Below are 72,089 nucleotides of genomic sequence, written 5' to 3'. Positions count from 1 at the left end.
TGTCTTTTGGAGTCTTGAACTTTTCAATTTTGTGCACGCGGGAATTATTTGCAGTGATCATTTCGAGTGCATGTGTATCGTCATCTGATTCATCGTCGGTATGTATCTCTACTTTATGTACAAATTTTCTTGATTTGCACATTTTTGCATAGTGTCCTTGTTTCTTGCATTTTTCACATGTCTTGTGAAATGCTGGGCATTTATTTCTTTTGTGATTATAACCACAATAGTGACAGTTAGTGACGTAGTGTTGACTTGGCGCTTGAAACTTCGCGGGCTTTCTGTCACTTCCGCCTTGTTCGTTTTGATGTCTGGATTGCATATGGCGGGTTATTTGAGTTTTGGCGCCTTTTCTGTCGTGTTGACTATATACCCTCGAGATTTCGTTATCTCTTGTTTCGGATGTGGCATTTAGCATCCTTGATTGGAGTCGTGTTTGCTCTGCACTCTGACCTGCTTGAATTGTTTTTTGTAGGTCTAAATTTGGTTCTCTCAATAATCTTTCTCTTAATCTCATGTCTCTGATTCCACATATCAGAATATCTTTGGTGAGACTGTCTGTGAGGTTGCCGAATTCGCACTGTTGTGCCTTTTGGCGCAACTCTACTACGTACTCATCGAATTTTTGATGTTCCGCTTGTCCACATGTGAAGAATTTGTGTCTTAGGAAAGTTATGTTTTTCCTGGGTTCACAATATGCATCGAATTTTTCGATTACTGTCTGAAGGTTCATTTCTTCGTCGGGTGAATCGAAATCCAGTGTGGAATGGATATCTCGGCCTTTAGAACCGATGCAAGTTAAAAACATTGAAGTTTTTACTTTGTCTGGCTTCATGTCACTTTCTGTTGCTATCAAAAAGAGATTGAATTCTTTTTTCCACTTTTTCCATGCTGCGGCTAGATTTTCCTGATTAAAGTCTAGGTCTTTTGGATGCGGTAAATTTTCCATTTCGTCTTTGAAGTATGATTTCAACTTCTTTTTTCCTTTGGTTTCTGTATTTTGGGTTCTTTTAGTATTCTGACACCATGTTGTTGTTATATATATATAATGTATTGAGTATTAAAGGAAGTAGTGAGTACTTAGTATGAAAGATTAAGAAAATGAGAGAGACTGAAACAACGTGTTAACGATACAAGATACTTTATTCGACTGCCGTTGTTGTACAAGTTAATTGTTTTGGCGGGAAACAAAGTGAAAGTCCTTTTATCAAGGGAGACAATGGGCGACGTTGATTGTTCATGTTTGTTGTGATGATTATATAACAAACTGTAAAGAGTCTAAGCCTTGCTCGTTTACAAGACGAAGTGCTCGGTTCATCACACTCTCGTTTCATCGCGAAATCAATTTCATTTATTTTTTCGATTAAAATCAAAAGTTAATGATGATAATGAAATTATTGTATTGATGTCATCAATACAATTGACAACAAAGCTACTACATGAACAATAATCTAAATTTAGTATTTCCTTTTCCTTTTCTATGTGTGGTTTTCATTACCGCTTTAGCGTTAATCCAACAGATATGACACTAAAGTTATTCCCTATATTGTGGCAACACGGATTGACAGGGTTAACGTGGTCGAATAATATTCACTTGATATACAGCTAGATCACACACAGAACTAAATGGTTTTTTTTTTTTTTACTGTCTGCAGATGAATAAACGCAATGATATTTTATGTTTTGCACATTCTCTATTTCACATGGTTTGCTGACTTGTTCAACGAAATCTTTTCATATATAACATATCTATCTATCATCTATTGTATTTTGTCAATGTTCTCATTGAATTCCGCCCCAAAATATTCAGTGAGTTACATCGAAAATAACATTCATTCTCCGAATTAACAACAACAAAACCGAACTGTCAGACACATTTTGTCAAGCACCAGAAATAGCCACTGGAATTTTAACGCTTCATTGTTTAATTAGCATTGGATGTTATCTGGCATGTCTTTGAGTCTCCTAGTTACTATTTTTGCAGAAAAATTTAATATTCTTGAATAAATATTGTATTAAAAAGTATTATATTTCTTTATCTAGACAGATTTCTTCAGCTGTTGTTAAAATACAAGATTTGGATCTTTTCGATTTGGCTGCCAACATTTCAAAAATTCAAGTTTACCGAAAATTTTAAAATTTAACACAATAATACACTTGCCCAAACTGAATTGTTGGAGTTATTTCATTTTTTTTCCAGAAAAATGGTTTTAAAAAGTTATAGAGGTTTAAAGTTTGATCATTTTCACTCAATCAGGAAACAGGATTTCGAAGATGTCATTTTGTGCGTGACTGCACATTTTGTCATCAATATCCTGAAAATAGCACGTGTTGTCAATATTTGTAAACAACAAGTGTGATGTCTCTGGTAATTTTCTTTCATGTAAATAAATCTTATTTAGCTGCTAATTTTAGCACACTTCACAACCACCTCAATACTCAATGACAAAAAAAAACAAAAAACATTTAAGCATTCAATATAACTTTAATGCAAATGTGATAAACAACACGTTACATGCGATAAACACATTACAATTGTTAACAGAAAGATTTGGAAGAATTAGATGAAAGTTCTCTGGTAATTTTCTTCCATGTAAATAAATTTTTATGTTAATTTAAAAATTTGCCAGCAAAATCTTATAAAATGACAATGTTCCAAAAGATGTATACGTTTATATGTTATATATGAAATTAAGAGTGAACAAAATATGCTTAAAAAACAAGCATTTAAGCATGCAATAAGCAACGCATTACAAAATACCTTTAAAATTGAAAACGAAAGTTACAAATGCATTCAATTAATTTTTCAAACAAATCACAATTTTCACACCTCCTGTGCCACATAATTTCATAACGATATGAATCTATCATAGAACGGTGAGTGCCACAGCATCGTTTATTACCTTGCTTCACAGAGGCCCACATACCCTCCACCTGTTGAGTGTGAGTACCATCTTTCAGCTTAACAAACCCAACGCTGTGGTTCACCGTTCTATGCTCAAAATTGTAGCCATCAATTTCAGGAATGTGACAGTATGCCCGCCACAAATCGCTGAAAATCGTGCTGCCTGGAAGAATAGAGTAACATATGCATTCTTTCAGTGTGTCGCGATTCCGATATGGCACTGCATACAGAAAAACCTGTCTGGTCTTGCAACACACTCCACTGAAAACCTACTGCTCTGGTAGGACCCTTCCTCGGTTGTATTTAAATCTTGAGAAGACTGTTTTGTCAGTCTCAACAATTTTCCCAGGACCACCAACTTGAATTGAATGACGGAGCAAGTCCTTTGCAGATATTTCTCTAACATAGTTGTTGTAATCAACAACGGTGAAATTGTTCATCCCTACTTCTTCAACACAAAACCAGGCTGAAGTCAATTCCCTTAACCCATGAGCAAAAGAAGAGCACTGCAGTCCTAAGAGGAAGGGTCTCACCTTCAAGCCATGTGTCTTTCCTCCCAACACAGAGTCTATACATTCTTGGCGCGAGCATCACAAGTAAATGTTCCCAACATGTCTTTTCGTATACATAACATGTCTTTTTTTACATAATTTTCTTTTGGGTATAACACCCTTTTCTTGAAGGTACGACACAGTATCTTTCTGTGTTTTCAATCTTTCTATCAAAGAAGCGAAATTACTGGAGCTTGCTGCCAAAATCACACAAATAATCAACACGTGCTTCCTCGCAGATAAAAGACTTTCCAAAGACTGCTGTCAGCACATGCAAAAGAGTTCTCAATATCCGCTTGTTACTATCGAAACAGACATGAATGTGTCTGTGACCAATGATTAGCTAGAATTACCAAAATTTTCAAATTTTATTTACTAATAACTCTTTATTTATTGTGTTGTGTCTGGGGAGAGTCATTTTCTTTTTGTGCCTTATAATGTAACACACTCACTGGTAAAATTTCCACTTATTTCTTATTTATATTTTCCTAAAATTTTCGTTGCGTCTTGCAACCTTTTCAATAGTCTTGACTCTCTTTATTTATTGATTTATAGTGAAATTATTTTCACATCATTAATTAGCTCATAAAAGCGTATCATTATCCTGAATATGAAATCAATTTGAACAGAATTGATGCTGGCAGCCCAACAGAAGATCGTAAGATTTAATTAATTGGCCATTAGTAAATGGTTTTCATCTTCCGTTTACAAATAAGCTACTCTTATACCAGCTTCAGTTACAGTTTCATTATTAGCATTGGTCCTAGTTTAAAACTAGGGCTGTGACAAGATACTGTTTCACGTCTTCACATTCGTTGTGGTGAATAATTCCTGTCAGATGAGTGAGGGGAATGTTTCATTTCGTTAAACCAGTTCTCAACCATTTTTTACCGATGGACCCCATTGATTCCTATTTTACTTGGATGGATCCTTGCAGCCATTCGATGTTTTAAAAAGAAATATTCTATTATTATCTTGATAATTAAATATTAGGAATTGTACAAAAATGATTATTAAAATATTTTGTGTATTGTAGAAGTACAAGCAATTTATTGCAGGTAAATTTTAACGGCAAAATATTTTATGGACCATGGTTGAGAACAACAGGGCTAGACTAACTTATATTCCTTTAGTACTTACAAAGTGGCAACTTGACAGAGTGGTTACAGCGATGGACAGAATGATAGGCAGTTTTTGTTTGGAGGCTTTGCATTCTGAGTTCAAAGACTTAGTCCATCACCCGGTTTAACAATACCACCTTATTCTTTCAGTGTTTTTTTTCTTTTTTGTACTTGCAGCAAGCAAGTTGCAAGTATTCAAGCTGGGTTTCCAGTTTATGGATACCTCCTTCCTGCCAGTTTCTCAGGCCCTGCCAGGATGAGAAATTCTTTTTCCCACGAATATTCTGAACCCATGCTATGAACTCACTTTTAATACAGCCAATCAGAGCTCAACTATCAAACTAATTTAAGAGCGCATAACAAGTGATGGGCAACAAGATAAGGTCACTTGATTAAGGAATGACCATGATTCTTTTCTCTTAATAATGCTTGTTATTCTTGTTCTTGTTTCAACCATGGCTGCCTCTGCGTAGTTATTTGTGTTGTTGTTTACTTTATAAAGCAGTAAGGGGAGAGGGTTGCTTGCACATTACCCTCTACCCACGCTTTTTCCATCCACATCTTTACCATATGGGGCCCTAACAAAATCCCATAATAGGTATAGATGCAAATCTATCTAATTACTTTTCTCCTTTTAAAATCAGGCATAACTGTGCGATCAGTCGACTTACAACACTGTTCTTCATCTTGAGTTTACTTGGTAGAGTGTGTTTGTTAACTTGCCAACAAGGTCAAGGTGAGCTCTGATTGGTTGTATGCAAATGAGTTCATTACTGGGGTCCGGATCTGTCATGGGGAAAAATTTTTGAGGGCCGTCTCATTACATATCATACATGATATTGTGTTTGTGGCTTTCTCTCAAAGAATATTCAATCTTTCTTCAATGTTCTTAGAAGACGTGGCATTCAGAGTCAATTTCTTACTTTTTCCTGTGCAACTACCCTCCGCTCTCTCTCTCTCACTCACACACACACACACATGCAAGACTGTTAGGATTTATAAATGAGAGGAAAAGCATTCAGTTGAAAAGTGTTGAGTTAAGACGGCGAGATGGCAGAAACGTTAGCACGCCGGGTGAAATGCCTAGCGGTACTTCGTCTACCGTTACGTTCTGAGTTCAAATTCCGCCGAGGTTGACTTTGCCTTTCATCCTTTCGGGGTTGATAAATTAATTACCGGTTATGCACTGGGGTCGATGTAATCGACTTAATCCCTTTGTCTGTCCTTGTTTGTCCCCTCTATGTTTAGCCCCTTGTGGGCAATAAAGAAATAAGAAAAGTGTTGAGTTTACTCCCTGTTGTTACTTGGAGTTTGGAAATGTACATTCAGCCATAGGAAATTTACAGTATTCGGCTGATTAATTTTCTATCATCATTTTCTATATCAGTGGCAACGGATTTTGTTTTAGCATGAGGTTGCCAATGAGTACATGCTACCGACACACTCCAGCAAGGGAGAAATGTACATATAGTATTTTCATGGCTGCTATTGGACGATTTACTCTTGCTGCTGATATATTTGTGTCATTAAACACTGTGCGTCCATAACAGATATTTCCGGATGAAATTTTTCATTTTACGTCCAAAAGAAATATTTCCGGATAATTCTGAATGTAAATAAGAGATATTTCCGGATGCAGTTAATTTGCTTTTTCGCGACGTACCGACATGAAGTATGATACACACATGGTCATACATACATACTTACATACATTATTATTATTATGACTGCCCCCTCGTTATCGAGTATAGCCATTGCACGAAGCTTAACTGTTACTGGTGCTGTGATGATCGAATGTGGCTTTTTAACCCAGCTAAAGATCTACAATGCCTTGTACAAAATTGGCAACTAAAACATTTACTGGTAATAGCCGGCTGTAGTTGTAACTGGGCTTCATGTACCTTTGCATGCCGTTTAAGTACATGCATACATACATACATACATACATACATACATACATACATACATACATACATACATACATACACACATACATACATACATACACGCATACATACATACATACATACATACATACATACATACATACATACATACATACACACACACACATACATACATACATACACGCATACATACATACATGCACACATACATACATACACACATACATACGTACACACATACATACATATATGCCTGCATGTATGTTTTTGTAGGTCTTTTATCTTTACCTTTTATGTGTTTCATTCAGTAGACTGTAGCCACACTGGACACTACTTACTGTATTGGTATTTGGCTGAACTGCTAGGTTACAGGGATGTAAACACACCAGCACCGCCTGTCAAGCGGCAGTGAGACAAACACAAGCACAAAGACACACACACGTGTGTTTGTGTGTGTGTGTGTGTGTGTCTGAGAGAGAGAGAGAGAGAGAGAGAGAGAGAGAGAGAGAGAGAGCATATGTGTGTGTGCTTGTAAGTTGTTTTTTTGCGTATGCGTGTATGTTTGTATGCTTCATTGTTCATTGTTGTCTATTAACATTTGATTTGTCATAGTAACATGGCTTAGACAGAAGTAAATTTGAGACAGGTATTTTTTGGGGCAGACAAATGTAATTCCAGTGGCCAACACTTGTCTGTTTTTCAAGTGAGAGACTTTTTTCCAGAGGACTCAAAGTGCGCAGAGCTAGCAAACGAGTTATCGAGAGATGTCAACAAACTTTAAAAGTAGCAGTCCGACCCCAGACGATGATGTTTATAGCTGAGTCACTATACACAACATCTAACCAAATACCTTTGTTAGAATAATAGCCTCACTTCTTCTCTTATACAAAAGCAACGAGTATTGATTATGGTTTATTAGCAGTAGTATAGTTTCTAACTGTATTTGGAAAATGAAAAGTTCCAGATTTTCGCCAATATGAAATTATAATTCAAGGAAAATTCCCAAGGAAACTATGGACAAAGATAAGACAATACAATTTTTGAAGCCATTTGATTGTTCTGTAACTATCCAATATGTGATATATGTTATGAATCAAAGCAAAATCCAGACGATGGTAGACACTTGTGCTGCTATTGAAAATACTGTTGCGAGGAATTATCAATCGGAAAAGACGTTTGAAAAATGTTAAGTGAGATTAGAAGAAAGAATGGAGACGTAACTGTGTGCATAAAAATTTGAATAATCTAAAAACATGAAACGGTAATGTGAATTAAGATGTGAAGCTATAGTTAATTGGCTTTGGTTAATATATGTGGTATTGAATGGGTAGCTGCTTACATGTCCACAAGAACCGGTTGGTTCGTTTATGGTTCTTAACATGGTGTCAGCTGTTATGTTGTTTTCGCCTTGTACACGAGTCAAGAACATATCCAGAGAGATTATCGTGTGTGTATTTGTGTGAGTATACACATACATACATACATACATTCACACACACACACACACACACACACACAACACACACACACACATATATATATAAACATACAAGCATTCGAGCGTGGTCGATGCCAGTGTCAGCTGTCTGGCTCCCATACTGGTGGCATGTAAAAATCACCCACTACACACTCAGAGTAGTTGGCATTAGGAAGGGCATCCAGTTGTATAAACCTTACCAGATCAGATTGCAGCCTGGTGCAGCCTCCTGGCTTGCCAGTTCTCAGTCAAACTGTTCAACCCATGCCAGCATGGAGAGCAGATGTTAAAGAATGATGATGATGCATGCACAAATACATATAGTCTAAAACAGAGACAGTTGAAAGAGCAACAAACTAGGTGCATAAGTTTGACGCTCAGGGAAAATGGAAAAAATCTTTGATGTTTCAAACTTATGCTCTTCTAGGGAAAAAAACAGATGGCGAGAGAGAAAAAAAACATTGAGAAAAAGAAGCATGTTACATGTTGGATTGTGACCGCGTGTGAATTGTTGGCGATTTTCTTTCTCCGTCTTCCCTCCTTTGGACATTTTCTATATTTCTGATGAAGAGCTCCGCTCGAAACGTGAAATCTTTTTTCTTTTCTTTCCTTTCCTGAGCATTCAATAACACTGTACTTATTCCACATCCTTGTGTTGTTGATTTTTCTTGCTTGTTCATGTTTGGATTGAGTATATATATATATATATATATATATATATATATATATATATATATACACATACACACACACACATATAGCAATATAATAATATGAATATACACTTATGTGTACATGTACATTAATAAGTCACTGCCCTTCTGTATATACACACATATATATATATATATATACATACATATATATATATATATATATATATATATATATATATATATATAATATATATATATATATATACATATATCATGCAGACATTCATGAGCAGATATTCAAACTAAATAACTGAATATCAATCTTAGCATTCTTTGGTGGGGCAGAAGGGAATCTACAAAATTCATGAGCACCGTAAGCCACTCTATATTGGCTTATTAAAAACATAAAAACATACAAAAAGATGGATAGAAAAAAGAAATTGAAACAAGAATTCTTTCTCACATAGTAAATTGATTTCAGAATTTAACTTGGAGTTTGTAATTATAAATTAAATGACAGGTTATTTTATGTATGAGAAAGACTTCAGAAAAGACTGACTGCTACAACTTTACTGCTCATCTTTTATTTATCAGACTATGTAAATCAGTGCTTGCCAATCTATTATGGAAGTGGCAATTTCAGTGAATTTATTGATATTATTTACGATTTGAAATAAACATTTACAAATTTATAGTTTTTGCATATAAGATATAAAATATATAATTTGTTATGCTTTGCTTAATTCTTAGGTATCTTTATTTCAACATCCATCGTAATAAACATAAAAGAAGGTCGTAAATACTGTATTTATTTTACTGAAGCAGGATTTTTTTTTTTTTTTTGTACCAGAATGGCATAATTTCTATATCCGTGTTCTAGTGTATAAATTAAATATGTCATAAATTTATTTCCACCAGGCCAAATTGTCCTCTTTATGGAGCAGGAACAAAATGATTCAATTTCATGTTACCATAACATATTTTTCCTGCTATTACAAACATTTATAACTACTAATAATTTAGAAACTACTTCAGTTAAACTTCGTTAGAGTTTGAAACTTATTTTAAAACTTCTATAATAATATTGGGTGAACTAAACATTTATAGCAATAATAAATCTTTAAACGAGGTATAAACAGTAACTATACGACAATGTGAGGCATACTTGCCATCTCAATATAGCTAACCACTAAGGGTGGGTGTTACTGTAGCTTGTACGAGCTTGTACAAGCTACAGTAACACTCACCCTTAAACATTTATAATAATGGTTTAAGTGACTTATTTGGTGTTATATATTAACTATGAATCCTTGTAGAAAACATTTAATTCCTTTTCTTTTTACCAACTTATGAGAGAAGGAGAACATCTGAAGAAATTCCTCGCTAGGAATATTGTATTTATTTCACTGAAGTAGGATTTTTTTGGGTACCAGCTCAGCTAATCATTTATAATAATTAACTTATTTTATACAGAGCTCAGGTGAACTAAAACTCATCAGAAAACTCATAATGTACTGCATGAACAGCACATAGAATATGCACAGGAAGTGAACAGTGACTAAGTCTTAAAAAAAAAAAAGAAAGAAAAGAAGAAGGAACAGGGGTTTGTAGGGCATCAAATGTACTGTTGGCAAATTTCAGGAAGAATGGAAGTTTTGAAATAGTGTCATTTAATGAAGATCTTGATATCACAAAGTTGAATGACTACACAAAAGTCAACATTCGATGTTTAACACATGACACCTAAATAATATATTTGTTCTTCATGAGTATTTAGATAAAATACAACATTTTTCCTGCCTGATAGACTTTGCTTTTTGTAAGGATTTGACAATAATTGTAAGGTGAACATTCATTCCTATAGATTTCTACAAAAGACTTTTTCATATATAGGCGCAGGAGTGGCTGTGTGGTAGGTAGCTTGCTTACCAACCACATGGTTCTGGGTTCAGTCCCACTGCGTGGCACATTGGGCAAGTGTCTTCTACTATAGCCTCAGCTGACCAAAGCCTTGTGAGTGGAGTTGGTAGATGGAAACTGAAAGAAGCCCGTGTGTGTGTTTGTCCCCCCAATATCTCTTGACAACCAATGCTGGTGTATTTATGTCCCCGTATCTTAGTGGTTCAGCAAAAGAGACTGATAGAATAAGTACTAGGCTTACAAAGAATAAGTCCTGGGGTCGATTTGCTCAATTAAAGGCAGTGCTCCAGCATGACCACAGTCAAATGACTGAAACAAGTAAAAGAGTATACTATTAGATGAACATCTTCCCTGTGAGCCTTAATTGTCTCTCCTATATATAAAACATATATGGATGGTAATTTATAAGTTATTCATTAAGCATTATAACTTATTGCATAACAAGACAAATAAGACAGACTCTATGTAGTAGTAATATCTTCTAAAGTTCATAACCAAATCACTTATATTTATTTTTACTGACTTCTATTTTGATATCATCATCCTCATCATCGTTTAACGTTTGCTTTCCATGCTAGCATGGGTTGAACGATTTGACTGAGATCTGGCGAACCAGATGGCTGCACCAGACTCCAATCTGATCTGGCAGAGTTTCTACAGCTGGATGCCCTTCCTAACGCCAACCACTCCGAGAGTGTAGTGGGTGCCTTTATGTGCCACCGGCACGAGGGCCAGTCAGACAGTACTGGCAGTGGCCATGCTCAAATGGTGCTGTCATGAATAATGTTTAAACATAACAGATTAAAACTATAAATATTACATATTTAGTATGTAAACCAGTATTAGCATAGCTAGAAGGGGCAGAGGGGGCAGTACCTCTTTTAGGGCTGCTGTAGGCAATATGTACTTTGGTGGGGGGATGCAAGCCGAAGGACCGCCGTGGGCAGCACATACTCTAACTATGCTGATGAAAACCGGCTATATCCAGTCAAAATATTCTGCAAGTTTAATGTTCAAAGCAGTCAGATCCAGCTTCTCTCACCTACCTTACAATATAATTCTAAAAATAAGCAATCACATTATCAAAATCTTGAAGCTACAAGATAATGCACAATTGATTCAAAACAATGTGAATAAACGTATATGAATTTGTTTTGCAAGATTCCTGATGTGAAATCATGTGTTGAAACAAATATAGTTACACTTGGAGATGGTCTTTTTCTTTTTTGCGAAATAAACACGCACGTTACATCAGCTTTATTATTGTTCTTATTTTAGTGTCTGAAATGTTTCGTCCATTCTCTGGACAGGAAGAGCCACGTGGGATGGAGAGTTACTGAAGAGGTCACAAGATGTGTGGTAAAAATTTCAGACAAAGGACACTAATATAAGAACAATGATAAAGCTCATGTGAATAACAAATATATAGTGCATATATTTATTTGGCAAAAAAACAGAAAAAATACAAAAAAAAAGGACCATCCTGAAATATAACAAAATGTGAATAAATAAACTTTACATTTGACAAGCCTAATCTGAATGCCAAATATTATTCAATATAGAAAATAAATGATTGCTAATGTAGTATAAACATTGTAAATTTAATGCATGAAATTCAATATACGATTTCCTAAATAGCAGATATGTTCATGTTGCAGGTACAATTTTTTTTCATAGAATTCAGCCTTATTGATAAAGTAGTAAAGTGTGCAGTTTGTATTTCTCTTTGTGTGCTCTTAATAGCAAGCAAATGACAATGGCAAGGGAAAAAAATTTTAATGTCAAAAAGTGTATTAAAAAATTGGATTTTTCTGTATTATTGGAGACTGAATTAATGGAACTTTTACTTGAGTTGCCGAACCAAAATGATGTTAATATCTAATGGTTATTTACATATTTCTCTTTGCAGCTGTTGGCCATCCCCATTCTGGCCTCAGTAAGACGCCATCAAAGGTAGGAGTACAATTCTTTGTATTTTGTATACACACACACACACACACCATCATCATCATCATCACCACCACCACCACCACCACCACCACCAACACCACCAACACCACCACACCACCACCACCACCACCACCATCATCATCATCTATTTTCCATGCTGGTACAAGTAAGACAGTTTGACTGGAACTGGTAAACTGGAGACCAGGTTCCACTCATCTGTTTTGGCTTGGTTTCTATAGCTGGATAGCCTTTCTAATGCCAACCTTTTTACAGAGTGTACTGGTTGTATTTTACATATCACTGACCTGGCTGCCTTTTATGCGGCACCAGAACTGGCACTGACCATGATTCACTTAGCTTGATGTGCCTTCTCAAACACAGCAAACCACCAGAAGTCTCAGTCATTTGTCATTGCTGCTGTGAGACTCAACAACCAAAAAACCATATTTCACCACCTCATCCCATATCTTCCTGGGCCTACTCCTTCTATAGGTTCCCTCCACAAGAAGGACTTCTAGCTGCAGGTCAATCAAAGCTTTGTCAGTAGATTTGGTTGACAGAAACTGAAAGAAGCCCGTTGTATATATATATATTTAAAATTCTTTTTTCAGAATGAGATAAAAAAAAACAAGGCTGTGAAAATTTTAGAACATTTATAAATAGAATGTCTTACAACTGTTTCCAGGATATTTATTATATCCCTTCATCAGAGATGGTGTGAGAAACAAGTCAGCACTTTTTTATGCAGCTGTCCTCATTCATACACATCATATGACCATGCCATCACACTACATCTGATGCCAATTACACCCAATTCTTCTCTTGAAACACTTACACCCTGTTGCACATGCACACTGGCTTTGCACATCCAGCAGAGAATGCTGGCTTCATTTCTTTCAAGTCTTTGCATGTCCTCTGCAACCACAGCCCATGTTTCACTGCCATGTAGCAGGGCAATTCATACACAGGCATCATTAAATGAAGTCTATTTTCTGTGCATTCCTAGATTTTATTGCCACACACAAAATCTGCTTGATATATATATACACGCACACACACACACACACACACACACACACACACACACACACACACATCCCTATACATCCCTTCTCTAACATCACAGTATTTACAACTGAGTTGTGTGTAATGTTCCCTGTGTGAGAAATCTTGCTTATAGGAATGCAGCCAAACATAATTAACTACAGAAGTGCAAAGAATGCCATTTTTCAAAATTTCATGAATGAAAGAAGTTGTGAAAGAAATGTTAATGACCAGTAAATGGGTTGTTGTTTTTGATTATGTTGTCACAAGGGAGAGACAGAATAACTGAACATAGAAAATGTATTGTCCTACCAGATGCCTTGAACCATGCAGCATTTCGAGAGAGTATCAGGAAGCTGGAAAATGTATTGTATTACTCAGCATAGATTAGTTGTAATCGGCTTCAGACTTAGAGCTAGAAGGACTCAAGAGAATAAAACTAATCTGGCAAAGGAGGATATGGAAGCTTTAAGATGCTTTGAACAGCCAGAGATTTAGAGACATTTTAATTGAGGTAATTGCCAAGGAGGGTGGGTGATAGAGAAGTATAACACACACGGCAACTGGAAGTTCTTTCAGAATAATCTACATAGGCGCAGGAGTGGCTGTGTGGTAAGTAGCTTGTTTACCAACCACATGGTTCTGGGTTCAGTCCCACTGTGTGGCACTTGGTCAAGTGTCTTCTACTATAGCTTCGGGCCGACCAAAGCCTTGTGAGTGGATTTGGTAGACGGAAACTGAAAGAAGCCCATCGTATATATGTATATATATATATATATATATATATATATATGCATGTGTGTTTGTGTGTCTGTGTTTGTCCCCCACAGTGTCACTTGACAGCCGATGCTGGTGTGTTTATGTCCCCGTTACTTAGCGGTTCGGCAAAAGAGACCGATAGAATAAGTGCTGGGCTTACAAAAGAATAAGTCCTGGGGTCGAGTTGCTCAATTAAAGGCGGTGCTCCAGCATGGCCGCAGTCAAATGACTGAAACAAGTAAAAGAGTAAAAGAGTAAAGAGAGAGGACTGCAGGCCAAATTTGTGACTAGTGCAAACTAAACCAGTGGTTTTCAACCAAGGTCAGTATGAAGGTCCACTCAAGCAGAATAGTAAATTTGGTAACCACAGTAGTATTTTAAGTGTCCATGAAAAAAATTTTGCTTTAGCTGTATTTATTGCAAGAAACAGCAAAATTTCTTTCTCTGACATTTTACATTGGTCAACTTAAATAAATTAATGGGTGAACAGCAAAATAGGAATTTTGAAAATATCTATAAAACTAGTCTTTAAACATTGAATGGCAATGAGGATCCACCAGAGCAAAATAGTAATCAAAAGTGTCCATAAGTAAAAAAAATGGTGGAGAACCACTGAGCGAGACAAAGACAAGGAATGGTGGTGAAACAGGAAAGGAGACAGAGCCATTAAAGAGAAGATGGAAGCTTGGAATGAGGGGAAGAATGGAGGCACTTAGAGAACTAAACCAGGTAGTTAGATGAGAAGCTAGGAAAGAGGTGTATTTAGAAAGTGGAGAAACAGAAATGACCAGAGGCATAGAGTGTTTCAGATTGCAAATCAGTGTAACAGAGAAAATCAGGATGTTGTGGGAGAGAACTGTGTACTGAAGGATAATAGTAGATTTGCATTTAGAAATTCTGATAAGGAAGCATAGAAGTGTTATTATGTTAGGCAAGTAAATGTGGAGTATGAAAGGGAGAAAGAGATTCTTCCTAAAGTGAACCTGTCTGAAGGGCCAGCCATTCTAGTTGGCAGCAGTATGATAGAGAAAGCAATAAAGAATGTGAAAATAGGGAAAGCCCCTGGTCAATCAGGAATTACTACAGAGATGCTTAAAATATCTGGCAGTATAGGATATGACTTAGTCACCTGTATAAAGTGGTACAGGAAGTAATTATACTCAAAGACTGGTGTAGTAACATCAAAGCCAAATGTTTCCAGGTTAAAAGAGATGCCTCAGAGAGAAGTAATCACAGAAATATCAAATTACTGGACCAGATCATCAAAGTTACTGAATGAGTTATAGCTCAATAAATTAGCGAGCTTAAATTAGATGCAGTTCCGAATATTTACTTGTATACCAATGTAAAACAATTCTTTATATCATAAATTAAGTCTTTCATTTTGTAATCTACTCCATATGATGGTCGAAATTTCAGTTAATAGAATAATTGTAATTCAATCAATATTAACAAATCAGTCACTAAGACGTCCTACATCTATAATTTGTTTCTGTAGGCAACAGATAACATTCTGAATACATAAGTATTATCTGCTTCTGAGAAGATTTGTATTCTGATTTCATTTCAGCTCCTCCGGAAAAACATGCTTATGCTAGAAGAAGCCAAGAAGGAGTTAGAAAAACAGCTACAAGCAGTTAAAGAAGAAAGGAAAATAGCTGTAAGTTTACTTCCTTCGCCTGTAGTTATTTTTGTGCATGCTATTTCGTTACATTCTGAGTTGAAATTCCACTGGCATCATCTTTGCTTTTCATCCTTAATTGAACTTGTTACCAGTTCAGTATTGGAGCCAATGTCATTGGCTAATTCCTCCCTTCAAAATTACAGGCCTTTTTCTGAAATTAAAATCAGATCTTTATTTCAAAGTAACTATAATATTAAACACACACACACACACACACATTTATATGTAGGCACAGGCGTGTCTGTGTGGTAAGAAATTTGCTTCACAACCATATGATTCCCGATTCAGTCCTGCTGTGTAGCAACTTGGGCAAGTGTCTTCTACTATAGCCATGGGCTGACTAAAACCTTGTGAGTGGATTTAGTTGATGGAAACTGAAAAGAAACCCATCATATATATGTGTGTGTGCATGTGTGTGTGTGTGTCTTTGTTTGTCCCTCACTACGACTTGACAACCAGTGTTGGTTAGTTTACGTCCTCATAACTTAGCAGTTTGGCAAAAGAACCATATGCCATATATCATACCAGCTGAGACTTCTTTGGTGTTCGATTTCTCATTTCATGCATTGGATTGCCTTCTGGATTTTCTTGGTATCCTCTTACCCTGCATTTCCTGTATTACCATGTCTTTCTTTGATTTTCTTTTGCCCTTGACTACCACACCATTGAACTTAGTCTCTGCCTATTGGTTTACATGTATCCTGTTATTTCCTTAAACTTGAGCTTCTCCTTTACTGCAGCCAGCACCTCTTGAACTCTTGATTTTCTGCCTGCTTGTCTTGTTTCTGGAGAGCAACATCAGTCAGGCCAATTGGTCACCAAGTCATTTCTTTGTGCAGTTATTAATCTTGGTTTCAACTGTTCCCACTGTGCTAGTGCTGATATCATATATTTGCAAAATCCAGAGAAACTTTAGTATCAGCTTGACCTGCAGGCACCAGACTTTGTATTAACAAGACAGTCTTGCAAGCTTCCCTCTGCCATTTCCTTGGCTTCAATTTCATTTTTCATGTCATTCAAGTGCTTCAGTGTCATTCCAAAGTGCTTCAGTGTTGGAAAGGGTTGTTTGACTTCAGTGAATGAGACCTTATCAAATACTAACCCCATCCATAGTGAGAAGCTCCACAACATTTTAAGCTTGATGCTTGTTCTAGATGAAGTGACTACCGTATCAAACTGCTTCAGTAGCCTATGTTCTAGTCTTCCCTTGTACTGTAATGTTATAATGTTATCCATAAAGACTCTTGCAGGAGGCATTCAGTATCCTCTTCCAAGGTCTGCTAGACATGGACTACTCATTACTGCCTTCAAGATATTCAGTACAAGCAATACTGGAGAAATAGCACAGCCCATTGCTATACCAACTTCCTGATTGATTCAGTCTATTGTAAAATCGTTTGTGGAGAATCATATCAAAAAGCTATGAAAGTGCTTTTTTGATATTATTTGTATGTTCTTTGGGATATGATACATCTCAAGAGCCAGTTGGATCATTTTGTGTGAGAGTGATCCAAATGTATTTGCCAGATCAAGGTGTATGACATTGAAGTCCCTCTTCTCTGCTCTAACGCTTTGGATTGCTTATTCAAATCATTGAGATATGCTCTTTGCATCCAGACACTCCTGGGATGCCTTCTCTCAGGACTGACAAATCTAAGCACTTATTACCAGTGGTGTATTTCATTAACCTTGTAGCTATAACAAGATTTTTCCCTCTTCACATTCAAAAGTGATATTGGCTTTAGCTAACAGATGTTTCATGAGTTCTGTTCTTTGGGAATATACACTGTCAGCTATCATCCACTGGTTACTGATCTTTTGGTTCTGCCATGCTTGCCTTAACAATTATTGAAGCTACACAAGAATACTGGGACATATTTTCAACAACAGATAGAAAATCCTGTTCAGCCAAGGTGAAAATTTGATTCTGACATCCTAAACTACTTTCTTTATTGATGGTTTGTCACTGAATATTTCTTCTGGAATTGCTGGCTACACCAGGCCCTGGATCTTGCAAAGAGTATCAGAATAAGTTCCCTTGTGATGTTGTTTAAGAGTTTCATTATTCATTGTGAATGTCACAGACTTTGGCTGTTTGAATAATATCTTGGCACTCTGAAAGTAATCTCTGAAGAAATGATCTTGTATTTTCTTTTTACTCTTCTTCCTTCTGATATTTTACTTTGTCGATGGTACTGTTTTAGATTTTTCCAGAGATTTTCCTGCCTCTGAATCACAAAATCTGAGGCATTCTTCATGTATGTATATATTGGACCATCCTCATGCCTCAATAATTCCCTCTCTCTAATGCATCTCCTCTACCTTCTTTACCCATCTCTTCTGCTAGTCATCACATTTTCCATACCCTCACAGCCACTTCTATGGCCATCTATCACCCACAGTTACCTCTGTCCACATCTGCTGTTCCAGTCACTGTACCTGACCCCACCAGAAAAGAATTACATCATACTTGTGTTCCTTTCTTCCACCCAACCATCTTGGTTCTTCTGATGTCATTGCTCTCTCTTCCTCTCCCTGTCTTCTAATTCCAACCTTGGTCATCTGAGCAAATGTACACCTTCTAGATTATTGACTACTTTTTACACATAGGCGCATGAGTGGCTGTGTGGTAAGTAGCTTGCTTACCAACCACATGGTGCTGGGTTCAGTCCCACTGCATGGCACCTTGGGCAAGTGTTGTCTACTATAGCCTCAAGCTGACCAAAGCCTTGTGAGTGGATTTGGTAGACGGAAACTGAAAGAAACCCATCGTATATATATGTATATATATGTGTATGTATGTGTGTGTTTAAACGTTTGTGTGTCTGTTTTTGTCCCCCATCATCGCTTGACATCCGATGGTAGTGTGTTTACGTCCCTGTAACTTAGCTGTTCGGCAATAGAAACCGATAGAATAAGTACTAGGCTTCCAAAGAATAAGTCCTGGGGTCAATTTGCTTGACTAAAGGCAGTGCTCCAGCATGGCCGCAGTCAAACAACTGAAACAAGTAAAAGAGATACTTGCTCTCTTTAGCCTCTTTTGGCCTCATTTCTGACATTGCTCCCTACCCTATTTTTTCTCTCAGGTCTACATGTCTTCACTCTCTGAATACCATGCTTCTACATAGTCGCAATCACATTGGTCCCTTTATATGGAACCATGTACTAATCAGAACTATCACATGCTGTGGAAGAGGGTATGTGTGTGTTTAAATGACCATCATGACTTTTCCAGAATGTAATTGTTTCTATCTCAATAAATGATTTCAGATGATGGTACTTGCTAATAAAGTAAATTGAAAATAAGTGCATATATGTTGCTTCCCAGTTTGTTTGATGTTTACTTTGATTACCTCTATTCTTGATAGAAGGATTAGAAGTTGAACCAAATATTATTGCTGTTTTTTTCTAATGCCTAATAACACTTCAAATCACCAATGGTGTTGCAAATTTCTGTTGGGATGTTCATGGCTAGAAAGCTTTTGTTCATATGCCTACATTATCAGAGTAAGCCTGGTTTGACTAATAACAACATGCACGCATACACACACACACACACACACTTGTTAGTTATATAAACTCTTCAACTTATTTTATCAGTCTCAGAGAACAGAAAGCAAAATGAATGTGGGTGAGATTTGAACTTAGAATATATATATATACATTTATATTTTTTTTATTCATATTACAAGGTAATGACTGATCGAGGTTACAGTTTAGTGATTGAAGCCAATAAGATGAAAATAATAATAGAGTATTTAATAAGTTGTGATTACTTTAAAAGTGAAAGCATTTATAGTAAACTCACAGGGATTTGTGGTAGTATAGTTTTGAGAGGAATCTGAACTTGAGGAAACTGTTTTACTTTGATCTCTCTTACTTTCTGTTTATTAATTTAGAATGCTTTATTGTACATTTATTATCATTCATGAATGTAAAATTCCCTCTTGAAGATAGCTGTGCTGCGTGTTTCACGTCACTATCTAAGTTAAGGACACGCAGATCTATACAATGTCATTGTTGATCTGACAGTTAGTCTGCTTGTCTAAAACAAAAAACTGAGACAAAAGTATTATATAAGAATGATATCATGAATAGTCTGGTCAGTCAGTCTCCTAGAAATAGCAGCAAACCTTCTGCAAATTACAGTTCATAATCTGCAGAATCGGCGGATACATTGGCTGATGGAGATAAACATACACCAAATGGAATGATTATGCCTTGAAATGCCATTGATTGTTGATCTATTCAAAGGGAGTTACATGGTGTTAAACAATAGCTGAGTTAACTAGACTACCTTAAAAAAGTTGTATCAAACCTTCCCAAGATATAGAAAAAGTGAAGAAACACTAATCTTTGTCAACATATAAAATTTAATTTGAATGTGACAAAAAATTAATGTTTTTCTTCAGCATATTTTAATAAAGAATTGTGACTCACTACAATTCAGTAGGTAACAGCAATCTTAACATTGTCTAGTATTTGAAAAGTATTCTTGCACTCAAGTTAGGGTAATGCTCCTTTTTAATTACTAAAATTACTTTAACTAGATATCTGATTAAAGAATCTCCATATCTTAAAGGACATAACAATTATAGGCATCCTCCTTTGGATAAACAGATTAAAAAATAAAAGATAAGTTATGATATATATAAATAATTAATGGTTTTCTTTCTTTTAAATGTAACTAAGGTTAAAAATAATGAATTTATGAAAGATTTTAATCTTTATCTGCATTCTTCATAGTATGATCATGAAAAAGATGAGATGCCTGTGTTAATTAAACAGAATTGTAATTCCACTATGTACAATTTGTGTGAACTACCTAACACCTAAATCTTAAAATATTCACACTGCATTGGAACTTTCTGACAGAAAAAATTTCCATAATTTCAACTATAGGTGCAGGAGTGGCTGTGTGGTAAGTAGTTTGCTTACCAACCACATGGTTCCGGTTCATTCTCACTGCATGGCACCTTGAGCATGTGTCTTCTACTATAGCCTCGGGCCAAACAAAACCTTGTGAGCGGATTTGGTAGATGGAAACTGAAAGAATCCCATCGTATATATGTATATATATGTATGTGTGTGTATATGTTAATGTGTCTGTGTTTGTCCCCCCAACATCGCTTGACAACCGATGGTGGTGTGTTTACGTCCTTGCAACTTGGTGGTTCGACTAAAGAGACCGATAGAATAAGTACTAGGCTTATAAAAATAAGTCCTGGGGTCGATTTGCTTCACTAAAGGCAGTGATCCAGCATGGCCACAGTCAAATGACTGAAAGAAATAAAATAGAGTAAAGAGTATGTGTTTATGCATTAGATATATTTTAAGAAAAGTTTTGTCAATTTCTTAAAAAGATAACTTATAGATGAAGCATAATCAACTGATTTAATCTAAAACTCTATTCTGGAACTGGATTTGTCACATACATTGAAATGAAAGAAAACATCATGTGTAGGGGAGGTGTTTATCAGGCGTAAGATTGTTTCTGCTTAAAAGTATATTGTATTCTTTTGTGTGTAATAAACTAAGCAGAAGTAAAATATTGGTGCAAATTATTTTAACAAATTCTCTTCTAGAAAACTCGGCTCTGTTTTCAGGAAGAATATTTCCTATTATTTTCTATTAGTAGGCATTTGAATTGATTGCTCAAACAGTGGTCCATGGATTGAGAAGTCAGGTCATATAGATTCTACTCATCATAACTAGTTTCATCTAAATTAAAAGTATCTCACTATGTCTTGTATTGTATCGTACTTTTAGTTGTAAATATGATATATGTGGAATTTGATGCTGTTAATGATTTTGTTTTACATTTATGCATCTATTTTGCAAAATTTCTGACCTGATATCATGTGTTAAAACAGATATTGTTATATTTTAGCATGGTCATTTCCATTTTTTTTTTTTTGCCAAATAACTACATTCACTCTATATTCGTCCTTCACTTTACCTTATCTCATTTTTCCTGAAAAGGTATGCTAGTTCACTGCCAAACATGACACTCTGGTATTTTTGGTTGTCCTACCATGAGTTGGCTTTATCTATCTTCTTGGTCCTTTCCATGCTATTCCAGGATTTATTCCTGTATAGCAGGCAAATTTCATTTTCATCTTTCTCTATGATGGCCTGGTACTTAGCCATGGCTCCATTGTAGACTGTAACCTTGTCCCTTTGACAGTTACCAAAGAACTGCATGCAGTAAATGAAGTGTTGTATGCGTCTAATTTCATTGGGTCACACATGCAGGACACGTTTCTCATCACTCTTACCAAATCTGCTATAAGGATTTTCAACTTGGTGTAGTCTGCAATAGATGCATTCTTGTGGACCAGGTATTTAGAGGCCACAAGTTTGACATAGTGGGAATGAAGGATCTGGACCTTGTTATTCTTAGTTTCCAACCATAGTATATAGGATGAACTCAACTGGTTAACTGTAAGATTAAAAATGCAGGCTATAGCATATGGTGTACTGAAGGATGGTACAGAAACAAGATGACAACAACATACATTGGGAAGACAGCATGTAACTTAGGGGAATGGATTGGTGAATGTTGGTGGGAGCTCAAAGAGGAGAAAAGCTCATCAGTGCTCTACCAATGTGCTCAATTAGAATGTAGAGGTTTGGTTAATAACATAGATGTTAAGGTATTATCAACACATAGAATAGATATAACACTTAGACAGATAACAGAAGCCACACACACAGTAGTTGATAGACTGAGCCTCAACATGAATGGACCAATAACACCACCACACTATGCAATAACCACCATAAATGGAACAATAACTACTGATACACTATGCAACATGGCAGCTAAAGATAAAATGAGAAAGAAAAAGGACACAGATACAAACAGTATAATACATAAGAATCCCCCCCCACACACACAAACACACACAAGCACACACACACACACCACACACACACACATGCACACACAAGACACACATATACATACTTAAGATGAAATGAGAAAAATAGAGAGATGAATAAGTAAATAAAGGAAGAAAAAAAAGAAATTAAGGACACAGATTTGCTGAATCAAGATTAACCTGAAGCTAGACTACAAAGAAGCTATAATTATGTCCAGCAGTAAAGCACTAATGAAAGGGAATATTCTGTGCTTTATAAAAATTCTATGAACAAACTGGTTGTTCAGTATTCTTCTCCCCCATCTCCCTCCAAAAGGAAAGTAATATTCTGAGAAACTGAAATGTAATTTTATACTATTTATTAGAGGAAGGCATAACTTGCCTGTAAGACTGTATTGTCCAGAAATAATTAATTTTATATTATTTTCAGATTGACTCAAAATACCGGTATTTTTTCAACTTGGTAAGTTTTAAATTACTCTTTTGTTCAAATTTAAATGACATTCGAACCCCAACTCTCTCTGTTTGTCATTCTACTTCTGTCTTTATCTTTCGGTCTGTCTCTCTGTGTCTTTCATTTACACATGCGCATGTGTGCAGATGCACATGCACACATTTATTTATGTAGCACAGAACCAAGGAGACTAGTGATGTGCATCATCAAGTGTCGTGCTTATTAGTAAAAGTTAATATATTGTTGGGAGTAGAGTTTTTTTTTTTAATGTTTCGGACAAAGCCTTTCTTCAGGATTGAGATAGAGTAAAAACAAAAAGAAAAGAAAGCTGGAAGTCGCAGGAGAGAGAAATATGATAAGAGAAGCAGAAGGAAAGAAAAGGTAAGGAAAAGAGAGACAAAGTAAAGTGCAAGGGAAAGATGAAGAGAAACTTTGTAAGAATGAAGGGGAGAGAAAATTAGAAAGTCAAGCTAAAGGATAACGTAGTAGCCATTATACTAAGAAAAGGGAAGAAGTGAAATGAGAAATGCTTAATTAGACCAAATTAAACCAATCAGTGTTGTGTTCCTTAGGCTGAATGTGGCACTTTTTTTTCTCTTTTTGTTTTTTAGTTTCTTTTTCTTTTAGTATATGAATCCATAGTGTGTAGAAAAGCTGGACACTGATAAATGGTTAAGGAATTGGCCCATTGAATTGAAGTGACTGGCCTGGAATACATAGCAGAATACAATGAATGTGCTTGTGAAAGCCAACTGCAAAGTGACAGCCTGTTTCATTAATGTAAAGAGTACCACACAATTATCAATTGATGCTGTAGATGATCTTGGTAGATGTGTTGTGGAAGCATTTCATATGAAGTTATATAATGTAACTTGGGGCTGGTGATAATTCTGACGCTAATGATATAGAGCCAGGTATTGCACTGCAGCAAATGTAATTAGATGTGCTTGGTGTTGTATGGCTAAGGGCTGAGAGCTTCTAAGAGGTTGTGAACATTCTTATCTTTCTTAAAGGCAAGGAGAGATGATATGAAAAAGATTGAGTGATTGGGTCAAAGAGTAGGATGTGGAAGTTGTGGGTGAGGGTTTCAATGAAAAAATGGATGAGTGGCAGGTGAAGGAAAGTAGAGTCAGGTCAATAAGTGTGCATAGAAAGAGTAGGAGAATAGTGGCACAGTTTATGGTCTGGCCCCAGTTGAGTACAGGATTCACTACTTATCAAGGGTACTCCTCACCTAAGGAAGAAATGTCACATTTTATTGCACTGGATTGTTGCTACAAATTCAACAAAGATGGAGGAATTAGGAGAATGGTATAGCAGGTTTGGTGTGTTTAGGGTGAGAGAAGTGAGGCACAAGACCTATGCCACCTCATATTGCACTGTATAGTCACTTTGATCCCAGATAAATAGCAAACAATCCATGAAGCAAGTGGAGTATATGTGTACAAATATATATTAATAGGACTTGTGTGTATATTTAAAGATATAAAAGAAACATTAGTTAAAACAACAGCTTAGATTGGTTGTATTTGCTGTGACTCAAGAAGATCTGAGCATGTTTTTTCTAATATGTTCATCAAATTATGAGTTGATTAAAAATTTGAAATGCTACCTGAACAATAAGTATGCAGTCAAAAGAAGACGAAGTAAATTGGAGATAAAAATAAATAAGAGGGTAAGATGTTTATGATAACTAGAAAGTGTACAGAAGTGAGAGAAATTTATTTATGAAAAAAGTAAGGAAGAACAGTGATAGAAATGATAGTAGGGACTAAGGTACACAAAGGCCCAACAGGCTGACTTTGGGAAAGAGCAAGTTGACACTATAAGGTACCACCTCTCTGTGAGCTGGAAAATAAGGGAATGCTGTATTCCCGAATACCCACCATTTATATCACTGAAAGAATGAGAGAGAGAGAGAGAGATAGCATACGATATCTAAAACAAGCTAAATTAAGATAAAGGCATGCAAGGTCACAAAGGAGACAACTCAGTAAGCTGAGGAGTTGACAGTGAGGTGATCAGAGTAACAGTATACAATTTTAGAAAGGCATTTGATGATAAGGACCCAAATATTCTCACTGATACAATGATCAGACTGATACTGCTGGAGCACCACCATCCAGTACTGCTGAAGCATTCATTCCGTCTTCAGTATTTGATGGAGGTGAAAGTTTGATAACAAACAGACACAGAAGTCTGGTGCAGGCTCCTGCCTTGCCAGCTCCTGTCAAACTGTCTGACCCATGCTAGCATGGAAGGTGAACATTAAGTGATGATGACAATGTATGCCTTTCGCTGTGATTTTAGTTCTTCTGACAATTTATACAGAAAATATCCAAACGTCTGAATCTCTAACCTCGACTCCATCCAGAACACTTATGTATATGGGAGACCCCTTTCAGTCATGAATGACCATGGGATTGCAACTAGAAAGTTACCCTCTGAGGTACAAGTCCAGGCAAGGTTGTTTATGGAAGACCAGCAGTCGCCCATGCATACCAGCCTCCCCTCTCCACACCACTGATGTTATTCAAGGGAAAAGCAAAGGCTGATACAGCTTGGCACCAGTGATGTCACAACTCATTTCTACAGCTGAGTTAACTGGAAAAATGTGAAATAAAGTGTCTTGCTCAAGAACACAACATGCAGCTTGGTCCGGGAATCGAATCCACAACCTCACGATCACTAGCTCGACGCTCTAACCACTGAGCCATGCGCCTTCACACTTATGTATATATATTTTATATTTTATTACAGCTTGTGAACAATGGTGACATTGATTACAAGTGCCCACTGGTTCACTGCATTTCTGACAAGAGTGGAAAGGGAGTGTTTACATAACACGGTACAGAATAAATATGTATAGTGAGCTTCATTCCAAAAGCAATTTTTTCCCCTAATACTGCATGCATTGCTGTAAAAGATTTACACATATACGCACACATATACAAATATATGATAACCATGGCTTGGTGGTAAGCAGTTTGTTTCCCAACCACATGGTTCAAGGTTCAGTCCCACTGCATGTCATTCTGAGCAAGTGTCTTCCACTATAGCCTCTGGCAGACCAAAGCCTTGTCAGTGAATTTGTTAGATGGAAACTGGAAGAAGCTCATCGTATATGTTTGTGTGTGTGTGTATGTGTGTATGTCTGTGTATGCATTTGTCACCCACCACCACCACCACCACTATTTCTTGACTACTGGTGTTGTTGTATTTACGTCCCCATAACTTAGTGGTTCAACCAAAAGGACTGATAGAAAAGGTACCAGTCTATACAAAAAATATGTACTCGGACCGTTCTGTTGAATAAAAATTTTTCAAAGCGGTGCCCCTGCATGGCTGCAGTCTATTGACTGAAACAAGTAAAAGACCATGACCATTACCATCATCATCATCATCATTTAACATCTGTTGTCCAAGCTGGCATAGGTTGGACGGTTTGACTGGGCTTGCACGCTCGAAGGCTGCACCACACTCCAGTCACTTTTGGCATGGTTTTCTATGGCCAGATGCCCTTCTTAACGCCAACCACTCCAAGAGTGTAATGGGTGCCTTTACATGCCATCGGCACAGGTGCCATTTGCATGACACCAGAGTGCTTTTATATTCCACTGGCTTGGGTGCCAATTTGCCACTGACACAGAATTCCTCATAGCTTCTATGTACCCAATTCCACACATAATGTATTTGTCAACAGTAGAAGACACTTGCCCACAGTACTACACAGTGAGATAGAAACTAGAAACCACATCGTCGCAGAGAAAGCTTCTTAACCATACAGTTATGTATGCAAGTGCAGACCGAAAAGTCGTATCACTAGAACTTTTAGTTGTTGCAGTATCTACTTTTTAACTCAAGACAAAGAAAGCAGACTGTTTGTTTGGCATATTATGCCAGACTGTTTGTTTGGCGTATTATGCCAAACAAACAGTCTGCTTTCTCAATTCGAGGATTTGCATTGCTTTTATTGCCAAAATTTCAATAGCAGTCTCTCAGTTATCTTTGAAGCATAAATCACTGCATTAATTTAATGTTTTACTTTTAGTCTAGGCAATGGAGTCTTAATGCTTTCAAGCATTCCCAGAAGTTCATCTTCTACAGATTGGCACTTTTCTTGGGTATGGGCAATCTTGTTCATGTCAGAGCATTACACTGCTTTGAATTCCAAAGCTACTTTTGCACTATAAACACGACTGATCAGTTGTTTTAAATGTTCCAAGATCTATCCTGCCAATAATCAAGGAATTAGAATACGTATCAATGTATTATTACACATTATACTTCCCAGGCCGGGTACAAATTCTAGGGGTGACTGATTATTATCAATCCTCAGGGTGCTTCACAATTTCTTGTTAATTTCTACATGCCTACTATTATAGCATTGAGGTTTTCGATGGGCAATTGTCTTCATTAAGATTCTTGATTGCCTTTGACATTTTAGACTATTAATATAGTCTGAGAGGGGTACTAAATCAACAAATGACATTCTCCAAGAGAGCTATTATAAACAATAATGGCACCGGCATAGAATCTTGAAGCATGCTATTGAGAATTGTTAGCTTTTTTTAAATGCACCGTTCACTGTAACAACTGAACTTCAATTCCTTACAGCGTTGTAACTCGCCTAGTTTTCCAACATTGCTGAAATCACATAGCTTTTGACATATCATCCCATGGCCCACTTGCAAAGTCTATATACATCTACATTTGACCAGTTCAGAATGCACTTAACAATATGGTTGCAGATGATGGGAGGACTGAAATGTATGTTATAAGTGAGGTGCCAATATGTAATCTAACACTGTTTCTCTGATAGAAAGGATTTAATAAATAGATTTAAGTCCTTTTATTCAAATATTTTTTAATTGTATTTCATATGGAAAACTCTGATGATAACCTCACACTTTTTCCATACCTAACTGAACAACTGAGCTTTGATTTCTATCATTCATTACTACATATTTTTGTTATTATACAGTTTCCTTTAGAGTGTAATGTTTATATGTGACTATATGTTACATATTCAAATAAACCACAACTATTATCATAATACTGAGTGAGGTCATTGCCAGTGCCACTGGACTGGCTCTTGTGCAGGTGGTACATAAAAAAAATAGCATTTGAGCATGGCCATTGCCAGTACTGCCTGACTGGCACGTAAAAGCACTCACTACACTCTCGGAGTGGTTGGCGTTAGGAAGGTCATCCAGCTGTAGAAACTCTTGCCAGATCAAGATTGGAGTCTGGTGCAGCCATCTGGTTTGCCAGACCTCAGTGAAATCGTCCAACCCATGCTAGCATGGAAAGCGGACGTTAAACGATGACGATGATGATTATGAACTATGTAAATCCACATTGTACATATATGAATTTACCCAGATATGTAACTCTCATTCTGATCTTAATGATCTTATTGATTAAAACTTAGGAATTGAGAAGTTTATTGGTTGAATGTTTGTAAGTTTATTAGTCATTCAGCATATGCTGTATTTTTTGGTATCAGTTTTGATAATATGTAAAAGAGTCACACTAGCTTCTTCATTTCAAATCTGCTTATCAAGCCATTTTCATCACTTCCTTATTTCTTTGAGGGATTTCAGAAATAGATTTGCTTTAATATATATTTCAATAATTTTTCACTCAATCTGTCTGTAATTGATTAATTAAATTATCTGTTATTGAAATTTCCACAAAAGCAGTATTAATTAACACAATTTTCAAAGTCAGATATTAATGTATAGAAGTCAAATGGGTAATTATATTTTCTTTATTTGGTTACATTTCACAATCTTCATATTTGTTTCCCTATTTTGCCATATTTTAACTAAAACATAAAAGAATAATTGCTATTTTAGGCATGAAAGGTGTATATTAAATGGTATTTAATTACCTCAGTTAATAAGAAATGTTGCAATTGTTTATCTTTTCTTTGGGAAATTATTTCAACAGTGGAACAGGAAGAGAATTATACAATAATAAATTATAAATGACAAAATAAATATTATTTCACATCAGCTTTACAGGGGCTTGTAAAACAGTGAATAAATCTGAATCGTATTTTATCTCGAAAATTAAATTACCCCTGTTTCAATCACAAAATATTGGTTCCCTAAATATAAATTTATGCTCTGCAAATTTGATAAATGTCAATATCCAAGGGCGTATATATATATATATATTAATAAAGAAACCCATGAATTCCATTTGTTTTATATATATATATATATATATATATATATATATATATATATATATATGCCCTTAGATACTGGAATTTATTAGATTTGCATAGCATAAATTTACATTTAGGAAACCAATATTTTGTGATTGAAACCAGGATAATTTAATTTTAGAGATAAAAATACACTTCAGATTTACTTGCTGTTTTACAAGCCTCTACGAAGCTGATCTGAAATATAATGTATTCTGTTATTTGTCATTTATTATAATATTATTCTACTGTATATACTTGACAAATACTGTGGAATTCTTGAGGTAGATCCAGTGGCATTTATATCAATATTGTGAATGATATCAGGTTGCCATAGACAGTGAACGTGCTTTAACCAGCATACTACCAGGTGTACACCCAGGCTTTAATTAACTACTTATATATATATATATAATATATATATATATATATATATACAAACATACATACATATACACATACAGGGTGTGGACGGTATTTGAGGACACGTGTATTTTTAGTCATTATTTTATTTGACTAGCTTTTATTGAACTTCTATTATAAAAAAAAAAAAAACAATGACAGGCCCTATGCTTACTAATGAAATGTAAAGGCATGTTGTGATTGCCTTTGAAGGCTAAGCATGGTGATTTAGAAACTTCTAATTTTCTGAAAGTTACATAATCTTTTGTACACAAGATTTGGTGTGAGTTAGAGAAGGAAGGTGGAAGCATATTAGCTGTATCAAAATGTACAAAACATTTCAAATGCACTGATTCTTTCAGGACACCCAGATTTATTCAGGAAGGTAAGCAAAACATTGAAGACAATTAAAGAAAATGAATGAGGTCAGTTGTAAAAAAAATTGTGTGTCAGATAAAAAACAATTAGAAATGTTATGCACGAAGACATCAGATACAAATCTTATGTGATGAGGAGAGGTCAATTCATGTCACATAAAACATAAGAAAACCATTTAATCAGATCCAAAAGACTTCTGAGCAAACTTAAAAGTCCATTAGAAGATAGTGAGATTTGGTTTTTCTCAGCTGGAGAAAAACTTTGCCCAGGACCAGAAAACTAACAGAAGAAATGACAAATGGCTATGTGCAGACCCTTCTGAGGTTCCAAGAGTAATGCAAACAAAATTTCCTGCAAGTTTCATGGTTTTGGGTGTTGTTAGCAATGAAGGACATGTGATGCCACCTCACTTTTTTTCCACAAGGCCTTAGGGTGAATGTCACTGCATATATTGAGGTTCTGGATTAAGTTGTTAAGCCATGATTCAACAGTGTATGCAATGGAAGGCCTTATGTCTTTCAACAAGATTCTGCACCATCACACAAGGCTCAAATGACACAAGAATGGATGGCCAACAGTTGGTATGATCACATCACCCAACATTTTGCTGCCTAATTCTCCAGGTCTCAATTCATTGGATACTATGTATGAAGCATTGTTGAGAAAAATGTCAATGAACACTCCCATAGCACCAAAATCTTTTGAAAGCTGCTGAAGTTCAAGACACGTCCGATATGGATAAGGACCACTTAATCTGAGCTTGTAAACGGTTTTGACCCTGTGTAGGGGAAGTTATTGATGCTTATGGTGGTTTTATTGAATAAAATTATTAAATTGATTATTTAGCTTTATGTTTATTATTTTTATAAAAATACAGTGTTTTCTGTTATTATATAGCATTGTTTTTAAATCATAAATCTGTCCTCATCCTGTATATATATATATATATATATATATATATATATATATATATATATATATATATATGTATGTATGTATGTATATACATGCTTTATTAATAAAGCTGCTAAGCCATCACTAAAACTGTTACTCAGAGTTTCATGTTCCCGTGCATCAGACAGTTTTGGTTGAGTTTCGACCAAAACTGTCCAATGGGTAGCAGTTTTTGTGATAGCTTTGCAGCTTTATTAATAAAGCATATTACTCTACCTCTGGTATTCAAGTATTATTTATTTCACCTTGTTTCACATGTGCTTACTGTGATATATATATATATATATATATATATATATGAGGTGTTGAAATTTATGAAATTAATATCTACTTTTACAACAGTGCAGTATAAATTATTAATTATTAGTGCTATTCATATTAGACCCAGAAAATGTTTGTCTCATATAACATATACATCTCATGTAAAATGTTTTGGTAAAAATATTTCACACCTCCACTCATGGTACAAAATTGTGATTTGCTAACTGAAATACAAGAACAAAGTACGAGCAGATGTAACTCTTAGAGACTATACATCATCATCATCATCATCATCATCGTTTAATGTCCGTTTTTCCATGCTGGCATGGGTTTAAAGTGTTTGACTGGGGATTGGTAAACCAGGAGGGTGCACCAGGCTCCAATCTGATCTGGCAATGTTTCTACAGCTGGATGCCCTTCCTAATGCCAACCATGCTGAAAGTGTAATGAGTACTTTTTCCATACCACCAGCACGGGAGCCAGATAGGCAGCACTAGCTTCGGCCATGTTTGGATGGTGCTTTTTATGTGCCACCAGCACAGGGACCCAGTCAGGTGGCTCTGGCAACAGCCTATGCATGAATAGTGCTTATTGTGTGCCACCAGCACTGGTATCGGTCACAACTACAATTTCTATTTGATTGTGATGTGATTTGATTTTGATGTTGATTTTGGTTTACTTGACTCAGTAGGTCTCCTCAAGCACGGTCTACATGTTTATTAACATAAAATGACATAGAAATAGAAAATATTGCATATATCAGCCTAATATTCCAATCTCTCCTTCCAAGTACAATTGGGATTTACAAAACAAAATAGGACGAAGTCAAATTTGATAGGAAAGGAGGATCATCTATATTGCAGTGTTGATACTTTTTTCATTGAATTGTAAATAAAACTAAAACAAGAATTCAAGGTGAGTTGAACTAAAAATGTAGTGGGAGAAAATTAAATGTTTATATTTGATGATTTCCTATTTTCACAACACTTTAGATTAGTCAAGCCTAATTAAGTACATTCAATCAAAAAAATTCATTTAAGTATTTTCTATGTGCTAGATGCTTCTGCTTGGTTAACAAGTGCTGTGGAGACTATGAATTTAAAGTTCAATTTGTTAAGGAAGTTGCATATCCAGATTACATCAACATAATACTTTCTCAGTACCAGGCAAAATAAAATTTTCTCTGATCCAGCTAAACTGATTGATTGCATTGATATTTGAAGCACAAGTTTTATAACATCTCCACAACTTAGCAGAATTTATCAATTTTTATCTCAGAACTGTTTTACTCTAGTTTAACTGTATTTTTAATGTGAATACTAGCAACATAGACATTTTAATTTAATGATAACAAGATTTATGATTCGAAATGGTAATATCTTTTTAAATCATTTAAACTAGAAATTTAGAGAAATCAGTAAAAGCTACAAAATTACAAATAGAAAAGAAAATATAGCTTCTAAGGTACATATATGTGTCTGTGTCTATGTATATCTGTTTATATAATTCAATCTATCAGGTTTGAATATCTAGTTAGTTTATTTTGGAATTATAATAATGATACTGAAATTAAAGATTACTGGAAATCTTTCAATTGTGAAACAAATTTACTTCTTTATTAATGTTAATTATGCTGAATTAAGAGTAAATTAGCTGTCTGAGCATGAAATTAGAAACAAATTATGTTCATTTAGATAATTTAAAAACATATATCTTATGAATGAAAATATTCTCAGGTTAACACTTCTTTGATATGAAAACTATTTTAAAGTTTTGTCAATGATAGTCCAACACATTTTAAGAATCCTCAATGCAAATAAACTGAAGTGCAAGGCCCAGTTAAATGTAATTGGTTAAATAAAATCAGTCTTGCACAACTTACTCATAATTACCTGCTGCAAATATTAAATAAGCACCTTCAGAAATCTTTTATTTGTTTCAGTTATTAAACAACAGCCATACTGGAGCACTGCCTTGAGGAATTTTTGTCAAACTAATTGACCTCAGTACTTATTTTCTTTTTTTCTGAACTCTGTGTGTGTGTATGTGCATGTGTGTGTGTGTGTGTTTGTCCTCCACCGCCACTTGACAACTAGTGTTGGTGTGTTTATGTCCCTGTAACTTAGTAGTTCGGCAAAATAGTCGAATTCAATTTCACAAAATTTGATTCCATTTCAATAATATTAAATTAAAATCAATTAATTGGCAATAATGAGAAATTGATAGCATTTGAGAAATGCATGAACATTACACATTTTTAGCTATACATCCTGTTAAAATACAGATTTTTTCCAATGCAAGAATTTGTAATGAAAAGTATTAACTATTATAAATTATTTTATAAGATGTCAGTAATCTATTTTGCTTTTATATAAGTGAGGGAGAGCAAATTAGTAGAATATGTATAGTATCAAGGTATGCATTGTATTGTATGTCTTGTTAGTATCAATGAATTAACTTGAATTATTCAACTAAGCCTCCTTAAAAATACTCAATGTTATTAAAACAAAATCAGTTTTGTATGCAGGCTTGGAGAAGCCATTATGAAAGACTGCTGAAGGTGGGGAATGAATGGGAGGAGGAGAGCCTGCCAAATGTTGACCCAGTAGATGGACCAGCTATCCCAATAGACAGCTCTCTGGTAGATAAAGCAATTAAGGGTATGAATTAGGAATCACTGCCAAGATGCTTAAAACATCTGGTGGTGTGGGTTATTGTACACCAGGTAGTTCATGATGGAGCTATACCCAATGACTGGCATAGTAGCACGTCATTGGGTATGTCAACTGCTACAAGGTTGAAAGGCGATGCTTTAGATAGAAATAACTACAGGAGTATCAAACTGCTGGATCAGGTGATGAAGTTCACGGAGAGGGTCATAGCCCATTTCATTAGGGAGAGGGTCTGCTTAGATGAGATGCAGTTCAGTTTTGTGCCAGGTAGAAGCACCACTGATGCTATATTTCTGGTGCGGCAACAGCAGGAGAAATACCTAGCTAAAGATAAACCCCTATACTTAGCTTATGTGGACTTGGAGAAAGCCTTTGACAGGGTCCCCCTATCCCTTATCTGGTGGGCGATGCAGAAACTGGGGATTGATGAGTGGTTAATAAGGGATGTACAGGCCCTATACAGAGAGGCCGTTAGTAAGGTTAGGATTGGCGATGAGTTTAGTGAACAATTCCAGGTAGAAGTAGAGGTCCACCAAGGATCAGCTCTCAGTCCCCTTTTATTCATCATAGTCATCCAGGTAATAACAGGAATTCAAGATGGGTTGACCTTGGAAACTTCTCTATGCTGATGACCTGGCCCTCATAGCAGAATCACTACCGGAACTAGAGAAGAAATTTCAAGTGTGGAAGCAAGGTTTAGAATTGAAAGGTCTTAGAGTCAATGTTGCAAAGACCAAAGTTCTAGTAAGTAGGCTGGCAAACACATTACACACCCACTCAGCTAGGTGGCCCTGCTCGATCTGTAGAAATCTGTAAATCAGCATCAATGTGATTTTTAATTTAATGGCATGACATTTTGCATAATGCTATTATAATTTTTTAAAATTCAGTAGAAATACAGTTATACCATTTCATAGGAAGTCTATCCCCTTAGAAAATGTATATTAAAAGGTTGATGTTGAAGATGCTTTTTATTAATGTATATATTTTTCATTTTCGCTTTCTTTTATTCAGATAGCAGAAGTATTGAATTTGGAAACAGAATTTATTGAGAACTCTGTTGTTGCTGATGAAAAGGTATTTGCTTATTTTGATGTCAGACACACAACTAATATATTTGTAATTTCACTGAATCAAGCATTAACTATTACTCACAACTCAAATCCTGTTGCCATCAAAGTGTAGCCCATCAGAAGTCAGGCTGGCAGCCAAATTCAAACCTACCAGAATATGTTTGGTAATTTAGTCTGCTCATTCGCATAATCTGTTTGGCTACCAGCTCTGCTTGGTAATCTAGCAAACTCAACAACTTAATCTGTTCAGTGACCTGTTCTGCTCCATCATCATCATCATCATCATCATCATCTCATCATCATCATCATTTAATGTCTGCTTTCCATGCTAGCATGGGTTGGACGATTTGACTGAGGACTGGCGAACCAGATGGCTGCACCAGGATCCAATCTTGATCTGTTAGAGTTTCTACAGCTGAATGCCCTTCTTAATGCCAACCACTCCGAGAGTGTAGTGGGTGTGTTTTTTATTTGCCACCTGCACAGGAGCCAGTCCAGCAGCACTAGCAACGACCTCGCTTGAATATTTTTTCACATGCCACCGGCACAAGTGGTAATAAGGCAACACTGGTAACGATCTCGCTCGAATGGTGCTTCTTATGTGCCACCAGCAGGGAAGCCAGTTAGCTGCTCTGGCAACGATCATGCTCAGATGGTGCTCTTAGTGCTCCACTAGCACGGATGCCAGTCATCGAATTTAATTTCGATTTCAATTTCACTTGATCTTTCGATTTCACTTGTTTTGATTTCACTTAATCTGTTCAGCAAGTGACTCTGCTTAACCACCACGTTTGTTCAGTGAGTGAGTGACTGGCAACTTATTCTGCTTGATAATCTGTTCTGACCAGCAATTTACTCTGTCTAGTAACCTTGCCTGATCAACGAGTCAGACCGATATTTAAATCTGATCACTTACTAATTACATGAACTGATAGACTGCTCAAGTATTATTAGAATTGCTTTATCATAGACAGATTGGCATCAGTTTTGTCCTAATATCACATTATTCACTTGAGAAAGGCATGAACATTACACATCTTCAGCTGTATTTCCTGTCAAAATAACAGAAGGTTATAATGAAAATTATTAACTATTATGAATTATTTATACAATGTAGGTTTGAACAATTTTCATTTTGGCATACATGTGGAAGTACAGGCTAGGATAATATATACAGTATCAAAGAGACATCTTATTGTATATGTTGAGTTCAAATCTTGTTGGGATTAACAAAGTGAACTCATGTTATTCAACTAATTAAACCCCCTGAAAATACTAATTTTATCAGAACAAAATTGATGGTTTCTAGATGAAGGCATGTAAACCAATACTTAAGTATAATTTAAAACTTTGATTGTATAAACTTTTGCATATTGTTATTGCTTAACATACATTTTATTATTATTACATTCATTATTATTTTTCTACAGACATTATGAACAGATTCTATTTTTACAACATGTCAATCCCATTAGAAAACGTATATTAAAAATATTATGTTGATATTAATGTTAAAAAAAAATGGAAAGCATAGGAAAATAAATAACTAAAGACGATTACTTCTGAGCACAATAAAAAGAAACAGCTAGAATATCTATCTGCATAGTCAGCTTCATTAGCACAATTGTTATCATTACCAGAGTCATCCATTGCTTTAATACTTTCGTAATTTTAGTTTATGGAGGTGCATGGCTTAGTGGTTAGGGTGTTGAACTCATGATCATAAGGTTGTGATTTTGATTCCTGGACCGGGCGATGCGTTGTGTTCTTGAGCAAAACACGTCATTTCACGTTGCTCCAGTCCACTCAGCTGGCAAAAATTAGTAATCCTGCGACGGACCGGCGTCCCATCCAGGTGGGGAATTTCTACGCCACTGAAACCAGGAAACTGGCCCTTTTGAGCCTGGCATAGCTCGAAAAGGAACATGTTTTTTTTTAATTAGTTTATATTGTAACAGTTGTTTCAATTCAAGTAACAATCAACCTCTAAAATTAATCAAGAGGTATCAAGATAAAATGCTTACTTTTACCAACATTTTTGAAATGCAGTCGTAGACAGAGTTTATTTAATGATGAAAAAGATTTATTATTTTTAATTATATCAATAGGAATACATAGCCAGGATTTAATTGACATGCAATGCTAAATAACTTTGAAGGATAATAATTTACTTGGTTTTTAAAATAATTGCTCTATCCTTCTCGGGTTTAGACATCATTAGTAACGTCTCAAAGAACGTCAAGTTGTCTTCCTTCAATTGTCTCTGTCTGATCTATGATAGAAACATCAAAGTAAAAACATATAGGTATGCTTCCACCTTCCCTCAATGTGAAAGCTATTAAAATGGGAACGAATGTGTTTAAAATGAACTTCAAATATTCCATAATTTGAAACCATATGTATTTTAAAATACTATCACGAAATATCATTTAATGTCCATTTTCCATGCCGGCATGAGTTGGATGACTCGACAGGAGCTGGCAAGGCCAGGGATTGTCATCAGCTCTACAGTCTTTTTTGGCTTAATTTCTACAGTTGGATGCCCTTCCTAATGCCAACCACTTTGGTGAGTGTCCTGGGTACTTTCTACATGGCACCATCACCAGTGCATTTTATGTGGCATCAGTACCTAATCATTTGTAAAAGAAATTGTGGTTATGTTATGATGCAAATGTTGAATAACAAATAATTATAACAAGTTGAGGAGAAAACATTATCTTCAACAATATTAATAGCACCTAAAATTTTTATATACATAATGTACAGTTTGTTGCATGTATGTTATGTGTGTAAATTAATAAGTAATGAAATTGCCAACAGATGAGAGCTGAGATATCTCATATAGACTTAAGATATAGCCTGCAGTTACAACAAGAATAATTTCTGAGAGATAGTTGAAGGATTAAAAAATATTTTTTCATACATAGGTTTAAAAGCACGCAGCGTTTAGCTGCAGTAAGAAAAATCCCTACAGAGAGTAGAAATCCAGGGCTTTTATAAACATGCTAAAAAGTTCTTAAGTTAAACTTTTCTCTTGGTCTGTCAACACCTATCAAAATCTGATACCAAAGATGATTGACTGGTAAAAATATCAGTAGATATCATAACAGAGTTCAGGAATACAGCTAAATCTAAATATGGTCAACATTACCAAATATAGTAATATTACTTGTGCAAGACATTAAATGTCATATAGTTTTGAATTGTCAATTTACAATCAAGAGAAGTCAATCGTATATTGCTTGACTATTTGTTTATATTTATCATAAACTAGCAGTATCATCCGGCGTTGCTCAGGTTGGTTTCCACCCTTCAGAATTAGAATTTTTGAAAAGTAAAAATTTTGCATTATGTAGCTTGTTATTCTCTTTAAGTGAACGTTTTTCTGGTTGAAATACACCGAAAAATGGCGACACAGCAGCCAAAAAATCGTAAAAAATAGGGATTTTCATAGAAGAAAAGCACCTTTTTGATGTTATTAATTTTTGGTCTTAACATGGTCCGATTTGAATTTTATCTCCTACGGAATGAAGAGCAAGCCTTCTTCTATCATACTCTCAATTTTGATCAACTTGCGCTGCAAGGTCTCGGAGGAGTTAGTGTTAGTTGAAGGCTACCAAACCTGCCATACACAGACAACTTCAGCTTTATATATAGAGAGATATAATGTGCAGATTTGCCAGTAAAGTCAATTGATATTCACTGCATAATCCCACATAGGTGTTAACAGAGTGTAGAGAAGAATAGGTCATCACTAGATATCAGAAGCAAAACCTCTCTCAGATATGTTATTAAGGTAGATGTAACGGTTCATCTTTCATCTTGATTATAGATTTAAAAAGTATTTGCACAAGATGAATATTTAAATAAGTAAAAAAAAAAAAAAAAGCTGAGTTCAAATTCTACAAAGATTGATTTTTCCTTTCATCTTCCAGGATGGATAAAATTAGTCCTGTCAAGTACTGGGGTCAATGAAATCAACTAACATTCTGCCCCTGAAATTTCTGGCCTTGTGCAAGCTCAAATTCTCCTGGGGTTGGCTTTATCGTTCATCCTTTTGGGGGTCAGTAAAATAAGTACCAGTTGAGCACTGGAGTCAATGCAAAACAGCTGGATGGATTTAGATGTAACTTTCAGAGATGTTTGGCTCTGTAACTGATTAGATTTTGGGATCAATCAGGTACCGGACAACGGTTCTGGATTATTTTTTCCTGTTTTTTTTTTTTACTTAAATTTTGAGAGTGGTTGGGTTCATTTTTAGTATTCTTGCTTGTGAGAGCAGTCAAGTATATTTCAGATATTCTCATTTTAAAAATCATCTCTGGCTAATTGTTAAGAGGACATTGGTGTTGCCTTGGTGGAGGTTTGTACTCTCTGAGTGCTCTTGTTATTATCATTATTATAATTATTATTGCAGAATCATTAGTGCATCAGACAAAATACTAAGTACTATTTCTTGCAACTCTTTATGTTCTGAGTTCAAATACCACCAAGGTCAGCTTTGCCTTCCCTCTTTTCAGAGTCAATAAAATAAAGCGATGTAACAAAGTACTCGTCAAGTACCAGGGTTCACTACATTAACTTGCCCCTTTTACCTCAAAATTGATGGCCTTGCACCAAAATTTGAAACCAATATCATTGCTGTCATTATTTGGCAAAATTGTTAGCACATCTAGAGCTGGAACAAATGTCTTGCAGTATTTGTGGCTGCTGTTTATGCCCTGAGTTCAAATCCTGCCAAAGATAAGCAAGATTTGAATGCAGGTGTATTTGTTTGGTAAGAAGCTTGCTTCCAGAGAAGCAAAGATCAGCAGGTGTCTTTCGTCTTCTCTCATTAATACCATTCTGTTCATCTTTCATCTGATCTCATTAATGTCTTTGTCCAGCCTGCAGCTTCTCCATATGTATATGGCTTTCATAGCCAATTTAATGAAATGAAGAAGCTTGCTTCCAAACCATATGGTTCTGAGTTCAGTCCCACTGTGTGATACCATTGGCAAGTGATTTTCTATTATAATTTCTCACTGACAAAAGCCTTTTGAGCAGATTTGGTAGACAGAAACTGAAAGAAGATCATCATATACATGTGTGTGTGTGTGAGTTTGTGTGAGTGTGTGTGTTTGTATGTATGTGTGTGTGTTTGTTCCTTACCACCAATTGGCAACTGGTATTGATGTGTTTCTCCCCATAACTTAGCAGTTTGGCAAAAGAGACCAATAGAATAAGTACCAGACTTATAAAAAAAGTACCGGGTTTAGTTTGCTCAACTAAAATTCTTTAAGTCAGTGCCCTGTGAAGGCCTCAGTTTAATGACTGAAACAAGTGAAAGACAAAAAATAAAGCTGCCTATGGAGTTTCCATTTAAGTAATTTGCACTATCAATATTTATTCTTGGAAATATTGGGAGGAATTTCCACAATGAAATACCCAAAACAAATAAAATAAATATCAATATACTTATCAACAGTAAAGGAGTGAACTGGCAGAATCGTTAGCACGCCAGGGAAAATGTTTAGGGGCCTTTCTTCTGCCTTCACATTTTGAGTTCAAATTCTGCCGAGATTGGTTTTGCCTATCATCCTTTTGAGGTTGATAAAATTAGTACTAGTTGAGTACTGGGATTGATGCAATCAGTTTAACCCCTCCCCCGAAATTGCTGGCCATGTGCCAAAATTTGAAATCAATATACTTAGTGACTGTAAATAAGAAATAAGGAGATGATAGTTAATATTACATTATAATTATATATGTGAATGTGCACAGAACAGTGGTTAGAGTGTTGGGTTCACAATCATGAGGAAGTGAGTTTGATTCCTGGACCGGGCTCTACATTGTGCTCTTCTTGAGCAAGACACTTTATTTCATGTTGCTCCAGTTCACTCTGCTGTAGAAACGAGCTGCAAAATCACTGGTGCCAAGCTGTATCAGCCTTTGCCTTTCCCTTGGATAACATTAATGGCATGGAGAGGGAAGGCTGGTATGCTTGGGCAACATGTGATCTTCCATACACAACCTTTCCTGGACTGGTTCCTTGAAGGGTAACTTTCTAGGGGCAATCCCATGATCATTTATGACTAAACAGGGTCTTTTACGCTTTATAAATATTTTACTCTTTTACTTGTTTCAGTCATTTGACTGCGGCCATGCTGGAGCACTGCCTTTAGTCGAGGAAATCAACCCAGGACTTATTTTTTGTAAGCCTAGTACTTATTCTATCGGTCTCTTTTGCCAAACCGCTAAGTTATGGGGACGTAAACACACCAGCATCGGTTGTCAAACGATGTTGGTGGGGGACAAACACAGACACACACACACACATATATACATATACATATATACAATGGGCTTCTTTTCAGTTTCCATCTACCAAATCCACTCACAAGGCTTTGGTTGGCCTGAGGCTATAGTAAAAGTCACTTGCCCAAGGTGCCACACAGTGGGACTGAACCCGGAACCATGTGGTTGGTAAGCAAGCTTCTTACCACACAACCACTCCTGTGCCTGTGTAAACCACAATCCTAAATGTTACATACTTTGCTGTACATATTTTTTCTTCTGTCTTTAAGTGTTTAACTTCACATTTTTTTTTCTGTCTATCATCTCACATTCACCTCTATTCTATTCTATTTCCCCCCACATTTTAAAATTTCTTCCTTTCATTTTCGTAAAAGAATAATATAGAAAATAAACAAACTACACGTAACTAATGCAAAACCATTGAGGTGCAAAATAACAATTTAAGCTAATGTGATTTTAGACAAATGATTTCTATCATAACAATGATTATGGTAGACAATATTTAGTTAAAATATCATTGGCCTGGAAGTTAAGCTTGGCTATACCAATACTGAGGGGTTTTGTTTATTGGTTTAACAACAACTCTTTTAAAATTGGTTTTGACAAACCTCTTATTAATTCTGCTAATTGTACCCATCTTTTTTTATTTTTGAATCTTACATTTCATGCTGAAAGGTTGACTCACTGGAGGAAAACTATTTTATTTTTCAGGTGTTGCTAATTATTTGAGATTGTAATTTATTTGATAACAAGTAATGTCATTATATTCAATTACATGTTCACTGATAATACTCTTCCTTCTTAAACATTTGGCCAAACTGCACCTGTGTATGTGTGTGTGTGTGTGCATACTTTCATGCATGCGTGCATGTCCATGTGTATTTATCACATCAGAGAATAAACTGACACCTATAATATGTCAAAACCCTACTTACCAATGTACCACAAGAATGTAAACCTGAGAGCAAGCTACAAATAACCAATGTAATTTACTAATCTAAATATATAAAGCTGAAGTTGTCTGTGTGTGTGTGTGTGGCAGCCTTCAACTAACACTATCTCGTCCGAGACCCTGCAGTGCAAGTTGACCAAAATTGAGAGTATGATAGAAGAAGGCTTGCTCTTCATTCCGTAGAAGATAAAATTCAAATCTGACCATGTTAAGACCAAAAATTATTTACATCAAAAAGGTGCTTTTTTTTCTATGCAAATCCCTATTTTTTACGATTTTTTGACTGCTATGTCGCCATTTTTCGGTGTATTTCAACCAGAAAAATATTCACTTAAAGAGAATAACAAGCTACATAAAGCAAAATTTTTACTTTTCAAAAATTCCAATTCTAAAAGGTCGAAAAGAAAACAAACCCGAGCAACGCTGGGCTATACTGCTAGTTCAACAATAAAAGTGGAAGTTGTAAATTTCATGGTTCTATACATGTATATGGTGGCTGTCTCTTCCTTGCAGAGCTTAACCTCTTCTTGTACTGATAATTACTTTTTTCATAGTGTGGTATCTTAAATGACTTTTGAGCTCCGAAGTATGTTTGAAGAGCAGATCTCAAATACTGTAGCAATGCATCATTTCAGCATTGGCTTCCATTTTCTGCTTGTTTATTGTGAATGTTCAAGTGCTGCTTTAATACTGTACATGATCTGCAGGTTTTTTTGACAAAAATGACGTTGAAACTGGTCATCTGAAATGAAGTTCCAATAGTTCATGTATGCCTTACCTGCTTGGGTTCACAGGTGCAATCTTATACCAACGTGAGATATGCATACTTTTGTGCATGATAAAATTTTAAAGAAAGAATGAAAAACACTCAAAACGATATTAATATTAATCTCGTTTTTATGAACTGTTCTTTTCATTTCAGTATGTTTAACTCTATCAAGCTCATTAACTTAGCTAATTTAAGGCATTTCAAATTTGATTTTAAAGTATATTTGTATACTCTTTTACTATTTTACTTGTTTCAGTCATTTGACTGTGGTCATGCTGGAGCACCACCTTTAGTCGAGCAAATCGGCCCCAGGACTTATTCCTTGTAAGCGTAGTACTTATTCTATCGGCCTCCTTTTGCTGAACCTCTAAGTTATGGGGATGTAAACACACCAGCATTGGTTGTCAAGATATGTTTGGGGGCAAAGGCAGACACACAAACATACACACACACAGACGCACGCGCACACACACACATACATATATACGATGGGTTTCTTTCAGTTTCCATCTCCCAAATCCATGCTTTGGTCGGCCCGAAGCTATAGTAGAAGATACTTGCCCAAGGTGGCATGCAGTGGGACCGAACCCAGAACCATGTGGTTCATAAGCTGTATCTTTACTTTAGCTTACTATTTTCACTCTTTCCCAGTATAAGCTCATCATAAAGCAGTTTTTGTTGGGTACATTCATCGTCCATATGGATGAGATGGCCTGTTCTTTGTAGTTGATTCTTGATAAACATAACTGAGAATGATGTGGTCTTAGCTTCAGCAAGAGAATTCAGTGCCAGGAATGAGTGAGAACCAGTTTATACAGAGTATGTGGCAGAGGAATTTCTGATGAAAGCTTTCCAACATTTTTACATGGCACTTGCATAGTATCCAAATTTCAGAAGAATACACCATTGCAGAGTGAAAAAATAAGGCATATTCCATGATCTTGGTGTCAGTTTTGATATGGTGCTGTGACTAGATTATAGGCTTTTGGTGCCTTTTGAATATGTGAGGTGATTTCTTGCACCTAGGTTTCCAGGTATTCAGAAGAAGTCTCCACTTTAAGCATTGTACTCTTAACCAGTATCTGAGGTGCATTGAATTGATATCCAGGGGTAGATTGCTGCATTACAGCAGTTTTAATTTTTTCCCCAATGAATTGTGAGGCCAAATATGTCAATGAAAAATTGAATGTACTAATTAGACTTCAAAAATTACATCCAATTTTATTTTATATTTCTTACTTATATGTACTGTGATATTACTGTTATTTTATTTTTTTATTTTCATTTTATGTCGTTATTTTATAACTTTGATACTATATCAGGTCCTTAATTGCTGAGAATCTTCTTACCAAGGCCATACTTTTAATAATCTCTGACTCATAGGGTAAACTGGACTCTACAGTCTGGTTAAGGCACCAAGTGTAGCACATAGTAAACTCTGAAATACAAGCCTGAGGCTCTTGAAGCTATTGGTCTTTGCCATTCTATATTATACCACTGAAGTCTTCTATGGTCAAGAAGTGGATAGTTCTGTGCAAGCCGTGTCCACTCAAAATATATTCACCTGCACAGATGCTTCTTGTGCACTACTAGCTTGGTTAATATCAGCCGTGTGGTTGGCAGTGACCTTAAAATGAACTTTAAACTCTTCGAAAACATCTCAAACAAAATCACTAAATAGCAATAAGGGCATATGTACATACATACATACATACATAAGTGTATGTATGTATGATTTGTGTATATATGTATGTATGCACATATATATATATATTTATCATCATCATCATCATTATTCGACTGCGGTTGAGACAATAGAATTTACCATGCTACTCCAGACTTCACGGTCCATCATAGCATTATGGAGGTCCTGTTGCTGGATGCCTGTATCCCTGGAGATTACATCAGGGTAGGAGAGTGTGCACCCCCTGGTATTGCGAGTAGATGGCTTCCAGAGGAGAAGAGTAGAAATTGCCTCGTTTTCAGCTCTACAACAATGTCCAGCAAACTGGACTCTCCTACCTTTCACAAGAGATGACACAGGTGGTAGTTTCCCAAATATTTGAATTTTGGTTGGATGATGCTTCCACAAGAGATTCTGAGCTCTCATAAGGAGGCGAGTGTATATATATTTATACATACAAATATGTGTGTGTGTGTGTGTGTGTGTGTAATTGCAAATACATAACAAACAGAAATCAATATCAATGTTACCTCAAATATTAATTTTACACACGCACAAACATGTATAAACATGTGTCTGTGTGTGTATATTTGTGTGCATGTATAGGAGGGAGTGCTGAAAAGTTCCTGGCTTTTGGGTAAAAGAAAATAAAGGAGGATCAGTTATGATTTTATTCAACATATTCCTCTCTCAGATTCACACACTTATTGTAGCAGTCCTTCAGTTTTTCTACGCCCTGTAAAAAAAACTTGGAAGATCGGGCCTCCAGTCAGACCTTTTGCAATACCCTTAAAGTTAGGACCTTTTCAGCACCCCCTTGTATGTGTTTGTATGTCAGATTGTTCCTCTAAAATACAATGATATTGCTTTAATTCTCTTTTCTAGTTTCAATTGATAAAAAGTTTTCTTGCACCCAAAGGGAACAAAAAACTGCTATTCTTCTACCAAGACCAACCCAAGGTAAGTACTAAGTGAAAATTTAATTACCATATTTACCTGTGTATAAGTCACACTATTTTATACTTGATTTTTAGCTACAAAAAACTGTAATGCAACTTATACAGGGGGCAAAGCTAAAGCTTTGGTTGTATGCATGCTACTTCCCTGCTAATCAGGTTATTTATGATCGTTACCACCTTGTGCCATGTTCTGTTGAACTACAAACAACTTATTTTATTCCGCTTAAATTTTATTAGATTAATACCCATTTATTTTTGATAACACAAATCACATCTTATAAATCATTTATCTTATCAATTGACATTATATGATATTGAGACACCTAACGTTGCTTGAGATGTCAGAGTTACAATGAATGAAGAGCTTCAGGTGTTACCATTTTGAATAAATTACTGCTGATGTCAATGTGTGAAAATGGTTACTGGCAAAATTGGTCGTTGAATTATGCTGAGTATTCTAATAAATTAGCTGTGTGAACTTTCTCAATTCAACAACTAGTTCTATAAAAGAGAAAGTTTTCTTTGGGTGATAACTTTGTCATAATGACTATTGTTGGTGTTTAGAGAAAAGGTTCTTCATACAATGCAAATTTCAAGCTCCAGGTTTAAAAGTTCACTGAGATGAATGGTAACAGAGCTGATGAAAGGGAACTTTCAGTTTCAGAACAGCTTGTAAGAGATTGGTGAAAACAAAAGGAAGTTCCACTAGAAATTCCTAAAAGAGCATGCAAAAGGAAACAGACCCACTAACCAGAGACTGAGAAACAAAAAGTAAAATGAATAAAAGACTGAAGGAGTTCTGGTTTCATCATGGCTTTGCAGCAGATTTGTCCAGATTCTTGCCCAGATTAACACAGATTCTTCATTCAAGGCTTTGAATAGATAAATACTCTGATTTATGCAAAGAAATGGGCTCAGTCACTGACAGAAAACAAAGATATGTCAGAAACTGCCTCGTGACTTAGAAGACAAGATATTTACCTTCCACATGTTTTCCCTCAAGTAAAGAAAACAATTTAATTTTGAAGTTAGCCAGATAAGTAATATTGATGAAATGCCTTTGCACTTTAATCTCCCTGAAACTGCACAGTTGATACCAGAGGAAAGAAAACTATACTAGTATGCAAAAAAAAAGGCCATGAAAGACCTATTTCACAGTATTGCTTGGTACTATTTGGTACTAAGCTAAACCCAATACTGATATTTAATAGGGAAATCACTGCAAATGTGAAAAAGTTAACTACTGGAGTAGAAGTGCATGGCATCCCAATGGGTGGATGGATGAAGATGGCATGGAAATCTGGCTAGCTAAAATATAGAATGCTAAACCTGGTACATTTCTAAAGGGGAAAGCTTCTACAGGGCCATTTTTGTGCTCACAAGGCAGAGATGATCTTACATCCTTGTTACAGCCCTTGGATGTGGTGTTGAACAAACTATGTAAAGATAGAGTGTGGTGTCAGAAATGGATGATGTTGATGGCTCCAGATGAGAAAGAATTGACAGAGGCAAACAACCTTAAGGAAGCAAGTTCATAGGTGAAGAGTGCCTGAGATGTTATTCCATGTAATATGGTCAATAAAAATTCTTCTCTCTGTACAAGAATATTTAACAAGATGGAAGGCAAATAGAATAATTGTCTTTGGGAGTACAACGAAGACCAAGATGGTGACCAGGAGGAAACTGACATTTCTATTCCAGGCTGAGAGATGAGAAAATTACAGAGAAGGACTGGAATAAACATTTTGGTCACAGCGATGAAGATATCAGTTTTGAAGAATTTTAATTGGTTTTAATTGATTTTAATATATGATATAGTTATTTGAAATTGATATTTTCTTGATTTAATTTGAGTTTTAATGTAGCGTTACTTGACTCAGAATTATTGAATTTTATTTGATGTTCAATTTTTATATTTTGTTGTGAATTTCCTTGTTTTCTAGTTGTAGCTTGCATAGCAATTTTATTTCCTTGTTTTCCATTTTACAAACAATATTATTGTTTGTAATTAAGTTTGTATGTCAATAAATTTGTTTCAACATGGCCGTTTGGTTTGTTGACACATGCAAGGTTAATTATTATCATCAGTTATAATTGCAAGTTTGAATATAAAAAGAAAAAATTTTGTGCCAAAGATTTAGCAGTAAATTAAGGGCGTGACTTATACACATGTAAATATGGTAGTTATTCTTCAGTCTTCAATTTACAGATAATATTATCTTATATCAAATATAAAGTTTATATTTATTTTATACTGAAATTCATTTCTGGGGCTATGTCTATGATTAGTATAATAATATATTTGTTTACTAAGCAGTTCAAATAAATATTTTACATATTTACTTAAAGATTCTCTCATCACTATTTTGGTTAGTATGGTGAATCTAGGATTTGCTGATGAGGTGATAAGCCTGCAACATGTTCAAATTGTTGTTTGCATTTTCCAAAATAATTAAGAGAATATTAGTCATAAGCTAACATTTGTTTTGTTTTACTGCTTAATTATTCATAATTAGTTTTCCTAATGCTTCTGCATTAATTAGTTGAATATTTGAAAGAGTATGGATGACTGTTTTAATAGGGTACTGGATAACCATTTGAGAAGTTCACAGTTCATGTTCTGTCACTGCACTCTTGTTTGTGGTAATTTGAAATGAAGATTCATTTCAAATTACCCTTTCCATGTAGTTGTCAATATGTATAATGTCGGGCAGAACTAGTTTTTGCTTTATAAAATTGTTGTTTCTTTTTTTTTTTTTTGGTATGCAATGCTGAATTCTCTGTTTGCTTTGAGATTGTGGCTAATGTACATTAAATAAAAATGAAATCTGAATACTAGCATGAAGATAGTGGGAATTATATCAATAGATTGGCCCTATTGTCAGAACCCGGAGTATAGGATAAAAAATTAATAGATTAAGCATATTTGAATTAGTCTTGTAAGCTTATTTCATTGATCCTTACTCATAAATGTGTTAATAAATCTACCAAAATTTATAGAATTGATTTATTTAATCAGACTGTTTCTGATGCATATAAAATACCTGCTTTTCATATTCAGAAAATATAAGTTTAACTTTTTATAAACAAAAAAGTATTTTTAACCTTTTGGGTCTAGAATTTTGGTTGAGTTCTGATATAAGAGTCAATTTTTTCTTTTTCTTTTTTTTTTCCAAAGAAAATTGTTTTTTTCAAAATTCATCAGGAAGTAAGCCAAAAACCATCTTGGTCCAAATCTTAGCAACAGTAATGTTTTGCATATTATTTTTTTCTGAAACTCATTTTTTTCTCGCATTTTTCTCCCTAAATTCTTTATTTTTCAGGTGTGGAGTGACTGGATTATTTTATGGTTTTATTTTCATTTGTACTTTTCATTTGTACTTTCATTTGTACATGTTTAGACTGCCCCCATGATTCTTTGTTGTGAGAGATTTTTTGATTGATTGATTCTAGTTTCAGCTTATGAGCTGTGGCCATGCTGGGGCACTGCCATTTATTTGAAATTTTAAAGACAATTTCTGATATTTTATGACTTAAATTATTTTTTAAAGATATCATGACAACTACAAGGTGACTGAACATTATCAAAGGTCTTTCAACATTTATGTATTCAGTGAGCATTACATTGATTGTCAAATGACAACTTTTAACAACTTCGAATACAACTTCTACAATATTAAATTTCACTTGTAGAATTCTGAAGTGAATACCAGCAAAGAAAAGACAGAATGTAGTTGCAGTGAGTTGTCAGGGCATGATACCTTAAGTGCATTCCTAGTTGAAATGTATATATAAAATATTTAAAAAGATACAATTAAAAATAAAACCATAAAAATCTTTACACGCCATCCCCACCACCTTCAAAACGGATTTAGGGGAAAAAATGGATGTCAATGGATGGAGGAGAGGTGGAGTGGGAGAGAGATGGTGTGTAATCAGGAAATGTAATTAGAATCTTTGTATTTGAAAAATGTAAATTGTATTGAGACATAGTGAAATATCATTTGTTCTTTTGCTCTGTTTCTCAGCCGGAAACGCCAGGAGACAAAGCTGGTGCTGGTGGTAAAAATGCAAAACAGTTTTTAATAACTACAGGAAGTGATGAGGTTTGGTTTAATTTCAGTTTTTGTTTTATCTTGAAAATTACTTAGAATGTAACCTCTACATCAGACTTGGGCAACCTTTCTTGAGAAGCAGGCTGCATGAGACATGCAAATAGAGAGAATATGCAAAACACTTGCTCTTGTCATAGCATTCAGCACTTCCTCAATAAATTTTTCTGTATCACCTAAGGATTTTATTTATCTGCATCTTTGATAAAATCATATTCTCTGCATTGTGATGCTTCCTGCTACATTTTTACACATCAATCACAATACTTTCTTCACCAGTTTTCTTTCCAGCTTATCAATATTTACATTTGAATACAACAATGTAATCTTTCAATGCTGTAGTATTCCGCTTAACAAATCTGAAAGATTTCCCTAAATTACGTAGTATTAAATTCCCAGAAAGGTACTCTGCATTCACTTCACTTTGTCAATTGACAGTGGGAAAGAGAAATTATTATGCAATGTCCTCCATCCCCACCCAACCACCAAAGAAAGAAAAGAAAGGGGTAAAAGAACTCAATCTTTACACTCAATCAAGTTAATGCATTCTTTGACAGTATCATCTTTGACAGGAAAAAAGAGAAACCATATCAACATTTAAATGGGAATAAATATTACCTCACGAATGAAAAATGAGCTTTGCGCATCAACAAATAACAATCAAAGGGGCTGTAAAGACAATGTTACTCAAAAGAAGACAACTGAGTGATCAGAAGTGTTTTTTCTCACTTTTGTGAAACTTTAAGTAATATAATTGAATCAGTTTATCAACACGATATAGATATGTATGTATGTATATATATATATATATATATATATACACACTAGGTTGAGTAAAAAGTTTGTGTGTCATGTTAAAATAATGATATTTTTATGCAAGAATTTATTAAAAAACAACAAGAGTCAAGTCTATTGAAAAGGTTGCAAGACACAATGAAAAGTTTTAGGATAATAAGAATAAGAAATAAGTGGAAATTTTACCAGTGTGTGAGTTACATTATAAGGCACAAAAAGAAAATGATTCTCCCCAGACACAACAAAAACTATTCTTCAAAATAAAGATCATCATTTTCTCTGCCAACGATCTGCAAGCTTTTGGATTTGGTCAAAGTACCAATTCCTTGGCTTTGAATTGATAAATTCTTGACAGGCTTCTTCAACTTCATCAAATGACTCAAATCGGTGGCCTTTCATAAAGTGCTGCATTGATCGAAAGAGACCGTAGTCTGGTAGAGCAACGCCTGGACTATAGGCTGGATGCAGCAGAACTTCTACACCGTCCAATTCTTCAATCTTGTTGCTGGTCTTTCTGGCAGTGTGTGGCTTTGCATTGTCTTCTTGAAACAAGGAGCAGTTTCAATGAACACAGCGAGTCACCATTGAACATGACATGAACTGAATAAACACACACATGCACACACACACACCACAAAATGTATAAAAGAGCATTATTTTAACACGGTGCACAAACTTTTCCTCAATATATATATATATATATATATATATATATATATATATAATTGATATAGGATAACATTTTTTTCAGGAAAAAAATTTTATCAATGGCCAGCATATCAAAAAATGCCTTTAAAGGTAAAAGTTATACATAATTTACAAGATAAGGGCAGAAGTAAAATTCTAATGCCAGATACGCCGAAACAAAAAAATTGTCGATAACCATTAAATTTATGCGTCTCGAAACAAACCGATAGAAATCTCTAAAAAAATTTGTTTATTACCTTATTGGTCCAGTTTCAAGACGCATAAATTTAATGGTTATCGACAATTTTTTTGTTTCGGCGTATCTGGCATTAGAAGTTTTATATATATATATAAATTAAATAATGAGGGTAGAAATTAGTATTAATTAATATTAATTTAAACCAGTGGCTAGCATACATAAATATCCAAGGACTATGACTTATAGTACATATATAAATAAGAGGAATAGCCACCATTCTTCTAGCATTTCTAGCATATTAGGAATCCACCTTGGTGGCTATTCCTCCTGTATATATATATATATACACACACATATATATATATATATATATATATGAAATTACATATCATTTATGATATTTTCTATCTCCCTTCATTCTTCTGATTAGCTATCAACATATTTTGTAGTCATAATTATCATATTCCATTGATCATGTGTTGTTTGCTTGCCATTTTTACATATTGCTTTTATAATTATTAGGGTCTCACTGGAATATGTTGTGGTTTCATACGCATTGGAGATAGAGCACTTACTGACGCCAATATTGGTATTGAAACAAATTTTCATGTTATTGATTGTAGTGAAGCTGGAATATTAAAAACATTTGTGGAGAGGATTAATTGTATGCTTGAAATATTACAGGTAAGGATGATTATATTGAGACTAATTTTTGGGATAAGTTACAGGATACAGACATTAATAAATACAACAATTAAGTTTAAATCACACAGCCATATACACACACACACACACAATGCATAAAATTCCTGGTACTGCCTGGAGTAAAAATGCCTGGATTAATGTTGTAGTGGTGAAACTGGGTCTGCAATAACTTGTTCTGATCCTGCTGGGCGAAATGCTTAGCGGTATTTCATCTGCCACTACGTTCTGAGTTCAAATCCCGCCAAAGTCGACTTTGCTTTTCATCCTTTCAGGGTCGATTAAATAAGTACCAGTTATGCACTGGGGTCGATATAATTGACTTAATCTGTTTGTCTGTCCTTGTTTGTCCTCTCTGTGTTTAGCCCCTTGTGGGTAGTAAAGAAATAGGTATTTCATCTGTCTTTATGTTCTGAGTTCAAATTCCACTGAGGTTGACTTTGCCTTTTATTTTTTCAGGGTCGATAAATTAAATACCAGTTGCGTCCTGGGGTCGATCTAATTGACTGGCCTCTTCCCCCCAAATTTCGGGCCTTGTGCCAAGAGTAGAAAAGAATATCTTGTTCTGATCCTAAAGAAATTGTGAACAACCCCAACATTGGACTCAGCCACCCCTATAACATACACTCACACTTATTCTCTTTCTCTCTCTCTCACACATTCAAACACATACACACACACACACACACATATTTTTTCAAGAGTATAGAAAGAGTAACAGTGACTTAGAAGTATTGGCCAGCAAGGCTTTGTCAGTCAGTCTGATGAAGGCTTGCAGACTGAAACTACAGTCGTTGTCATCTCTTTTCTGATAAAAGCATAATAAGTATGTAGGTACAGGTGTGACAGAGTGGTAAGAAGTTTGCTTCCCAACCATATGGTTTTGGATTCAATCCCACTGTATGGCACCTTAGGCAATTGTCTTCTAATACAGCCTTGGGCAAACCAAAATTTGTGAGTTGATTTGATAGATGGAAACTGAAAGAAGCCCATCATGTGTGTGTGTGTGTGAGTGTGTGTGTGTGTGTGTGTGTGTGTGTGTGTGTGTGTGTGCATGTGAATATTTGTGTCCGTGTTTGTCTCCCACCACCATTTGACAACCAGTGTTCATGTATTTACGTCCCCATAACTTAGCGGTTCTGCAAAAGAGACTTATAGAATAAGGACCAGGCTTAAAGAAAACAAATAAACACCTAAGTACTGGGGTTGATACATTTCGACTAAAAAATTCTTCAAAGGTGGTGCTCCAGCATGGGAGCAATGTAATGACAAACAAGTAAAACAGAAAAAGAAAAGAAACAAGATGTCATACTCTACAAAATGTAGTGTACGTAATTCTTCAATTTAATATTTGTCTTATAACTAAACATAAAAACATCTCTCTCTCTTTCTCTCTCTCTCTCTCTCTCTATCTATCTATCTATCTATCTATCTATCTATCTATCTATCTATCTATCTATCTATCTATCTCTCTCTCTCTCTCTCTCTCTCTCTCTATATATATATATATATATATATATATATATATATATATAAAAGGAAATAGAAAAAATGGAGATTGGGAACATAATAATTGTGGTGATGATTAATTTGCTTTTAATAATAAACAATTATTAATTTACCAATCTCAATTACATTTTCTTCTTTTATATGAATATAAACTACATGTTTTGATATATATACCTATTATTTTAACTCTATAAGATGCACCAAATGTAAGCTATGGACACATAAGAGATGTAGTAATGTCAAAGGAAGACTAACTAGGAAAATAGTTTTTATCTGTGGCAGATGCTCAGGAGCAATAAACTCTGAAAATATGCAGAGACCAACTTCTGTCACGTTTCAGGGAGAAAAACTAGAAGTAGTTGATAGCTTCCGCTACCTAGGTGACCAAGTCAGTAGCGGGGGCGGGTGTGCTGAAAGTGTAACTGCTAGAGTAAGAATAGCCTGGGCAAAGTTTAGAGAGCTTTTACCCCTGCTGGTGACAAAAGGCCTCTCGCTCAAAGTAAAAGGCAGACTGTATGATGCATGTGTACGTGCAGCCATGCTACATGGTAGTGAAACTTGGGCTGTGACTGCTGAGGATTTGCGTAAGCTCGCAAGAAATGAAGCCAGTATGCTCCGTTGGATGTGTAATGTCAGTATTCATAGTCGACAGAGTGTAAGTACCTTGAGAGAAAAGTTGGACCTTAGAAGCATCAGATGTTGTGTGCAAGAGAGACGATTGCGCTGGTATGGTCATGTGGCGAGAATGGATGAAGATAGGTGTGTGAAAAAGTGCTACATCCTGGCAGTTGAGGGGACCTGTGGAAGAGGTAGACCCAGGAAAACCTGGGACGAGTTGGTGAAGCACGACCTTCGAACTTTAGGTCTCACCAAGGAAATGACTAGAGACCGAGACCTATGGAAGTATGCTGTGCGTGAGAAGACCCGGCAAGACCAGTGAGAACAGTCAAAATCAAAATCAAACCAAATCAGATATCAGAAAGCAGAACCAAAATTGAGGTCGATCAACATCAGTGGAAATTGCAGCTGTGGTTAAGCGAACCATCCGATCGTGGTCGTTGCCGGCGCTGCCCCATCTGGCCTCCGTGCTGGTGGCACGTAAAAGCACCATCCATTCGTGTCCGTTGCCAGCCTCGCCTGGCCCCCGTGCTGGTGGCACGTAAAAGCACCATCCGCTCGTGTCCGTTGCCAGCCTTGCCTGGCCCCCGTGCCGGTGGCACGTAAAAGCACCATCTGTTCGTGTCCATTGCCAGCCTCGCTTGGTCCCCGTGCCGGTGGCACGTAAAAGCACCATCTGTTTGTGGCCATTTGCCAGCTCTGTCTGGCACCTGTGCGGGTGGCATGTAAAAAGCACCCACTACACTCACGGAGTGGTTGGCGTTAGGAAGGGCATCCAGCTGTAGAAACACTGCCAGATCTGACTGGGCCTGATGAAGCCTTCTGGCTTCACAGACCCCAGTTGAACCATCCAACCCATGCTAGCATGGAAAAAGGACGCTAAATGATGATGATGATGATTTTAAGGAAATTAATTCCCTCTTGGATGAAACCATCCCTTCATGGGGTTGACACAACCTTTAATCGAATTTAAATATATATTTATAATACATATCTATCTATCTATCTATCTATATATATATATGTATATATATATATAGATAGATAGATATAGATATATATTATCTATCTATCTATCTATCTATCTATCTATCTATATATATATATATATATATATATATATATATCACAATCAAGGAACGGCCATAATAGGCCATTCACCCACTAGAAATAACAGCCAAAGCTTCAACCGCAAAATAACATCAATTCCGCAAACCAGGAGAAAATTAAAAAAACATTTAGCCTGTAATTTCTTATACGATGCACCGTTTCATCTATTGTTTAATGGTAAACTAACCTGATTAAATTAAATCAAGCCAATCTTCCATAGGCCCTTAGATTCGTCAGTAAGAAATAGCCAGATCGGAACAGATATTTTCACGAGGCACTTCTGTCCCTGCCTCGGCAATATCTGACCTAAAATTTTCAAATCATCGCACTCGCGCCAAATTTATCGGCAGCAAATAAATATAAGCCGCTGATTCCATTACGGAATTAACCAGAAAATTCATAATTAATCAATATAGGGTGGCAAAAAATTTTGTAGAATTTTTTTTTTTTGCCACCAGCGGCCTAGTGGGAAAAAAATTAAATAGTCATAGACCATTTATAAGTTCAACATCACAATCAAGGAACGGCCATAATAGGCCATTCACCCACTAGAAATAACAGCCAAAGCTTCAACCGCAAAATAACATCAATTCCGCAAACCAGGAGAAAATTAAAAAAAAATTTTAAAAAATTTTTAAAAAAATTTTAAAAAAATTTAAAAAATTAAAAAATTAAAACAAATTACAGGGTAAATGTTTTTTTAATTTTCTCCTGGTTTGCGGAATTGATGTTATTTTGCGGTTGAAGCTTTGGCTGTTATTTCTAGTGGGTGAATGGCCTATTATGGCCGTTCCTTGATTGTGATGTTGAACTTATAAATGGTCTATGACTATTTAATTTTTTTCCCACTAGGCCGCTGGTGGCAAAAAAAAAAAAAAAATTCTACAAAATTTTTTGCCACTCTATATTGATTAATTATGAATTTTCTGGTTAATTCCGTAATGGAATCGGCGGCTTATATTTATTTGCTGCCGATAAATTTGGCGTGAGTGCGATGATTTGAAAATTTTAGGTCAGATATTGCCGAGGCAGGGACAGAAGTGCCTCGTGAAAATATCTGTTCCGATCTGGCTATTTCTTACTGACGAATCTAAGGGCCTATGGAAGATTGGCTTGATTTAATTTAATCAGGTTAGTTTACCATTAAACAATAGATGAAACGGTGCATCGTATAAGAAATTACAGGGTAAATGTTTTTTTAATTTTCTCCTGGTTTGCGGAATTGATGTTATTTTGCGGTTGAAGCTTTGGCTGTTATTTCTAGTGGGTGAATGGCCTATTATGGCCGTTCCTTGATTGTGATGTTGAACTTATAAATGGTCTATGACTAATTAATTTTTTTCCCACTAGGCCGCTGGTGGCAAAAAAATTCTACAAAATTTTTTGCCACTCTATATTGATTAATTATATATATATATATATATATATAATATATATATATAGATAGATAGATAGATAGATAGATAGATAGATAGATAGATAGATAGATAGATAGATAGATAGATAGATAGATAGATAGATAGATAGATAGATAGATAGATCGAAGGATAGAAGGTGTGTTATGAGCTTTTATAGACCACAAATCCTTTAGAAGTTCAACAAACAATCAAAGATGGAGAAGAAAAGATGTTAAAAGTTTAGAAAGAATTTAATCCATGCATACAATTGTTTCGAACAGTAATATTAACATGTAAATAACATAGTAGGAAAATGAGAAATTAATTCAATTATTATTCACTCAATTGCATATTACTGTTCTTGGTACGAAAAATGAATACATTAAAAAAATACATCAAAAAAATATTTATTGTTACAGAAGACTAGATGGAGTGAATGTCACATAACATATTTGGATATATGTAATATCCTTATGAAAGATAAAAGACATGCCAAGATAGTGTTGTTGAATCTAGCTGTGTGTGTGTATATATATATATATATGTATGTATGTATGTATGTATGTATGTATTGTATGTATGTATGTATGTATATATATATATATATATATATATATATATATATATATATATATATATATATATATATATATATATATACATACACACACACAGCTAGACTCAACAACACTATCTTAGCATGTTTTTTATCTTTCATAAGGACATTATATATGCCACATGAATGATTTCAGTGGCAAACAGTCACACACACACACACACACACACACACACAGTATTCTTTTACATACGTATGTACATATGTACATACGTATGTATGTAAAAGAATAGTGTGTGTGTGTGACTGTTTGCCACTAAAATCATAGGTGAGGTGTGGCAGATATTGGTGTCATGCAGCTGGTATCCTTGCCAGTGGTACATAAAAGCACCCACTACACTCTTGTAGTGGTTGACGTTAGGAAGGGCATCCAGCCATAAAAACCATGCCAAATCAGACAGGAATCTGGCATAGCCCCTCAGCTTACCAGCCCTGATCAAACCGTCCAACCCATGCCAGCATTGATAGTGGCTGCCAAATAACGATGATGATTGCAAGTTGTAGTGGATTACTGCTATCTCTGGTGGACAGGTGTCCTTCGCTGAAATATTTCAAAACTGGCCGGTCTGGGGATCCCGTTGTCTGCTGGAAAATGGTAGGGGTTCACTCCTCTGCTTACAATATATATTGGGTGCAGATTGTATCGACAATGAGCTAGAGGAGGCGCCCCCAGGGGATTAAAAGCAGTAGTATCATCAGTTCCTATGGAACAGCCATATTGAAGTGGTGAAAATTTCTTGGAATTTCTAGGTGTTAAGAATCAGAGAGGACAATATTCTGCAAATTAAAACTTAGCAAAATTTTGATTTATTTTCACTTTCATTTTCCTTATTCTCATTCATTCACTCATTCATAGATACATACGTACATACATACACACACACATACATACATATGCGCACACATACATGCATACATACATACAAACACACATACATACATACACACATACGTACACACACACATACACATATACACATATTTATATACATACGTATATATTATTTATTCCTGGTAGTGTAGTGATGCCATATTTCATTTTACAACCATGTAATACAACTAGGTGTATTAATAGTTTATAAATCAATGCTGTGTCCTATCTCTTTGTGTTAACAGAGCGATTTAATCACTTTTAAGTTATCTCAACACATATTCTATAGAATTTAGAGCCAACACTATAAATTACGACCATGCTCTGTAGTGATAACTTAAAAGTCACACACACACACACACACACGCGCGCACACATATAGGTGTAGTTGTATGGTAAGAAGCTTGCTTCCCAAGCACATGGTTCTGGGTTCAGTCCTAGTGTGTGTCACCAAGGGCAAGTGTCTTCTACTATAGCCTCAGGCTGGCCAAAGCCTTGTGAGTGGATCAGGGAGATGGAAACTGAAAGAAGCCTGTCGTATATATTGTATGTGTGTGTGGAGGGGTCTGTGTTTGTCCCCTCCTACTGCTTGACAATTGTTGTTGGTGTGTTTCATCCCCATAACTTAGCAGTTCAGCAAAAGAGACTAATAGACTCGGTACTAGGCTTTAAACTATAAGTCGTGGGGTCGATTTATTCAACTCCATCCCTTCAAGGTGGTACTCCATGATGGCTGAAGATGTTGTTAGCTACCAAAGTAGCTCAGGCTGAGAAGGTTTCGAAATCTGTCCATCCATATGGCTTCGGATCACTAGAGTTTTTTGAGAAAGCTGAAATCAGTCAAGATAACTCGAAACCTCAGCACCTGATCATTGGTGTGTCGTTTGATGTACATATATATAATAACAATGAACTCTCCTGTTGTTAGATGACATATGAGGGATCGACAATTTCTTACCAAACAAACTCACAGATGATTTGTTTATAACGATCAAATGTTTGCGTGGACATAAGCTCACTCCCTCCATCAGATCGACATTACCTGCACAGGTGCATTGAGTGCCACATGTCAGATGTCAAAGTGATTGCAGAACAATGTGAAATGAAGTAATTTGCTCAAGAACACAACCCAACGCCTGGTCTTAGAATCCAACCAACGATCTCACAATCATAATTGCCACACCCAAACCACTAAGCCATATGCCTTCACGTGTGTGTGCGTATATATATATAAACTTAGTGGGAACAGTATGCATGGCGTTCAATCATATAACAATATAAATAATAAATATATATATGCATATATACATATGTATATGTACATACATCTATATATATATATATATATATATATATATATATATATATATATATATGTGTGTATATGTATATATATGTATATATATATGCGTATGTGGGCAGAGAACGTCACGAAACGTGTACAACAAAAAAATACGGAGTATGAGTACATGGAATATGAACTATTTTCTCGAACAAATATAGACACAAATGGAAAACAAAACAAACAACATAAAGAACGACCCTTCATCAGTTGTTGGCTGTTTTTCTACTCCTGTATTTTGAGAATTTAACAACAATATATGCTTTCAATAAAACAGTTACTCCCACAAAGCAAATGGAGGGTCAAAATTGGTAACACAAACAGGACAGTGAAAACAAACAGGAAGGGCCGCTAAGCCTAAATGAGGTTGTGGTGGCGAACGTGTAAATTAAGCTTGGACAGGAGACAGACAAGAACATGTCTTCCTTGTTCCAGCTACAATGGAGAGAAAAAGAAACACAAGTTAGGAGAAGAAAGAAAGGTGGCCGATGGTCATGTGGGCTCCACGTGAGCAAGGGAGGGGGAGTGAGGGAGAGAGAGTGACAGAGTAATAGAATAGAATAGTGGGAGAAGAGGAGGTGAAAGAATAAGAGAGAGAAAGAGAGAAAATGAAAGAGTAAAAAGTTTGTATATATATATATATATATATAATACATATATATATATATATATCATAATCATCGTTTAACATCCGCTTTCCATGGTAGCATGGGTTGGATGATTTGACTGAGGACTGGCGAACCAGATGGCTGCACCAGGCTTCAATCTGATCTGGCAGGGTTTCTACAGCTAGATGCCCTTTCTAACACCAACCACTCCAAGTGTGTAGTGGGTGCTTTTACGTGCCACCTGCACAGGAGCCAGTCCAGTGGCACTGGCAGCAACGTCGCTCGAATGTTTTTTCACATGCCACTGGCACAAATGCCAGTAAAGTGACGCTGGTAACAATCACGCTCGAATGGTGCTTTTTACGTGCCACTGGCATGGAAGTCAGTTAGCTGCTCTGGCAACGATCAGTGCTCGGATGGTGCTCTCAGTTCTCCACTATACGGATGCCAGTCATCGAATTTGATTTTGATTTCAATTTCACTTGCATTGAAGATGATATATCATCATCATCATCATCGTTTAACGTCCGTTTTCTATGCTAGCATGGGTTGGACGGTTCAACTGGGGTCTGGGAAGCCAGAAGGCTGCGCCAGGCCCAGTCTCATCTGGCAGTGTTTCTACTGCTGGATGCCCTTCCTAATGCCAACCACTCCTGAGCGCAGTGGGTGCTTTTTACGTGCCACCTGCACAGGTGCCAGACGAGGCTGGCAAACGGTCACGTTCGGATGGTGCTTTTTACGTGCCACCGGCATGGGGGTCAGACGAGGCTGGCAACGGCCACAATTGGATGGTGCTTTTTACGTGCCACCGGCACGGAGGCCAGTCGGGGCGGCGCTGGCAACGGCCACGTTCAAATAGTTCTCTTACGTGCCACCGGCACTGGTATCACAGCTACAATTTCCTATATATATATATATATATATATACAATTTCCAAGACGGAACTCTACTGGTGTGTTTCAATGTATTGAATCTACACACTAATATCCCACACGACTATGGTATAGAAGCAATCACATTTTGGCTAGAAAAGCACCCAGAAGAGATCCCAGGACGAATTAACCACAATTTTATAATTGAAGCACTGAAATTCGTCCTGTTGAACAAACATTTCTTGTTCGACACTAATTACTATCGATAGAAATGCGGAATTGCAATGGGGACCAGAGCTGCTCCAGTTATTGCAAACCCCGTAATGGGTTACCACGAACTTAAGTTATACCAATCATCACTAGAAAAATATGGCGCCTCTTTCAATTACTACTTAAAGGAAAACTGGAAGAGTTATTTAGATGATTGCTTCATACTTTGGCAAGATAGCATGGATCAACTCCTTGATTTTAAAATAATGCTCAACAACATACACAGCAATATACAATTTACTATGGAACACAACAGTAAGCAACTACCTTTTCTAGACATCTTAATTAGAATAGTTAACAACCACATAGAAACAGACATCTTTTATAAACCCACAAACTCTAAACAATACCTATTATTTAACTCCTGCCACCCCAAACACATAAAAATCAACATACTCTTTAACATAGCAAAAAGAATCTGCACCATAGTTTCCGATACATACACTCGTGAACATAGACTCCTTGAAATTAGATCTACACGAACTAAAAGACACTACCCAATCTCATAAGTAAATGAAGGCATCAAAAGAGCTAAGGGAATAGATATACAAAAATTAAGGAAAACTAGCCGTAATACTTAAACAAGACTTAAAAATACTCCCGTACATCTCCACACATAACCCCAGAAATAACGAAGCCTTCAACATCATCCCCCAAAACCTCCCCATCCTCACAGCAGACAAAACAATGAACGAAATTTTAAGCTCATATAAAATTATAAAAAGCAAAAAGCAACCGAAGTCACTGAAAAAAATACTAACCAGCGCTAGACTTTACCCACTAACTACTGAGCCAAAAGTGACAAAATGTGGACGTTCCAAATGTGGAGCATGCCCCCACCTTCTGGAGGGTTCAGAATTCCAATTCAAACAAGGAGAAATATTTAAGATCAAATCAAATTTCACCTGCGCCTTGGCAAATGTAATCTATGTCATGACATGCATAGGATGCGGTAAACTCTATATTGGACAAACAGGAATCTCGCTCCATCAAAGAATCACCATTCACAAAGAGCAAATCCGCCACCCACAATATAGACAGTTAAAGGTGAGTGAACTCATAGAAAGATGTGCCAGGAATCTTAATCCTAATTTCCAAATATTTCCCTTTTACCAATGCTCACAGAATACCACAATGCAACAAAGGTTGAATAAAGAGTCATTTTTCATCAACAAATTTCTCCCCCAACTAAATGTGAACACACACCTCAATACAGAACTCCACTAACTCTTTAATTTAAACCACTAAACCCTATACACTTTCTACATCACTCACATTTCTAATTCCTGAACTACTTACCTCCCTTATACATATGATCCAGAACTACTTATCTCCCTTACAAATAATCTCTTTTCTCGAGAACTATAAGACCTGACACCGTTTACTAACCAGTGTTGTTCAAACGATGAATAGCTAAAGCGAAAACCAGTTGGTTCCTTTCAGTAGCTTACCTTATTATTATTATTATTATTATTAACTTCTTATAATCATCAATAATAATGACCTTTTTGACTAGTAATACTCTAAATGTATATATTTGTCACTACCTGTCATAAATAGCCTTTTTATATCTACAATATGCATTTTCGTTGATTTTTCTTATTTTACCCCTATATATATATATATATATATATAATGGGCCTTCATATAGTTTCCATCTATCTAATTCCTCTTAAATGTTGTTGGTCAACACATATCTATGTTAGAAAACACTCAACAAGGTGCTGCACATTAGAACTAAACCTGGAACTGCATCACAAATTGCAAAGCAAATGCTATACCTATATATCCATAGCTACACGTAAACTTTTTGCAAATAAAAATATTATAAAATGTCTTATAGGAAGCTTCTCATTTACATTGCTGCATCTATTCTATGTGAGAGCATTGTATTTATGTAACAGATATACAATTATAACTGATTGAATTGTTATTTATTTTAATTTTATATTAGATTTGGTGAACCATAGCATCAATAGTTATTGTTTTTTAACAGCTAAAGTGATGGTTCATTGCATTGTTGACAGAATGAGAGTCAAGGGAATGTGTATTTAACTTGAGTTCAAATGAAATATCTCATGTACCTTAGTGTGTAATAACTGTTTATCTTTGTTTTTTGTTGATTTTATTTTACTTGTTGATATACATCATTCTCGTGCACACATGCACACACACTATCACACACACACTCTCTTTTTTATACATACACACACACATGCACACGCATGCACGCCCACACATTTGCTTCCTCTCTCTCTCCCACACACACACTCCCATACATACTCTCACACACACTTTCTCTCTTATACACATATACACACTCTCTCTCTCATACACACACACACTCTCCCTCACACACACACACTCTCACATATACTTTCTCTCTAAGGCACTCTCACATACGCATGCATACACACTTACTCACTCGCACGTTCTCTCTTATACACACACACATACACACACACACACACACAGAAACACACTCACATGACTGGCCTATGCACACTATCTATCTATCAAATTCCACCAGCACAGAATTGGTCAGCTAAATCTATGATAGAAGATGCTGGTACAGCAAGATCAAACCAGGATGGTATTGAAGTAAACTACTTAACTATATAGCTATGCTTCATAGAGAAAGGTATGCACTGTACAATATTGCATTTTCTCATTGCCTTTCTCTTTTATTGTGGTTGTTTTATTCTACATTTGGAAATCACAGTAACTTCTGAGATGCCAGCAAACATTTGAAGCACACCAATGTACAAAGATATGCATACACAATATATATATATATATATATATATATATATACACACACACACATATATACATATATACATGTGTGTGTGTGTATTCATATATATACATATATATATATATATTGTATATGCATATCTTTTTACATTGGTGTGCTTGAAATGTTTGCTGGCATCTCAGAAGTTACTGTGATTTCCAAATGTAGAATAAAACAACCACAATAAAAGAGAAAGGCAATGAGAAAATGCAATATTGTACAGTGTATACCTTTCTCTATGAAGCATAGCTATATAGTTAAGTAGTTTACTTCACTACCATCCTGGTTTGATCTTGCTGTACCAGCATCTTCTATCATAGATTTAGCTGACCAATTCCGTGCTGGTGGAATTTGATAGACAGGTAGTGTGCATAGGCCAGTCATGTGAGTGTGTTTGTGTGTGTGTGTGTTTATATTTCTATATTTCTATTTTTTTATTTTTTAATATTTTTTTATCTTTCATCCTTAATTCTCATTTCTTTATCTTTATATCTATTTATTTATATTACCAGGTTTTTTCACGTCTGTGTGTATTTATATACTTATATATTTATTTATTTATGTATTTAATTATTTATTTATTTATATTACCTCAACATCCAAACTTCCTCATTCTACATTGAGTGAAAGACGGGATGGACGCTTCGTTTTTGTGCTGGTGCCCCACTCTGTCGTACGTGACTGTGAGGTTTTGCATCCCCAACGTAGAATCTATGATGTAATACATGTCCTTGAAGTAGTAATTGTGCGTGGCTGAAGAAGGCCATAGACACACATTATGCATTGTTATAAATCCGTCTAATAAAAGCCCGAAACATATGTACCGCTGAATCCTTGGCATCATGTTTTTATTTTGATTAATATACTCTACCACCTACACCACCAAATATATACAGTTGCTTACAATTATCAAGTATTCACCCTGAATTATATATATATATATATTATATATATATATATACACACACACATATATATACATATATATATATATATATATATATATATATATATATATGAATACACACACACATGCGCATGCACATATATAGGTGTAAGTGTAGCTGTGTGTTAAGACTTTAGCTTCTCAACCACATAGATCCAGGTTCAATCCTACGCCATGGTACCTTGGGCAAATGTCTTCTACTATAGCCTCAGGTTGACCAAAGCCTTGTGAGTGGAAACTGAAAGAAGCCCGTCATATATATGTGTATGTGTGTGTGTTTGTCTGTGTTTGTTCACCTCTCACCCCTACTTGACAACTTGATGACTGGTGTTGATGTGTTTATGTTCCTGTAACTTAGTAGTTCAGTAAAAGAACCGATAAAATAAGTACCAGGCTTAAAAATGTAAGTACTGGGGTTAATGATTCATTCAGTTAAAATTCTTCGAAGTGGTGCCCCAGCATGGCCACAGTCTGGTGACTGAAACAAGGAATAAAAGACAAAAGATAAGATATTATACTTCGTTTAACAATCCATTAGAACAGTCACCATATTTTCTTCCATAGCTGCCAACTCTGAAGAGAGCAGGGTTATATAATCAGGCTGTTATCTAACATCCCATTGAACCCTTGATGTGAAACCGATTGGTAAGGTTGGTTGTAATGGATATACTAATGTTGTGCATTAAATCTCACCAGTGGCTCTCACTGTGCCTAGGGTTAAACTCGATTCAATTGTCGGCCTATAAGAAATCTGTTGCACTCATACACTGATTTCAAAAACGGTAAAATTGAAAACTACACATATATATACACATATGTTTATTTATTATGGTAGTTTTGACTTTAAGAGTCCCTCCTAGCATGGGCATTTATGTATAGTAATGCCCTTAATATAAGTAAATATATTTAAGTGGAATAATTGATGGATTTTTCTCTTATGAGGTTTTTCATGCTAACTACTTGATAAATTCTTATAAAGATTTAACCTATTTTTCAATCATATATATACATATATATATACACACACACACACACACACACACACACATACACACACACATATATATATATATGTATATATATATATATATATATATATAATATATATATATATATATATCCCTCTGGTGTGCTCAGAAAACATGTACACTATTTTCTGCCATCTCTAACCAAATTCTTTTGGTTTATTTTTTTCCATCTTCAGTTTGGTCTTGTTGGTTAAGATTACTGGCTTTCACCCACACACCTTGGATTTGATTCCTAGTACTTTTAGTAGGGGTAGGTGTGTCTGTGTGGTTAAGAAGTTAACTTCCCAACTCCATAGTTTCACATTCAACCCTAAGCCTTGTGAGTGAATTGAGTACATAGAAATATGTACATGTGTCTGTCTGTCTGTGTGTCTGTATATCTGTGTGTGTCTGTCTATGTGCCTGTCTGTCTCTCTGTGTCTGAGTGTGTCTGTGTGTCTGTCTGTCAGTGTCTGTCTGTGTGTGTGTCTGTCTGCCTGTCAGTGTCTGTCTCCATCTGTCAGCGTCTGCGTCTGTCTGTCAGTGTCTGTGTCTGTCTGTCTGTGTCTGTGTGTGTTTCTGTGTGTCTGTCTGTTTGAGTGTCTGTGTGTCTGTCTGTGTGCTTGTTTATATATAAATAATATATTCATCTAATCCATGAGTGCATGAAAAAATGGACATAATAACAAATGAACAAAAGTTTCAACTTGTATGTACTTTAAAGTTATCCACTGAAATAAATTACATCACAATGAAATAAATATTTTCTTTACTCTCTAAAGATTTTGAGTAAACATTAATATTTTAATACTTGCTAATCTGATAATCCATTGTATGCAATCAGTACTCAGTTTGCTGATGGCAGAATGACACTGTCTTCTGATAACTGGTTGTATTTGAACTTGGCACCACGAAACTCAGTCCTTGATATTTCAATACAACAATCTTATTATTATTACTAGTATTGTTGTTAAACATACATACATACATACAAGCATATGTAATGATAATAATAAGTGGATGTAAACACATGAACAAAATAAGAATAAACAAAAACAACAACAACAAAAACAAAATACAAATTACATGAACGTATATAAACAGAAGATACAAATATTACAGGCATCCCCCCCACATACACACACTAAATAAACACAGACGCACGTAGAGATATAAGCATGCGCAAATGAAGACATACAATAGAAATACAAAATGGCTGACGGTTAGTAAGGAGAGACACAAATAAGAAAGAAGAAAACAAAGGACCACTGATGCGGTCACAGGAGTGTGACGAAAGAACTCTGGCCGAAATAAGATTAAGATTAATGTAAAAAACAAATAACACTGAAGCAAAATAACACCAAATATATAGTGCATGTGTTTTCATTGGCTAAACTGGCAAAATGACCATTCCGAAATATAACAAAATCTTAAAGTTAATTTTAAAGTATTTTTGGAATTCTTGATAGTATTCTTCTAATAGTCAATCTTAACTACGATAATTGAGACTTTTAATTTAAAAGAATATGATAGAAAATCATGAATAATTAAACTGAGAATAAATAAAGAATAAATTTAGAAAGTTTAACCAAGGTACAGCAATAGCTGTGTATGCTGTGTGGTTAGGAAGCTTGCTTTGTAACCATATGGCTTTGGGTTCAGTCCCTCTATGTGACATCTTGAGCAAATGACTTCTACAATTATATATATAATAGTGTATAATAATAGTGTATTTATGTCACAAGGAAAATTATAAACTTAAAATCGGACTTACATATGTGCACCTGTGGATCTTAATGTTGTATAAACAGAATGCTGGTACTTCATATTTCGTATGTATATGCGGATATCTAACACTTTGCATGGTATTGTAATACTATTGTGACTATATTGCTAATAATGGAATTTATGTATTGTTTCTCTAGTATTAGTGTTATTAATAATAATATGAATGATGATATTGGTAGCATTAGTGGTAACGACAATGATAATGATGCTAGCATTAATGACATTTTGGAAATTAATAAGAACTAATAGAATGTAATCTTGACTCTCTATATCTGCATTTAGGTATTAATATGTGTATGTTTTTCTACATTGTAATTATCACAACATTAAGTTGAAAAACTGTAACATTGAATGTGGAGCATATGTGTTTATTAATTTTTATTATTTATATCATTATGTATATGTATATTTATATGTATAGGAGTATGAGTATATGCACTCATATGTATATGTATATGTTTTATTATGGGTATGTACCCACACCTATATAAGTATGTATGTAATCTTATTTGTAATCTCCGAAGAGGCCTTAGGATGTTTTTGTAAATGTCTCATTTATAACTACATATTGATCTACCATAAATGGCTAATATAAGTTAAATGAGACATGCTTATCTACATGGCTGAAACAGCTGTAAGATATAGTCTATATTTATATTTATGTGTACTTATATTTATTTTCTATTATACGTATTCTACTTATTGTATAACATTACTATTTTATGTACACGCCTTCATGTACACTGTTTTACCCTACATTATTATGTTTAACCTTATAGTTTCTTATGTGGTGGTTTAATAAAGTATGTGATTGAGTATTATCTGGTAATTGATATTTGATTTCGATATATTTCTCCATTTTGTTATTTTGTATATATATATATATATATGTTTGGTTGCATATATATACATATATATATATATATATATATACACACATAGATATTTTATAATTATATACATAGTTATAACAAGGGCTTGGCTTGTGCCTCACCATGTACTGAAAAATAGATGTCAAAAGACACTATTAACACCATAAATTCTCTGAGAAAAACACACTACATAATAGGCTAGCAGAAGAAAGAAAATGAATTAAAACTTTGGTCAACCGCATACATGATTGTGTTTTGGGCTTAAAATAATAAAAACATGTCCTATTGCCTTCATCAGCATCAGTATACCCAGGCATAAATACACGAGTGGCCACAGATATGTAAGCAAGCTGCATCTTTGCTTAGCTTGTATCTATTGAGACTCGCAGAGATATGCTGCTAAGTAGAATACACATCTTTCTCTTATAGCCATGTGCAGTGAGTTAAAGATCAAGTCTGCAGTGAATACAGTTTTGATCAAGGAGTAAATATTTTTTCAAATATCAATTGTAATAATAATAAAGGGTAAAATCATTAATGATTTTTACCAAGTGGTCAGCGTGGAAATATAACCTGACAGGTAAATTTTATAAATATTTTATAATTATATACATAATTATAACAAGGGCTTGGCTTGTGCCTCACCACGCACTGAAAAATAGGCGTCAAAAGACGTTATTACCACCATGAATTCTCCGAGAAAAGCACACTACATAACAGGCTAGCAGAAAAAAGAAAATGAATTAAAACTTTGGTCAACTGCGTACATGAAAATGTTTCAGGCTTAAATTAATATATCTATCAACATACATATATTGTCAATGTATCATATATGCAAATAAGAAGCACCTTCTAAAGCATAGAGCAGATCCACAAAAGGATTAACCCCGTGAACGTCTTATCAGACTCTAAAGCTAAAGACAAATGTAACTCTTCACCTCTGGGAGGCAGGAATCTGTTTCGGTCATTTGGTCAGTAAGTCACCAAAAATAAATAGTTCGGGGTCAGTGAGGACAAGTTTTCTCCCTTAGACCAGTTCTTGTGGATCAAAAGTGGTGGGGAGAACAGGAGATTTTTCACTTGGGCTGCTTTTAGATAGTAAGGACCCTTCCTGGTCTAATTGAAGAATGGGGAATCCCATTCTTGCAGCAGGTAGCATTTGAAATAGATGCAAAGAATGTAAATTTTTTGGCCAGTGTTCAGTGATTCAGGTTTCAGGGAGTCTTTGAGTATCACTACTCACTTGGTGTTCGCTCCCATTAACGTAGGGTCCCAACCACTTGATATCATATGGGGTCCCTTTATCTTTAAGGCACCTCCCATGGCTGGCCACGGATGTGATAAATTGTCTTTATGGAATACTGAAAGAGGACCTGTGGTTGTACAGTAATTGCTTGACCTGATATACTTCCAGGCTTGGGTATTGGTTGTGTTCATATTACTGGTACATCTTCAGTTGGCTTTGGGGCTGGAGATGTTATTGCCACTGGTGTTGCTGGGACTGCCATCCGTGCTGTTATCATTATGAGGTGTATTAATACATTACTGCTCTATGCCTTAGAGAGTGCTTCTTTTTCAGATATATGATATCTTGGTGATCCATCTGTGATCTGGATTGACAATCCATCCATGACCAAATACATAGAGATAGATAGATATATATATATAGTCACATTGAACAATGCCACCCAGCTAGCTGGGCAGGGAGACAAGCCAACACTTGTCCATCACAGTGTTACCCATTTCTACAGCTGAGTGAACTGGAGCAATGTGAAATGAAGTTTTTAACACAAGAACAGAAGGCAACACTGGCCTGGAAATAGAAACTGTGATCTTGCGATCACCAGCACAATACCATAACTACTAAGCCACTTGTCTTCACACACACACACACAACACACATCATAGAATATTTTGCCACTGCCTCCTTTCTATACCTGTTTATCTATCTCTTGTTCATACAAATTCAAATATATACACATACATTTATATGTGAAAGTCTTTGATTCCATTCAATTTGGCCTTGTCTAACTACTACACATCTTTTAAATGTTATTCTACTGACCATTAATCTTATTAATAGCAACAACTAAAACTGTTAAATCTAAGCTCCAAAAATAGATAGTCTGGGGTCAGTGACCTCCTTCTAACAGAAAATTAAGTTGACGTTTTTCTGTTGATTATAACTGACAAATCAGCACTTCTTAGTGATTTCTCGGTGACTTTGATTTTGTATCCTTTCCTTAGGAAGCTATTGCTGAAGATCACTCCTAGAGAGATAAACTGACTCAGCCATCACCGAAGTCAGCCAGCCTGGCACAGTTTTCTTAACTTCCTCTGTCTTGCATGTTGCCCTGCTAAGGCAAAAGAGAGAGAGAGAGAGAGAGAGAGAGAGAGAGAGAGAGAGAGAGAGAGATAGATACATATACTCACATTATGACAACCAACCACTTTTTAATTTGATAATTTTCTTGCCTTTATCAGTTTTAGTGAAATATTTCTTTCTAGACTTAACTCACCTAATCATCGGTCTATTAACTGAACCTTCCTATTCAGACCTCTATCTAGCCAGTGTGTCCAATATATAAATTTGTAAACAGAAATAAAATCAGATTGCTGATTTAAGAAATATCAGCATCTTGCCACTCACTTATGTTTCAACATTAAATATGCATGTGAGTGTGTGTGTGTATGTATGTATGCATGCATGCATATAGGCATACATGCATGCATGCATGTTTGTCATTATTCATTTTTATTTCAAGATTTCTTGCCAATAGAGAAAGAGCTGGTTTCTAACATACATCCAAGTCTCCTTCATTAGAATTTCGCCAACATCAACAAAATATTTTTGTGTGTGTATGTATATGTGCAGATTTGTATGTCTTATATATGCATTTTAATGCATATAGTTGCATATCTAGACATGCTCATATATTCTGAAATGACAAACTTCTGGAAAGTTTTACAGATTTTTACAGTTACAGTGATGGATTGGATCTGTAGTTTTTATGTATGTGTGTGAGTAAGTGAGAGTGTGT

Source organism: Octopus sinensis, linkage group LG9 (assembly GCF_006345805.1).
Source record: "Octopus sinensis linkage group LG9, ASM634580v1, whole genome shotgun sequence".
NCBI classification, from domain to species: Eukaryota; Metazoa; Mollusca; class Cephalopoda; order Octopoda; family Octopodidae; genus Octopus; species Octopus sinensis.
Note: the sequence above shows the minus strand (reverse complement) of the source record.